This window comes from Zingiber officinale, chromosome 4B, assembly GCF_018446385.1.
Source record: "Zingiber officinale cultivar Zhangliang chromosome 4B, Zo_v1.1, whole genome shotgun sequence".
In the NCBI taxonomy this organism is placed as follows: domain Eukaryota; kingdom Viridiplantae; phylum Streptophyta; class Magnoliopsida; order Zingiberales; family Zingiberaceae; genus Zingiber; species Zingiber officinale.
The window spans coordinates 98,572,782-98,644,718 of NC_055993.1; the positions used below are offsets into that span (position 1 = coordinate 98,572,782).

Below are 71,937 nucleotides of genomic sequence, written 5' to 3' on the forward strand. Positions count from 1 at the left end.
CAGTTGAATGCATTAGAAGCATCTAAATCAGTAAATCAGTTTATTCTAGTTTATATGGGACTACGATCCAATGGGTGGGCTCCCACAGTCGCCTCTGGGTTCAGACAACCTAGCTCTAGGTTCAGATAACCTAGAAACAGTAATTTAGAACAGTTTAGCTATATTCAGTATTTTACTTTTCAATTGGCACTGTACCGGATTAGATATCTATTGGGTTGGACTCCCACAGTCGTCCCTAGGTTCAGATAACCTAGTAAACCCTACTAAATTCGGGATGCGCGCACAGTAAGTACAGTTGCCGGGCCCAACAGCACATGATTATTATTTTGATCTACTATGCTATTAGTTTTCAAAACTCATAAAATCAGTTATGTTAGTTGAGTTTGATTTCAGCTTCAGGTTAGCTTCAGTTAGCTTAGTTCTCTATTATTGTTCTATGTGATTAGCCTGCTATGCCATGCTTTAGCTTACATGTTCAGTTATTTCAGTTTATGCTTGCAACCATAGTATGCCATGCCAGTACATGTTTTCAAATAGCATTCTTTAAAAGCATGTTTGCATCGTTGCATGTTTTAGTGAGGTAGTTGGTTTCTTACTAAGCTTTAAGCTTACAGATTCTACTTTCCTTATACTGCAGATAAAGGTAAAGGGAAAATGGACTAGCAGAGGAAGCTGGAGTTCAATGCAAAGATGGTGTGTGTGGCAGGAACTGGAATAAAAGATCCTCAGGGGTTTTAGCAAGTTTAAATAGTTGAATTCTTAGTATTTCTTCTTTCATGCATTTTTAGACCTTAGAATGTTTAAACCAGGGGAGATTTATTTAGTTTGTTAGTAATTATGTTAGAATGCTGGTTAATAGATGTTAGAACTTGTTTTGATTGATTTTAGAATAGATATGTGAGATTTTGGCACGAACAAGTGCTGAAATCAGGGGTTCTGATTCGAAATCAGAACCCAGATCGGTCTACAAACCGATCAGAGTGTGGGTTGTGCCCCTGGATCGGTCAGCTGACCGATCCATGCGCGAACAGAGAGTTGGCGTCTGTTATGGATCGGTCAGCCGATCGATCCATGTGCGAACAGAGAGCACAGACGCTCACTGATCGGTCAGCCGACCGATCAGTGAGCAACTGGATCGGTCTACCGACCGATCAGTGTGCTCCTGGATCGGTCGGTAGACCGATCCAGCCGCATACAGAAGCGAGAAAGCATATGGATCGGTCTGCCGACTGATCCAGAGGGTTTTTCCGTGCCAGTATCAAGCTGGATCGATCACGAGATCGATCCGACAGCCCAATCGATCCATGGATCGATTGAAATTCCTTATTACAGCTAGCAGGTCATCCGAGAGGCATAGATTGTCTTCCCTAGCATGTGTACAACTCCTAGGTACACCTAGAATATTAAGTTCAGATTTTACAGTAATCGGTTTAGCAAAATTTTAATCAATCCAGATTTCCGCAATAGTAATTTAGCACAACATTACGTAACGATCGGCCTTACAGCCTAGTTAGTAGAAGGCGGGTCGTTACACGAAGAAACCATAAGTCTATAAAGCAAGTAAACACAATAGAGCGCAAGTACCACCCAATACGAGAAATCGTATAACGAGGAGAAGTTGTTGCCGCCTAGATTGCATCAGATGATAACCTAAGGTCCTTAAGGCAAGAGCTTTTTGAAAGGCATGGGAATCAGATGTATGGCAGCAGATATGACAGCTTAGTCTTTTAGTATAAGTGGGAGATTGTTAGAGTGTATACTAAAAGCCTAGCTTTTGGTATAAACATTTATCTAGAAATAAGAATCACATTGGTCAAATGTCTACATTTATGATAAATGTAGTTGTTCAATTAATTTATATTGTAGATAACATGGTGTGTGGTGTCACACACAGAAGATCATGTTATCGGTTCCTTATAAATTATAAACAGTTGCTCACGACCAAGATGGAAAGGAACAAACCATTGGAAGGTCGTAGTGTAATTATGTATTAGTTTATCCTAACTATATAATTACACTAGTACACTTAGAGTGTATTGAATAGGACCATTTGAGGTCGTTCCTTTTATACTGACTTTATAAAGGAACAAAGACCTCAGTTATTATGGAAGTGTGTGCTCTTAATCCTAATATAATAACAAGCACATATATTTGATATTTATTTCTTTAATTTATCAATGGGTGAGATTTAGTTCGATGAATCAATAAGCCCGATAAGTTGGGAAATAGTATCACTTATAGTGTGTGTTGTTGATTATAGAAGGAAACTGTGTCCTAGTAATCTAGGTTGAGAATGTCCCCAAGATGAGCTCATAAGGATTGTCATGTTAAACCCTGCATGTGGACTTAGTCCGACATGACGATGAAGTTGAGTGGTACTACTTTTGGAGTTAGATATTAATTAAGTGAGTTGTCAGTAACTTACTTAATTAGTGAACATTTGTTATCTTAAACACAGGGAGACTAACACACTCATAATAAGAAGGAGCCCAAAATGTAATTTGGGATTGGTGCGGTAGTTCAATAATAGTTCTTTAGTGGAATGAATTATTATTGATGAAATTAAGTTGTGTGTTCGGGGCGAACACGGGATGCTTAATTTCATCGGGAGACCAAAACCAATTCCTCATCTCGGTCCCTATCGTAGCCTCTAGTATATAGAGATTTATACCCACCGCATACCCACCTTCTTACCCATCCAATGTGGCCGGCCAAGCTAGCTTGGAACCCAAGCTAGGGCCGGCCAAAACCAAGTGGATGAGCCATGTAGGTGGCCGGCCAAAGCTTGGGTCCCAAGCTTAGGTGGCTGGCCACTAGAATATTAAAAAGGATTTTTATTAAAATTATTTCTTATGTGGATATCATGATTTTAAAAGAAAGTTTAAAAATTAAAAATTTCCTTTTATAGCTTTCTACAAAAGATTAAGAGAAGAGATTAATCTCTTTCCTTATTTGTAGTTTAAAAGGATGGTTTTAATTTTTGGTAAAAACTTTCCTTATTTGTAAATCATCTACATGTTTAAAAGAGAGTTTAAAATTTAAAATCTTTCCTTATTTGTTGATTAAAGGAGGATTTTAAATTTTAAGAAAACTTTCCTTTTTAACTATGTTCATGATTTAAAAGAAAGTTTAAAAATTAATAATTCTCTTTTATTAGTTTCTACAAAAGATTTGATATCTTTCCTTATTTGTAGATTAAAAGAGATTTTAATTTTTAGAGATAACTTTCTTTTTATCCACATGTTTAAAAGAAAGATTTTAATTTATTAAATTTCCTTTTTATAAACCAATCATGAAGGGATTAAATTATTGGAGAAATTTTATAAATTTCTGGAGATAAATTAGGAAGTTTTAATTAATTAAAACTCTCCTTGTTTGTAGCTTTTATGTGGCCGTCCAAATAAAATTGAGAAAGAAAATTATTTTAATTAAATAATTTTTTATTTTCAATGGAAAAAGAATTAAGGAAATTTTTATTAAATTTTCCTTATTTGCCAGGATCAAGGATTATAAAAGAGGGGGTAGAGGAGGCTTCAAAGCTAACGACTCTATTCTATTTGTCTCCCTCTTTTCCTTGGTGGTGTGGCCGGCCCTATTTCTCTCCTCTCCTCTTGTTGGCCAAAACTTATCTCTTGGTGGAGCTTTTGTTAGTGGCCGGATCAAGGAAGAAGAAGAAGGAGAGAAAGCAAGCCTCGTTTCTAGCATCCCTTGGAGCATGGTGGTGGTGGCCGAACCTCTTCATCCTAGAAGATGTTTTGATGGTCGAAACTTGCAAGGAAAAAGAAGGTGATTGGTGGTTTCTCATCTCGGAAGAACGTTGCCCACACAACGTCCGAGGTTAGAAGAAGAATACGGTAGAAGATCAAGAGGTCTTTCTAGAAGGTATAACTAGTAATTTTTCCTTTCCGCATCATGCTAGTTATTTATGGTAATAATACCAAATACAAGAGGCTTACGATTCTAGTATTTCGAATATGTTTTTCGAAGTTGTGTTCTTTTGTTTTATTTTTCCTTGTGATTTGATTGTTCTTTTCGGTTAACCTAAAGTTATTTTAGGAAATTAAATATTAGATTTCTATAAAAGGTTTTGTCTAGTCGGTGGTGGTTGCTCCCATATCCAAGAAGGTCATGTGCCTCGCCACGTCAGTACTGGGAACCAATTATGGAAATTAATATTTAATGGAATTAATAACTTAAGGTGATTTGGGTCGAACGTGTTAAGTTCTGCAGGAGATCCAAGTCAAAACCTAAAAGAACAAATAGATTAAGTTTTGGATCAAACGTGTTAAGTTCCGCAGGCGATCCAAAATTTAATTTAAAAGAACACATGGTAGCTAGGAAAAGGTTCAGACCTTTGTACAAAAGTTTTGTACAGTGGAACCTCTAGGCTTTCCGAGTAGCAACCAACATCAAGCTCATGGAAGATGCCTTCCATCCAATCTCTAGGATGCCTTCAGACACATGGAAGGAACCTCTGTGCCTCTCCGTGCGGGCCCTCCGCCAAGACACTCGAAGCGCCTCCAACTGCCCTAGACGCGCGTTGAACACTGTTCATCTAAGCTTGTTTTGTACATTTCACTTCCTGTAAGACATGTTAATCCAAAATACCAAACATACCCTGCAAGACAAAATTAGTGCAATAAAATATGGTTAATAAAACTACTTAATAGTCTTCGAAGTGTCTAATTTTAACTTTTGAATTTCCCAGAAATCCTACGTCAAACCGATGCCTACTATTCTCTCTTTAGGGAGCACGTCCTCACCTACTCCTTTCAGGAGAAATTACCATTTGCCCGACCGGTCCTCCAGACCGTTTGAACTTTTGCTCAACGTCCGAGACATCAAGACTTCATGCTGATGTCCAATCCTAACCTATCCAATCTTCTACCTGGTGTCCGCGACCCCCAGGGCTTTCACCTAGAGTCCTTGACTCTAGAGTTTCACCCAATGTTCTCGATCCGCCAAGACTTTACCCAGTCCCCCAGACTATGACTTCATTGCCTAACTGTAGCTAGGACTTTCCCTTTACCTGAGATCACATAGGACTTTTCAGCATACTCAGTTCAACTTATTAGAACAACAATAATCTTTAACTTAGAACCCTTTTTCATTATCAAAACTCGGGTTTGATCGTCTGGTACTCCTTGCAGTAACAATAGTGTGAACATCTTTCTTCTTTAGATTACCACATCTTACATATGGGCAAGGTATTACATTCGAATCTTTAGCGTTTCACATTGAAAAATACAAGAAAGACTCTATTCCAATCTCATATTCATGTAATAATTTATTCTTTGACATCCAATCTTTGTCCATTACTCGTACAACTAAGCAATCAACAATGACTTAAATCCTTCAAAATAATTATATAAATAGGACACATTAAATTAGCAGTGCTACCAACAACACAAAATTATTCTGGTGAATTATGTTGGAATACATTTGTTAAATTTTATTAAATTATTATGGTAAAAGTAGCTAAATTAATATTAATTGTGATGACTGCAATAGTTTTAAACATTTAGCATAGACGTAGAGATAAGAGGATTATACTTTGAATAGCGACAAGATGGAAGCATCTTAAAATAAAAGACTAGGATAACATTAATCAGGAAAAAAACTTCCAGTTGTAGAGCATGCTTGTATGGATTGTCAAGTTAATGAAAAACACAATGGCAAGCAAACTTTTGGTAAAGTACATTTGTTGTTCATGCCTGTATAAATATGTAATCATTTCTTAGCACACAAAAACAAACATTAATTAACTCTCAACAAGTAATTATAAAATATTATAGCCCAATTATTCTGGTTGATTATGTTGTCACAATGAAACTATTGTTTCATAACTCATTTATCTAAAGCCTATAAACCGTTCTAAGATGATGAAACAAAAAGAATGTATGTTTCCATTCTAAAACAAATTTGAAATAAGCTTTTAGCACACAAACATTGCTACATTCATAAGTGTCAACTAGATCAAATATAAAGAGATTTTAAAATTTTATAATGTTCACATGGAACTAGCTAGAAGCACTTTTGCCAACCATACCTGAGGTATATCAGTGTAACTATGGATTCATTTAGAGAGGGGTTCAGCAGAGATGGGTGGTTCGGCGGAGATGTTCAGCAGAAGAGGGTTAAGCTGAGAGAAGTTTGGAGGAGAGGTTCATGGAGACGGGTTTGCCGAAAAGGGGTTGGATGAAGATGCTTAGGGTGTTAGGATGTATACTAAAAGCCTAGCTTTTGGTATAAACATTTATCTAGAAATAATAATCACATTGGTCAAATGTCTACATTTATGATAAATGTAGTTGCTCAATTAATTTATATTGTAGATAACATGGTGTGTGGTGTCACACACAGAAGATCATGTTATCAGTTCCTTATAAATTATAAACAGTAGCTCACGACCAAGATGGAAAGGAACAAACCATTGGGAGGTCGTAGTGTAATTAGGTATTAGTTTATCTTAACTATATAATTACACTAGTACATTTAGAGTGTATTGAGTAGGACCATTTGAGGTCGTTCCTTTTATACTGACTTTATGAAGGAACAAATACCTCAGTTATTATGGAAGTGTGTGCTCTTAATCCTAATATAATAACAAGCACATATATTTGATATTTATTTCTTTAATTTATCAATGGGTGAAATTTAGTTCGATGAATCAATAAGCCGGATAAGTTGGGAAATGATATCACTTATAGTGTGTGTTGTTGATTATAGAAGAAAACTGTGTCCTAGTAATCTAGGTTGAGAATGTCCCCAAGAGGAGCTCATAAGGAATGTCATGTTAAACCCTGCAGGTGGACTTAGTCCGACATGACAATGAAGTTGAGTGGTACTACTCTTGGAGCTAGATATTAATTAAGTGAGTTGTCAGTAACATACTTAATTAGTGGACATTTGTTATCTTAAACACAGGGAGACTGACACACTCATAATAAGAAGGAGCCCAAAATGTAATTTGGGATTGGTACGGTAGTTCAATAATAGTTCTTTAGTGGAATGAATTATTATTGATGAAATTAAGTTGTGTGTTCAGGACGAACACGGGATGCTTAATTTCATCGGGAGACCAAAACCAATTCCTCCTCTCGGTCCCTATCGTAGCCTCTTGTATATAGAGATTTATACCCACCACATACCCACCTTCTTACCCATCCAATGGGGTCGGCCAAGCTAGCTTGGAACCCAAGCTAGGGTCGGCCAAGATCAAGTGGATGAGCCATGTAGGTGGCCGGCCAAAGCTTGGGTCCCAAGCTTAGGTGGCCGGCCACTAGAATATTAAAAAGGATTTTTATTAAAATTATTTCTTATGTGGATATCATGATTTTAAAAGAAAGTTTAAAAATTAAAAATTTCCTTTTATAGCTTTCTACAAAAGATTAAGAGAAGAGATTAATCTCTTTCCTTATTTGTAGATTAAAAGGATGGTTTTAATTTTTGGTAAAAACTTTCCTTATTTGTAAATCATCTACATGTTTAAAAGAGAGTTTAAAATTTGAAATCTTTCCTTATTTGTTGATTAAAAGGTGGATTCTAAATTTTAAGAAAACTTTCCTTTTTAACCATGTTCATGATTTAAAAGAGAGTTTAAAAATTAAATATTCCCTTTTATAAGTTTCTACAAGAGATTAAGAAAAGATTTGATATCTTTCCTTATTTGTAGATTAAAAGAGTTTTTAATTTTTATCCACATGTTAAAAGAAAATTTTTAATTTATTAAATTTCCTTTTTATAAACCAATCATGAAGGGATAAAAATTATTGGAGAAATTTTATAAATTTCCGGAAGCAAATAAGGAAGTTTTAATTTGTGTTTAAAATTTTATTTGCTTGGAAATTTTATGGTGTGGCCAGCCAAATAAATTGGAGAAGAAAAATTATTTTTAAATTAAATAAATTTTTCCTTTTCATGGCAAAAGAATTAAGGAAGTTTTTATTAAAATTTCCTTATTTGCCAAAACCAAGGATTATAAAAGAGGAGGTAGAGGAGCCTTCAAGAGAACAACCTCTTTTATTTTTCTCCCTCTCTTATTCCTTGTTGTGGCTGGCCATCATCCTCTCCCTCTCTTCCTCTTTGTGGTGGCCGAAACTCTCTAAGGCTTGGAGTTCTTGTGGCGGCCGGATATTACTTGGAGAAGAAGAAGAAGAAGGAGAGAAAACTTGCATCCCTTGGAGCTTGGTTGGTGTTTTTCTTCTTCCTTGGTGAATCTTTCTTGTTTTGGCCGAACCTAGCTAGGAGGAGAAGAAGGTGCTTGGTGGTTTCTCATCTCGGAAGATCGTTGCCCACACAACGTCCGAGGTCAGAAGAGGAATACGGTAGAAGATCAAGAGGTCTTTCTTGAAGGTATAACTAGTAATTTTTTCCTTTTTGCATCATGCTAATTATTTATGGAAATAATACCAAATATAAGAGGCTTACGATTTTAGTATTTTGAATATATTTTTCGATGATGTTTTGTTTTGTTTTATTTTTCCTTGTGGTTTAATTGTTCTTTTCGGTTAACCTAAAGTTATTTTAGGAAATTAAATATTAGCTTTCCATAAAAGGTTTTGTCTAGTCGGTGGTGGTTGCTCCCATATCCAAGAAGGTCATGTGCCTCGCCATGTCAGTACTGGGAACCAATTATGGAAATTAATATTTAATGGAATTAATAACTTAAGGTGATTTGGGTCGAACGTGTTAAGTTCCGTAGGAGATCCAAGTCAAAACCTAAAAGAACAAATAGATTAAGTTTTGGATCAAATGTGTTAAGTTTCGCAGGCGATCCAAAATTTAATTTAAAAGAACACATGGTAGCTAGGAAAAGGTTCAGACCTTTGTACAAAATTTTTGTACAGTGGAACCTCTAGGTTTTCCGAGTAGCAACCAACAATTGGTATCAGAGCTAGGGTTTTACCTCTGTGTATTTGGTATTAATTTAATTATGCACATGTCTTACATAATTTAGGCAGGTTAATAGTAGGATGTGCTAACTTTGTGGATGCAGGATCCAACTATTATGGCTTATAGTTATTATGTGTGTGATTGGACCCTTGGACATGTCAAGGGCATTTTATTGTGTGTGCATGATTGTATTATAAAATACAGCAGGAGCTGTATTTAGTTTTATTAGGATTTTATTTTGATCTAGATACATGTACATTCCTTCGAGGAATATAGGATCGAAAAATGTAAAATTCTATTTATGTCGCGGATCGAATCTTGCAAGGCGTGGAACCTTTTGAGGACCAGAGGCGCAGCGGAACAAGGAGCAAGATGGATGCGACAACTAGACCCAGTGGCGGTGGCCAAAGATGGCAGCAGCTAGGGTTGGCGACACACGATGGACAGCAATAAATAAAAGCCATAATAGTTTAAAAAAAAAATAGTTTTTCCATTTATTGCTTTTTATGCTGTGTTGTGTGTGCTTGTTAGTATGTGTGTTAGGTAGACTAGCATAGGCAAAATTCCTCACTTTAAATAACTAAGTGGGAGAGGGATTTATTTTAAATAAATTCCACAGTCTCCATTACTGGTTTATAAGTGATGCAACAAGCTTGCCCGTTGGCTCTGAGTGCCTTCCTGCATATTGGATGAGCTTGTTTGCAGATCACTAGATTAAACTTCCATTTTGGATGACTATAAGAAGTTAATTAAGAGCGTGTGATCTTCCCCATCGGAAGGGGCATAATCTTATTAATGGACTTAGTGTCAAGTAATGGTATACACTTAGGCACGTCTAATAGTATCCTCCCCATCGGAGTCACTGCTATTATTTGTGTGACCGAAGAAAACCAACTATTAATTTGTCAAATAAGTAGGTTGACAAGATAATAAAATTAAAAACCCCTCTTATAAATGTTTGATTTTGTATACGTCCACACTATCGTGGCATACAAAATTCACGGTGTTTGAGGTAATTTTATTTGTCATAAAGATTTATTGACAATATAATTAATGGGTAAAACCCTTCTCTTACAAATGTTTAAATTTTGTATACGTCCACACTATCGTGGCATGCAAAATTCACGGTGTTTGAGGTGTTGGTGAATTTAAATAATATTGTTTGAGGAATCAATGTTATTTTAAATTCAAAAGTTTTTGACCAAATATTTGATCAAAGACAGATCAATTATTAATTTTATTTGTCATAAAGTAAAGTTGACGAGATAATAAAATTAATGGATAAAATCTCCTCTTTGATTTTGTATACGTCCACACTATCGTGGCATATAAAATTCATGGGGATTTTAAGGAATTGATCTTGACCAAATATTTTTGTGATTCTTAGGATTTAAAATGTTTGTCAATTCCCTAGTTGTTTATACTATAGAAAAGACTTAGTAGTCCCAATTGTAATGATTGGAAATAGGACTTGGGCATTAAGGAAGACTGTCTTCTTAGAACTAAGAACAATTTAGGTGTATTTAATTCATTAGTTGGAACATGTCTAGTGGTGTTATCTACCAGAACCTGGAGTGTAGATACAGATACCATTAATCATGTCTGCAATTCATTGCAGGGTTCCAGGAAACCCGACAACTAAATGAAAATAAAAAACACCGTCCACATGGGCACTACTGCAAAAGTAACAGCTGTTGGAGTGGGAGAGGTTTATTCTCTAATAGGAATAAAAATTTGGATTATTAGAAATTGTCTTTACATACTAAGTTTAGAAAGAACCTGATTTCAGTTTCTAAACTATTATAAAATAGATATTGTGTCTATTTTGATAACAAAGTTGTTATCAAGAAAAATAGGGAAGTTATCTATTCTGGTATGATAGTTGACAATTTATAATCCAATAACTCCCACGATGCAACAAATGGAAATTAGTAACACATCTTCTAATTTTAAGAGAAAGCAACCTTCGGAAATGATCCAATTATATCTTTGGAATCTAAAGCTAGGTTATATTAACTTGAGTAGGATTCATTGGTAGCTGATGAACTTTTGTGTTCATTAGTAGTGGAAATCTTTCCAACCTACGAGTCTTACTTGGAAGGAAAAATAACCAAGAAGCTTTTAAGTCTAAGGGGTATGGAGTCAAAGATATATTGGAATTGGTTCATTCTGATTTGTGTGATCCTATGACTATCCAGACAAGAGGTAGTATCGAATATTTCGTCTATTTTATAGACAACTATTCAAGATACAAATACATTTACTTAATGTGCCGCAAGACTGAGTGCTTTGATTAGTTCAAAGAGTACAAGGCTGATGCGGAGAAATGTTAAAGTAAAAAAGTCACTATGGTAAGATTATAGTGGCAAGTATCTCTTGGGAAATTTTAGGAGTCACTTATCAGAAGTTGGGATTCAACTAACTGCACCTGATACACCCCAACAGAATGGTGTAGTAGAAAGAAGGTATATGACTCTTATGGAATAATTAGATAGATGATGAGTTATTCAGAAAATTACCAAATTTGTTTTAAGGATATACTCTGAAAACAAAAGTGAACATAGTACCTTCCAAGTCAGAACTCTCTACTCATATAGAATTGCTGAATAGGTGTAAACCTATTTTGAAGCATATTCGGATTCGGGTAGTCCAGCACATATGTTAAAGAGAGACAATGATAAGTTGGATAGGAGTTCACTTATTTGTAAGTTATCCTAGATAAACAAAAGTAGGTTTATAGTCTTAAAAATCAGAAGGTCATTGTTAGCATCAATGACTGATTTTTAGAAAAGGACTATATAATGAACCACAAGCTCATAAGAAAATTTGTTCTTAATGAAATAATAAAAGACATGTCTAATCTAGTACCAACTGTATAAGATGAGATACCACAAGGAAACTGCAACACGTATCACAAATGATACACAATTGCAGAAAGTGTCTTGTCGTAGTGAGAGGGTTCTTAGGCAACCTAAAAAGATTCATGTTTTGGGAGAGATTTTGGACTCGATCCCTGGAAGACATGAACCTGATCTCCGGATATATGACAAAGCACTCCAAGATAAAGATGCAGCATCTTGGCAAAGAGTAATGAATAAAAGAATTAGAATATATGTATTCTAATAAAATCTGGAAGCTTGTAGAACCACCAAATGGTGTAAAAGCCTTTGGGTGAAAAAAGGTCTATAATAGGAAAAGAGGGATAGACAGGAAGGTAGAAACTTTCAAAGCAAGGCTTGATGAAAAAGGAAACTTTTTCACTGGTAGCCATGCATAAGTCTATTCAGATTCTTTTATCTATTTAGCAAGTGGATGTCAAGACAGCATTCCTTAATGGAAGTCTTGAAGAAAACATCCATATAAAGCAACTAGAAGGGTTCATTGCAAAGGGCTAAGAGCATCTTGTGTGTAAGTTCAATCAGTCTATGGACTGAGGCAAAGCTTCAAGGTCTTGGAATATCCGGTTTATCAAAGTAATCCAGACCTATGGATTTATTTAGTAACTGGATAAGTCTTGTGTATACAAAAGGTGTGATCGAAGCGTGGTGGTATTTCTTGTACTATACGTAGATAACATTTTTGGTAGTTGGAAACAATATCAAAATGTTGTCAGAAGTAAGGGTATGGTTGTCCAAACAATTCGATATAAAGGACTTGGGAGAATGTATATATTCTTGAGATCAAAGTAATAAGGGATCGCAAGAAAAGAATATTTTATTTATCCCAAGCTTCATACATCGGAAAAATCCTTGCTCGTTTTAAGCATGCAAAACTCCAAGAAAGGTTTCTTACCTTTTTAGGATGGAGTAACTTTATCTAAAGATATGTCTCTGTAGACATCAAAGGAGATAAAGGAAATAAAGGCAGTTCTTTATGCTTCGGCTGTCGGAAGCCTAATGTATGCTATGCACGAGATCATAAATCTGTTTTGCCAAGGGCATAGTTAGCAGATATCAAAGTTGTAGGACCTGTAACGACCACCCTTTTTACTACTACTACTCTCTAAGGATGACCGTTACTTAACTACTAACTCTACTTAACCGGTATGATTAAAAATCACATGGAAACCCTACCGAAAAATTTCGGCAGAGTCTCCCCTGTACCGGTGACCTTAAACTGACATACATAACATAATATACATAGCCACAGGCGGCTGGAACACATATCAAACACACAAAAGGAATAACATCACCACGCAGTTTAATGAAATCAAATCATGCAAGTAATGAATAGCGGAAACAAAATAAAAACATATAATTAACTAACAGCGGAAGACTAAATGACTCATCTAATACATTCTTAATAAATGGCAATCTTAATAAATTCTTAAACTAAGTCCCAAGGCTTCCATAGTCCTGGCATCACACACCATCCGCGCCACCTTGTCGCCTTCCTTTCTATATCTTTTCCTTTCCTGTATCTGCAGTAAGAGGAAGTGTAGTCTATAAGTAAAATTTGCTTAGTAAGCGCTATCTAACTCACAAAATCACGAATGTGCATGTATACGAAAAGAACTAAAAACTATATGCTCTAAAAAGAAATAAAGCATAAACATAACTGCTCATGTCAAACTGATAGCAAAGAAAAGCTATGAAATCTACTCATGTAATTCTAATCGCTAATCATACTACTCATCTAATAGGTAAACATGAAAACTACTCATCCACTAGATAAACATGGTAGAATAAAGAACTAAACTTACTGAATTCTAAACACTTTCTGAATCTTATTTCACTTGTTTAAAGACTTATTCTTTAATACTTTATACTTATGTAAAACTTTCAAAAACTTATACTTATAATACTTCAAAATAATAATCAACTTTTTCTTGGGCCCAGCAACTGTGCTTTAACTTTTGTAACGACCCGACCCATTCGGCGGCCCATTTGGCGACCCTATGGTCGTCGACCGTCAACCGTCGGCCGAGCCGTTACTACTAGGTTATCTAAACCTAGGGACGACTATGGGAACCCAGCCCAAGGACAGAGAGTCCAACACAGTGTCACTGATAAAAGTAAAATACTTGTTATCTTTTAATACTTCTATATAATGCCTCGGCATTTTTTTTAGCACCTTGTGTGCCAAAATCCCTAAAGTCTTGACTTTGGGATCTTCTTAAGGTCTTGGCCTTTTCTTTCTTTTCTTTATCTTTCTTATACTTTTCTTCATCTTTTTTATACTTTTCTTATAAAAGAATATATCTTACAAAGCTGAAATGTTTAAACAAATTCTAACACTGAAATGCTTAAACAAAAATCTGTATACAAAGCATAACATAAATCTGTATGCAAAGCTTAACAAAAATCTGCATATTAAGCTTATCTAAAATTTACATACTAAGCTTATCTAAAATCTGCAAGCAATACTTACAAAAGTCTGCATATCATACAAGCTTAAACTAAATCTAAAACTTGTTGGAATTAAAACTTAAATCTTGCTACAACAAAGATAAAGAAAGAGAGCAAAGAATGCATGCTACTCAAAAATCTCTAGCTATTCCAAAGCTAAACCAACAAAACTGAATCTATTTAAGGTCACAAGCAACCTAAAAGCATAGAACTATCTCATACTAAAAAGAACTAAAAACAATTGAAACATTGCATACTATACTTATAAAAATCTGCACTTAAGCTCAATAAAAATGCTTAATAAAATTCTACATTATAACTTAATGAAATCCGCACATGATCAACTAAGGGTAAATGAAAACAAAACATGCTCAGCAAGGTAAGTTCAAACAACAAAGGAAAAACTAGAAACTCTATCTATCATGTTTCCCTTTTTGTTATAGTACATACATTTACCATCAGATTTTGCTTGATCTATAGACTTGTTACATGTGCTCCTAATATGGCCATTACTGCAGTTATAAACTAAGAAAGAAGGCCAATTTCTTTTTTTTTTGTGAACTACATGCATCTTAAAGGAATTATCCCTCATACAAAGAAGGAATATACAAGCTCCATCGACATCTTGCTTTTTAGACTTCAAGTATTTAACTTTATCATCAAGCATAATGCAGGCAACTCAAAGATGATCAGTGCCACAGCAAATTCAGTGATCTCATATTCAACCTAGCAGGTTCGGAATTAATGGTCATAGCAGAAAACCTCAAAGCTCCGTTCTATACCGCATTCTTCGGAAAAACCAGAATCTAACAAGAAACAAAAACAACTCCATAGCTACTCTAAACTTCAGAAACAAGGAGAGGAGTACGGAATATACTTCGGAGCTATCCTACTGCAGGTGAGTAGCAACTTACCTCTTGTTCTAGGACTAACAGCCAAAGAAGGTGGCTTCTAATACTTCTAGGGCTTGCTGAGATGCTTGAGTTCCTGACTTCTTGTGCCTATGCGTCCACCTCGCCGAGAGGATCGTGAAGAGGCGAAAAGCTCTCGGATTGGACCCTCGCCGACAGTCGGAGACGTCGGCTGCTTGCTGCGTTTTCGCCCGAGAGAAACTGCCGACGCCGTCGCGAGAGAAGAGGAAGGGTGAGGAAAGAATTTAGGTTTCGTAATTAATCCCTAAGTTCTTCCTTTTAATACTCTAAGGTTTCTGTTAACTAGTACTACTTAAATATATTTCGATATAGATTTAGTTAAGAAAAGTTCGGCTGGTCTGTTGGTGGGCTGCGTTCTGCTTAAAGCCCAACTCGTGGGTTCGAATCCCTGTTGCAACTATTTTATTTCCTATTATTTTACTGTTCATTACTACTACTTAAATATATATCGCTCCATATATGATTAACAAAACACCAATAGACCAGATGGTTGGGCTGAGTTTGTTGACTTGGGTTCGGGTACGTGATTTGGGTTCAAAACCCGGCTCCAACGTATATTATTTTCTTTTTAAAAAAAACTTCTTCCTCTTGGTAAAAATGGCAAACGAACACCAAAAATTTCATAAAAATACTCTAAAAATTTCTAAAAATCTCTAGAATTTTTCTAAAGCATTTCTAGATTTTAATAAGGTCTTTTAGGACTCCAAATCCTGAAATTTGGGGTGTTACAGGACCGTTGGGCCGACTAGAAGGGTTGGTAAATAACCTGTCAATTAAAAACAGACAACCCTTCCTCGAATGATTAAGCTAACACTTGTAAAATAAATTAAGCAGATAAATAAAAGCATAAAAGAAAAGACGAGGCACCAGATGTTTACTTGGTTACAACCGATGTGGTTGTTAATCCAAGGAAGATTAAGCTCAAAAACTCCTTCAGGCGGAGAAGCCTCTTACAGCGTTTAGGCACAGAAAATAGAAGCTTAACTACAACTAAAGCATACAAGTGTTTGGAAATAGAATGATCGTGATTGTTGAAAAGCTTCTGGACCAAGGCTATATTTATAGCCTTGGTCGGGGCGCCTGGAAGGGTTCCGGGCGCCTGGATAAATTTATCCCAGCGGTTGGATCGAGTCAAGCTCGATCCTATGAAAAGTCCTTCGAGCGCCGGACGATTCAGGCACCCCGGACTCGGGCGCCCGGAACTCCGGCACTGAAGCCAAAAGTCAACCCAGTTGACTTTTGGTCCGTGCTCTCTTCTCTGGTTCAGCTCGCCTCTGGTCCGGGTCCTTCTACTCCGGCTCCGCTTGCTTGGGTGATCTCTGACATCCGGAATAGGGCTCACCCGAACCCATCTTCCGGTCTTCTCGAGCGTGCTTCCCTCCGGCTTCTTGTCCCTCAGAATTGCCGCGTGTCCCTTCTCGTCCACCAGCGTACTCATCCGCAGACTTCATCCCTCGGTCGCACCCCGTGCCGACCTTCGAGCTAGCTGCGTCTCTTGCTCCCCGAGTAATCTTCCGCTCCGGCTTTCGTATCTCGGAACCACCGCGCGCACTTCCTTCTCGTCCGCCGGTGTACTCTTCCGCAGCACCTCGTCCCTCGGACGCACAGCGTGCCGTCCTTCTCGCTAGCTGCGTCTTCCGCTCGAGTACCTGTGCTCCTAAGCTCCTGCACACTTAGACACAAGGTTAGAAACAACGCAGGACCTAACTTAACTTGTTGATCACACCAAAACAACCTTGGGGTTCTAACAATCTCCCCCTTTTTGGTGTGATCAACCCAAGTTAAGCTAGGGTCAACAATAGATATGAAATTAAACAGTTTATTGCAATAACATGCAACATGATAGAAAAAATTAAGTTTCAACAGAAAATTTTAATTTTCAATTTTCTCTACCTCCCCCTAGACTTATACTTCTCTCTCTTCTCCCCCTTTGATCACAATAAAAATGGGACTTGAGAAAAAAAATAATCTAAGGGTTTGACACATAGAAAGATTATAGAAATCTATTTCAATGATTTTCCGAGAAAGCATATTTCCAAGTTAAGGAAAAAGATTTCTAAGTCAAAGAATAACTAAAAGAATTTCTAAGTTTTCACCAAAAAGACTTTCTAAGCTCAAAAATTTATGCAAGAAAATTTAGGAAGATTGATAACATTAAAAGAATTTTCTATGCATTTATTTATTTTAATACTTATATCAAAAAGTTTTAAATTTCCATTTGAATTTATTAGAACTTCTTAAATCACACTTTTTGAAATTTAAAGCCACAAATATTAAACGTGCAAAAAATTGTATCATGTTAATTTCTATAATTTTTTGAATTTCTACTTCACAAAAATATTTCAATGACATAAACTTGATAAAATTTTTCGACAGTCTAATTTGTAAAAATTCTTTCGGCAATGTACAAAATTCGTTTGAAAGAATATTTTGTGATAAAAATTCTAATTTGTAGGAATTTATTAATAAAAGATTTCTTAATCCGAAACACTTTTTCGATGACTCAATTTTTAAATCGCAAAACTCTTTCAAGAAAGTAATTTGTAATTCGAAAAAATATTCGAAGAAAGTTTTCGACAACACTTCTAATTTGCATAATTCTTTCGAATAAATGTTTTGCAATTTACAAAAGTTTTTCGATAAAATTTCTAACTTGCAAAATTCTTTAAATAATATTTTTGATTTGCAAGACAGGTTTGACAATTGATTTTCTAATTCGAAAAATTCTTTCGATGATTCAATTTCTTATTCGAAAGACTCCTTAGGCAATTTTTCGATTGAATCATTTAATTGATCAGAGGTTCGAGTCCATACCTTACTTACCTTGTCGGTCATTAGTTCTCCCCCTGTTGAATTGCTTTCTTCCGAAGTTTCTCCCCCTTCAACGATGCTCAGTGAAGAAGGGTTTTCTGTGTCCTCGAGATGTACTTCGGTTGTTGGGGCTGTTGCGGACTCTTCAGATGACGGATCGGTGTTGGAGTTAGCCTCGACTTGTTCTTCGTAGAGTTTTAAGAACTTTTCCCAAAGTTCTTTTGCGCTGTTGTATTCGCCAACTCTATCGAAATCTTCATTTGGTATTGCGGTTAGAATGTGAAACTCTGCCCGACCGTTTGCCATTGACTCGTCACGCTGCTTCTCATTCCAGAGGCGTAGATCGAGTTCTTCTCCATTCGCTGTCTTTGGTGTTTCATAACCTGTTTTCATTATTAGCGAAACACTAATATCAGAGTTAAGAAATACCGTCATTTGTTGCTTCCAGGAAGCGAGCTCCCCCTCGAATGCTGGTGGGTAGTCACTAGCTCCGGCCATTGTTTTGTTGCTTCAGACGGCGGTTAGTCCTTCTGAGGCGTACTCGGCTCTGATACCACTTGTAGGACCGTTGGGCCGACTAGAAGGGTTGGTAAATAACCTGTCAATTAAAAACAGACAACCCTTCCTCGAACGATTAAGCTAACACTTGTAAAATAAATTAAGCAGATAAATAAAAGCATAAAAGAAAAGACGAGGCACTAGATGTTTACTTGGTTACAACCGATGTGGTTGTTAATCCAAGGAAGATTAAGCTCAAAAACTCCTTCAGGCGGAGAAGCCTCTTACAGCATTTAGGCATAGAAAACAGAACCTTAACTACAACTAAAGCATACAAGTGTTTGGAAATAGAATGATCGTGATTGTTGAAAAGCTTCTGGACCAAGGCTATATTTATAACCTTGGTCGGGGCGCCTGGAAGGGTTCCGAGCGCCCTGGGGGGGATAAAATTTATCCCCCAACGGTTGGATCGAGTCAAAGCTCGATCCTGTGAAAAAGTCCCTTCCGGGCGCCCCGGACAGCTCCGGGCGCCCCGAAAAGTTCCGGGCGCCCCGGAGCCAAAAGTCAACCCAGTTGACTTTTGGTCCGTGCTCTCTTCTCTGGTTCAGCTCGCCTCTGGTCCGGGTCTTTCTGCTCCGGCTCCGCTTGCTTGGGTGATCTCTGACATCCGGAATAGGGCTCACCCGAACCCATCTTCCGGTCTTCTCGAGCGTGCTTCCCTCCGGCTTCTCGTCCCTCGGAATTGCCGCGTGTCCCTTCTCGTCCACCAGCGTACTCATCCGCAGACTTCGTCCCTCGGTCGCACCTCGTGCCGACCTTCGCGCTAGCTGCGTCGCTTGCTCCCCGAGCAATCTTCCACTCCGGATTTCGTACCTCGGAACCACCGCGCGCACTTCCTTCTCGTCCGCCGGTGTACTCTTCCGCAGCACCTCGTCCCTCGGACGCACAGCGTGCCGTCCTTCTCGCTAGCTGCGTCTTCCGCTCGAGTACCTGTGCTCCTAAGCTCCTGCACACTTAGACACAAGGTTAGAAACAATGCAGGACCTAACTTAACTTGTTGATCACACCAAAACAACCTTGGGGTTCCAACAAAAGTAACCCTGGACAAGGATAGTGGACTGCAGTAAAGCATATATTGAATAACCTTAGAGGCACTAGAGATTATATGCTAGCTTACAAGCCAGTTAATTTGGTCCTTGTGGGTTGCATGGATTTTGACTTCCAATCGGATAGGGACAATAATAAGTCAACCTCGGGGTTTTGTGTTTACTTTAGGAGGTAAAGTCATAACTATGGAAGAGTGATAAGCATAGGTGTTTTTCTGGACTCCACCATAGAAGCTTAGTATATGGCAAGCCTCTGAGGTAGCCATAAAAGCTGAATGATTCAATAACCTCAAGATAGACTTAGATATGATTTCTGGTTTGTCCAAAGATTATTACAATTTATTGTAATAATGTTGGTGCAGTAGCAAACTCGAAGAAACCATAAGTCTATAAGGCAAGTAAACACAATAGAGCGCAAGTACCACCCAATACGAGAAATCGTATAACGAGGAGAAGTTGTTGCCGCCTAGATTGCATCAGATGATAACCTAAGGTCCTTAAGGCAAGAGCTTTTTGAAAGGCATGGGAATCAGATGTATGGCAGTAGATATAGCAGCTTAGGCTTTTAGCATAAGTGGGAGATTGTTAGGATGTATACTAAAAGCCTAGCTTTTGGTATAAACATTTATCTAGAAATAAGAATCACATTAGTCAAATGTCTACATTTATGATAAATGTAGTTGCTCAATTAATTTATATTGTAGATAACATGGTGTGTGGTGTCACACACAGAAGATCATGTTATCGGTTCCTTATAAATTATAAACAGTAGCTCACGACCAAGATGGAAAGGAACAAACCATTGGAAGGTCGTAGTGTAATTAGGTATTAGTTTATCTTAACTATATAATTACACTAGTACACTTAGAGTGTATTGAGTAGGACCATTTGAGATCGTTCCTTTTATACTGACTTTATGAAGAAACAAATACCTCAGTTATTATGCAAGTGTGTGCTCTTAATCCTAATAAATAACAAGCACATATATTTGATATTTATTTCTTTAATTTATCAATGGGTGAGATTTAGTTCGATGAATCAATAAACCTGATAAGTTGGGAAATGATATCACTTATAGTGTGTGTTGTTGATTATAGAAGGAAACTGTGTCCTAGTAATCAAGGTTGAGAATGTCCCCAAGAGGAGCTCATAAGGATTGTCATGTTAAACCCTGCAGGTGGACTTAGTCCGACATGACAATGAAGTTGAGTGGTACTACTCTTGGAGCTAGATATTAATTAAGTGAGTTGTCAGTAACATACTTAATTAGTGGACATTTGTTATCTTAAACATAGGAAGACTGACACACTCAAAATAAGAAGGAGCCCAAAATGTAATTTGGGATTTGTGCGGTAGTTCAATAATAGTTCTTTAGTGGAATGAATTATTATTGATGAAATTAAGTTGTGTGTTCAGGGCGAACACGGGATGCTTAATTTCATCGGGAGACCAAAACCAATTCCTCCTCTCGGTCCCTATCGTAGCCTCTTGTATATAGAGATTTATACCCACCACATACCCACCTTCTTACCCATCCAATGGGGCCGGCCAAGCTAGCTTGGAACCCAAGCTAGGGCCGGCCAAGATCAAGTGGATGAGCCATGTAGGTGGCCGGCCAAAGCTTGGGTCCCAAGCTTAGGTGGCCGGCCACTAGAATATTAAAAAGGATTTTTATTAAAATTATTTCTTATGTGGATATCATGGCTTTAAAAGAGAGTTTAAAAAATTAAAAATTTCTTTTATAGCTTTCTACAAAAGATTAAAAGAAGAGATTAATCTCTTTCCTTATTTGTAGATTAAAAGGATGGTTTTAATTTTTGGTAAAAACTTTCCTTATTTGTAAATCATCTACATGTTTAAAAGAGAGTTTAAAATTTGAAATCTTTCCTTATTTGTTGATTAAAAGGTGGATTCTAAATTTTAAGAAAACTTTCCTTTTTAACCATGTTCATGATTTAAAAGAGAGTTTAAAAATTAAATATTCCCTTTTATAAGTTTCTACAAGAGATTAAGAAAAGATTTGATATCTTTCCTTATTTGTAGATTAAAAGAGTTTTAAATTTTTATCCACATGTTAAAAGAAAATTTTTAATTTATTAAATTTCCTTTTTATAAACCAATCATGAAGGGATAAAAATTATTGGAGAAATTTTATAAATTTACGGAAGCAAATAAGGAAGTTTTAATTTGTGTTTAAAATTTTATTTGCTTGAAAATTTTATGGTGTGGCCAGCCAAATAAATTGGAGAAGAAAAATTATTTTTAAATTAAATAAATTTTTCCTTTTCATGGCAAAAGAATTAAGGAAGTTTTTATTAAAATTTCCTTATTTGCCAAAACCAAGGATTATAAAAGAGGAGGTAGAGGAGCCTTCAAGAGAACAACCTCTTTTATTTTTCTCCCTCTCTTATTCCTTGTTGTGGCCGGCCATCATCCTCTCCCTCTCTTCCTCTTTGTGGTGGCCGAAACTCTCTTAGGCTTGGAGTTCTTGTGGCGGCCGGATACTACTTGGAGAAGAAGAAGAAGAAGGAGAGAAAGCTTGCATCCCTTGGAGCTTGGTTGGTGTTTTTCTTCTTCCTTGGTGAAGCTTTCTTGTTTTGGCCGAACCTAGCTAGGAGGAGAAGAAGGTGCTTGGTGGTTTCTCATCTTGGAAGATCGTTGCCCACACAACGTCCGAGGTCAGAAGAGGAATACTGTAGAAGATCAAGAGGTCTTTTTAGAAGGTATAACTAGTAATTTTTTCCTTTCTGCATCATGCTTGTTATTTATGGAAATAATACCAAATACAAGAGTCTTACGATTCTAGTATTTTGAATATATTTTTCGATGATGTGTTCTTTTGTTTTATTTTTCCTTGTGGTTTGATTGTTCTTTTCGGTTAACCTAAAGTTATTTTAGGAAATTAAATATTAGCTTTCCATAAAAGGTTTTGTCTAGTCGGTGGTGGTTGCTCTCATATCCAAGAAGGTCATGTGCCTCGCCACGTCAGTACTGGGAACCAATTATGGAAATTAATATTTAATGGAATTAATAACTTAAGGTGATTTGGGTCGAACGTGTTAAGTTCCGCAGGAGATCCAAGTCAAAACCTAAAAGAACAAATAGATTAAGTTTTGGATCAATTGTGTTAAGTTCCGCAGGCGATCCAAAATTTAATTTAAAAGAACACATGGTAGCTAGGAAAAGGTTCAGACCTTTGTACAAAATTTTTGTACAGTGGAACCTCTAGGTTTTCCGAGTAGCAACCAACATAGGGTTCGACAGCGGCAGCGATAGCGTGAACAAATCGTATGAGGAGAGGGAAAGAAAAATGGCTTAAGGTTTGGGAGGCTAAGGGGGGAAACACAACACCAAAAAATTTTCTAAGAGAGGGAAAGCAAAACACGGCTGCAACAAAAACTACGAAGGGGAAAAATGGTGAAAAAATAAAATCAAAGAAAGACAACAGTTTATTAAAACTAATGTCTTTGACTATATAAAATAATATAAAAACACAACAGTTTATAAAACTGTTGTTGTACTATCTAAAAAGGAGTTTAAAGACAACAATTTTAGAAAATGTTATAAAATGCGTTGTTAATTTTTTTAAAAAAATCACTCAGCGATAATTGTTTTCACAAAAGTGTTGTCTTTTGTATTTTACGGGAGCTTAAAGATGATGATTTTATCAAAAATCGTTATCTTTTATCAAATTCACAATAGTTTCTTCTACAATTGTTGTCTTTGTGGCGTTGTCTTTCAACATTTTTGCTGTAGTGAAAGGACTTGAAATGCACTCCATAATAGGGTTAGATTGGTCATGGGATGGATCCCGAGATCACTCCGATGCTCAAGTTAGGATTTACTTAAGGGAAAATACAAAACGGAGAAGGTGGAGAAGGAGAGTAGAACATGGTGGAGTTCAAGAAAGTGTGGAATCTCCTTGTTGTTACCTCTATAAGTGTCTATGTAGTCATCTAGAGAGAATCTCCACATTGGTCAGAATACCATCATTGTGGGAACCAGTGAGGGGATAAGATCCGATAGTCGTTAGTTGCCTTCTCATTCAGCCAACACCACAAGTTAGTAGGGGGTATCTAGGTGACCATATATATCTACCAATCTTGTAACTGCTCCCCTATTCTTTGGATGACATGTGTCTTGGAATATCCACAGCTATTGTCAGCAAGCTCGTGTAGAGCATAGACTTGTCTTGTGGGTGAAAGAGATGACGTAGATGTGGAGTGACCTTGAGAATATATAAAGTCAATCTGAGACCAAGATCGAGAAGATGTCAGGATTTGATATTGAGAGAGAGTGTGCTGGTGACTATGGTCAAGAGAGAAATGATGTTGGTGATTGAATCCGAAGTTGAGAGATGGTGCTAGGACCTGGAGCTGATTCAAAAGGGGTGTCAGGAAGAGGAGCTAAGCCTTAAGAGATGGTGCATGGACCTAGAGCGGAGGCAAGTAGACATTGAGGTCAGGAACTGAGATTGAGTCAGTGTAGATATCGAGGGCGAGACCTGAGACTGAGTTGGAAGGATACTGGTTATTGAGGCCAAGATAGGATAATAGAATCTTAGATTGAGACAGAACTACGAAGGGTGTCGGTGACTGAGATCGAGCCATATAGTATGTCGGAGTCGGGAACCGAACTGAGGATGAGTGCATTGGACTTCTACTTAATCAAACTTGAGTCTTTGGAGATAAACATATGCGGCTAAGTGAGTTAGTCGCAAGCTTCTCCTGGGATGAGTCTGACCAGCTCTTTGCATATCTCCACTTCATATTGACTTTGATTGATAAATTAATGTGACTTTTAACCTATATGGGACATGTGGGGACTGAAGGAAGATGTCACATCATCCTTCATAGTTCACAATCATTCCCAATGAGGTCCAACCGGACCACCACAACCAAAAAACTTACAATAAAACCTGGAGTTATCAGGTGGAAATGGGCTTGCTGGGTGTTAGTATGATTACAGTACAACATTTGATTCGAATTGAATAGAGTCATCTTTTAAATTATGAAAAAAAGGCCACTCTATGAAGTACAACAAGCTACATAATGATTTATATAAGTTTTATTTGAAGGGTGGTTGATCCCATCCGAAAGCTGAGTCGGACAGAGGCGGGTTGCGCTGTCCTTGAGGTTGACGGAAAGTCGCGGAGATGTCTGGTCGATCTGGTACCTGCGGGAAAGGTTCCCACGGAGGATGATGAGGGGTGATGACGGGGACGATCAAGCGAAGGCTCTGCACACACTCAGACAAGCACCCAGGTCATTAGAGACCAAAAACTAGGGAAAAAGTCCTTGGGTCAGGCCCTCCAACACTCAAGTCAGGTATTTTTTTTCCCCAGAAATATAGTAAAAATGAAGAAAAGTAAAGGATGAGTGTGTGAAGACGAGTGAGCGTACCTTCGTAAGGACGAAACCTCCCTTTTTATACAGCTATGGGTGTTTCTGGAGTTTGACAAGTGTCAGGGAATGTCGAGTGTCAGACTTTGTCTGGTGGTGAGTGACATGTGGCATCCTCCTATAGGTCGGAGGAAGGATCGAGGGGCAACGAGCCTTGGACCATTAGTATATTCCCTGACACGCCCTGATTATTCTCTGATGGGTGGTTACGATTCCCTTGCTTGCTTGTCGTGTAGTGTGCGCCCTCTTAAGTTCCTTAACCCTAAGCTTGGTCTTCCTACCTGCCGACCCCGATCTGGGGATACAGACCTGTAGTTCCTAACCAGTATTTGCTGCTTCGTAAATCCATATCTGTACATCCAGTCTTGTCCTGTCTTAGTTGGCCTTCGCTTACTCTGCAAGTCCTGCTCTGTATGTCTTGCCTTAGTCCGCCTATCTTGTACTGTATGTCCTGGTTCACATATCCTAACTTGTGTGCCTTAGTTCGTGTCCACTTATTTTGACCTGTACGTCTTAGCCTGATTCAGTATATCCCGACCTGTACGCCTTAGCCTGCCTCATACGTTCTGGTCCACGTATTTTGTCTTACATATCTCGACCTGTGATTCCCGACCTGTTTTCCCTAATCTGCCAATCCTGTCCTGTAATTACCGACTTGTACATCTTAGCCTGATTCCGTATATCCCGACATGTACACCTTAGCCTGCCTCATACGTTCTGGTTCACGTATTTTGTCTTGCATATCTCGATCTGTGATTCCCGACCTATTTTCCCTAATTTGCCTATCATGTCCTATAATTCCTGACCTGTGAGCTTTAGTCCGCTTCTACCTGTCCTGACCTGTTCACCTTAGTCCAATTCTATCCGCCCCGACCTGTGCATCCCAATTCGTATTTCCTGACATGTGAGTCCCGCTCCGTATTTCCTGATCTGTACGCCCTGACCTGTATTTCTTTGTACGCTTCGATTCATATATCCTGACCTATATGTACTGATCCGCGCCTCCTGTCTCGTGAGTTTGAAGCCGCCTCTCCCCCTGTCATCCTGGTCCATCTATCCCGACCTGTACACCTTGACCTGTACTTCTTTGTACGTTCCAATTCATATATCCTGACCTGTACGTACTGACCAGTACGTACTGACCTGTACTTTTTTGCTTTGTACGTTCCGATTCATATATCCCGACCTGTACGTCCTGATTCATATATCTCGACCTATACATCTTGATTCGTATATCTCGACATGTACGTCCTGCCTTGTGTCTTCTGTCTGTCGAGCCTGAAGCCGCCTATCTTAATCTGTACATCCCGGTCTGTATATCCGACCTGTATGTCCTGACCTGTGTCTCTTGTCCGGCGAGTCTGAAGCTGCCTATCTCCCCCTGTACATCCTGTAATCCGAACCTTTGACCGCCACATAGGCCATACTTTTGATCGCCACATAGGTGGACTTTTGACTATTACGTAGGCCTGACTGCTGACCGACACGTGGACTTGACTTCAGACCGCCACAGGGGTTTGACCTCTGACCGTCCTGTGAGCTTGACTTCCAACCACATCATCTATCCGATCCCATGATCGCGCACTGTATCAATGGCCATAAACGCAAGGATACCTGTAACTTGCACGTATGAGACGATTGTACATGAGCACACACAGAAAGAAAAAAGAACTACATATAACATAGAATTGAAGGAAAAGAAAAGCATGATATAGCAAAATTCAACTGAGAAAAGAAAAACTCATGAGAGGCAAAATGTTTCATAAACAGCTTACCATATCATCTTTTTCCCAAATCAGTCTGCCCCCACGGGCTAGTCGAGGTGCGATGGTGGTTTGTACGTACAATTTGGTGGTTTCCCAAATCAGTTTTGACATTCTTCGATGAGAATTCTTTTTTCTGCAGGTGATATTCCACTTGGGAAGAATGTACTTGGACCTCATCAACTTGTTCTTGTCTTTACTTACTTTGTTCTGAGATTATGGTGTTGTGGTAGAATATTTAAATTATCATCTAGATATCCGTGGTTCGAATCCCAGTTATAGTATATTTATAGAAATTTTTTCTTCAAATATAAGGCGTAATAAAAAGATGCTAGATTTTGGGCTGGTCATCGTGTGAGCTTTCCGATTTATCTTGGTGACCGATAGAAAACTTCCGTGAGCCGAACCGATCATTCCGGAGATAATTAATGAGACTAACTGAGATTACCTTTTATTTTTTCACAGCATCTGAAAGTTAAGGAGGAACCTGTAAAACCTCACAATGCGCTGTTAATACTCGAGGTTAATGTTCGAATCCGTCACTTGAATAGCTTGTAATGAAAGTAATGTCCTTCTCAATGGAGTTTTCAGAATGCAGCTTTAATAAGTGTTTACCAAATTTGTTAAAGTTGATATATAACAATAGAATAAACTTTCCATTTATTTAATTCGATAATACTTTATAGATCCCTCTGGCTAGAGGGTACAATTTATATGAATTCATTTTAAATTTGGATAGGTTCGAATAATAGCAATATGATCTGAGACTTAGTTTCTCCATATGCCTTGCCATATCCATCTCCTTCGTGATCATAAAAGAACTGCGCCATCCGAGGGATGTTAACTTGTATATTCATGAAGTACTCCTCTAATGGAGAATCCCAACTAAGAGATGCATTCAATTCTCTCCAATATTTCCTCATCAATTCTCTTATCTCCCTTCTCGCCACTTCCTCTGAGACACCTTTCTCGTGCATGTAGCATTGAACATATTTTGGCACGTCGCCCCTTTCTAACTCATCCTGTAGTAAGTAAAGTAAATGTTGTTTGATTCCAATGAGTTTGATTACTTCAACTAGATACAATTAACGTGTGTGCGTATATAAAATTACCGTGGAAGTGCCCATATCATCGTAAAGACGAAAAAGTATGCTAGAGGAGCGTGTGATCTCATGGTAATTGGGAAAAATTTTCAAGGCCTCTCCAGTTAAGTCTTTGGCCACACAGTAAGCGTGAGATAGAATGATTGGACCAGCTATTGATACCAGTCCATTCTCCATGTACTCCTCGAGCATGGGGGTTCGGCCATGGTGGAACCATTTTGCTTCCTCAAAGTATGATTTGCATTGATCTCCCCACTGAAAATTTAATGCCCACAGCAACTCATTCAATAACAAAGAAGAAGAAGAAATGAAGAAAATTGAATTAGTGTTTATAATTTACTGCTTTCTTTAAATCAGGCACAATGTCCAAGCCCTTCTCCTTCATCACGGCATCACCCGATAGCCTTCTTCGTGCACCAGGTTGAAGATTGCAAAGAAACATAATTTCATGTATTCTGGAAGCTTGTCCATGGCAGTTAAGTCCCATCTGCAACAAAACTCACTCGATCTTAGATAGTTGAGATAAACATGACTTGATGTCGATGATGGTGAATGCTTGTCACCTGTCGACGGCATCAGTGAAGAGTTGGAGTTCATCCAAGGTTCCATAGACGTCGTAAATATCATCAATCAATGTAAGCAAGCAGATGATCTTTGTTTGGATCATTCTGCATCTCCAGCTTTCTGGTTCATAAGTGAAACCAAGTGCCCACAGATAGTTTTCAGGTAATCTGTCTCTGAAAAATGACTGCTTCTCTGCAAGCATGAGCCCCGACCACCATCTGCATTTGAAATTGTTATTTATAAAAACTTCGAAAGTATATATGCTTGGTTGCAATTGATATACCTGGAGAGCTCTCTGAGTTCACTCTTGTACATGTCCTGAACCAGATTGTAGTCGAGCTTAGCAAACTCCAGCAAGAGAGGGTTGATGGTGTCGTCGCCACGGCATGCTTCAATGAACCACCTGTGCTGCACTCTCTCCAGCCGCCAATTCAGTGGAAGCTGCAGCGCATGGGCCACCTGCTCTCTGAGACCTCCAGTCTCAGGAACAGATCCCTCCTCCATGAATCCTTTCAGCTGCTTGGTTGCGAAATCCATGAGTCTCTCCTTCCTTTTCGAGGTAAGAAGCTTCGTACAGACTCAGAAGCCCTCTGATCTGATTCTCAGAGCGAGCTTCGAAGTTTCCCTTCTCGTCTCTAAATCTCTCGAACAAATCTAAGTAATTAATTTTGAATACAGCAACAAACATACATGATCAGAACTGTGAAGCGATAGATAGATTAATTAGTGATCATTGATTAATTACCTTGTGAAACAGAGAAGCCATTCGTTCTCAGGAGCCTGAAGAGCAGCGATGTGGCATGCAGATCGTCCTTCAGCTCCGAGCTCACATGGTCTAAAGAAGCATGAAGACGACTTAAAACGTTTGCAATCTCGTCTTTGAAGTGGTAAGCCACGCCGAGCTGTTGCAGGTGGTCGATCAGTTGAAGTTGCTCTGCTACTTGCCGCTTCTCGCGTATCAGCTTCCTGGTCTGCTCCTTCAGTACGTTTATTCTCTCACGATTCTCTTCTTGTTGCGCCTACGTACAGAAAACAAATTAAAACAAAGGTTACACATAAAAATTTCGACGATCGACCAACAACCACACTCACATACCGTGGAGGTGCTCGTGAAGGATTGCATATGCTCCTCCATCCATATGTTTGGATGATAATTCGCCGACCGCCGCAAGGGAGCTACTGTTGGAGTGTATACTGAAAACCTAAGTTTTTATAAACATTTGTTTTGAATAAAGAATCACATTTGGTCAAATTATCTACATTTGTTTGTAGTTGTTCAATTAATTTATATTCTAGATAACATAGTATGTGGTGTCACATTCAGAAGATGATGTAATCAGTACCTTATAAATTATAAACAGTAGCTCACGACCAAAATGGAAAGGAACAAACCATTAGAAGGTCGTAGTGTAATTAGGTATTAGTTTATCTTGACTATATAATTACACTAGTACACTCAGAGTGTATTGAGTAGGACCATTTGAGGTCGTTTCTTTTATACTGACTTTATAAAGGAACAAAGACCTCAGTTATTATGCAAGTGTGTGCTCTTAATCCTAATATAATAACAAACACATATATTTGATATTTATTTCTTTAATCTATCAATGGGTGAGATTTAGTTCGATGAATCAATAAGCCCGATAAGTTGGGAAATGATATCACTTATAATGTGTGTTGTTGATTATAGAAGGAAAACTGTGTCCTAGAGATACTAGGTTGATAATGTTCCCAAGAGGAGCTCATAAGGATTGTCATGTTAAACCCTGCAGGTGGACTTAGTCCGACATGACAATGAAGTTGAGTGGTACTACTCTTGGAGCTAGATATTAATTAAGTGAGTTGTCAGTAACATACTTAATTAGTGGACATTTGTTATCTTAAACATAGGAAGACTGACACACTCAAAATAAGAAGGAGCCCAAAATGTAATTTGGGATTGGTGCGGTAGTTCAATAATAGTTCTCTAGTGGAATGAATTATTATTGATAAAATTAAGTTGTGTGTTCGGGGTGAACACGGGATGCTTAATTTTATCGGGAGACCAAAATCAATTCCTCCTCTCGGTCCCTATCATAGCCTCTTATTTATAGAGTACTATACCCACCTATACCCACCTTCTATACCCACCTAAAGGGGGCCGGCCAAGCTAGCTTGGGAATCAAGCTAGGGCCGGCCTAAGCTTGGTTTATGGGTGGCCGGCCCTAGCTTGAACCCAAGCTAGAGGGGGCCGGCCATAATAAAATTAAAAAGAATTTTAATTTTAATTTGTATTATGTGGAAGATAAAATTTATTAAAGAGAATTAAAATTAAAATATCTCTCTTAAAGGATTTACAAAAGATTAAAGAAAGAGATTAGATCTCTTTCCTTATTTGTAGATTGGAAAGATATTTTATTTTCTCTTTGAAAATTATTCACATGTTGAAAAATTAAAATTATAGAAATTTCTTTTTATCAACCATGAAGGGATTTTGAAGAGAAATTTTATTTTTTAAAATTTCCGGAAACAAATTAGGAAATTTTAATTTGTTGATTGAAACTTGTCTAATTTGTCTCTCTATGATGTGGCCGGCCATTATAAGTTTAATTGGGAAATTTTATTTTATTTTTTCAATTAAATCATGTCAAGGAAATTAAGGAAATTTTATTGTAATTAAATTTCCTAATTTACCAAGGCTAAGGAATATAAAAGAGGGGGTTGGGGTGCCTTCATGAGTTACAACCTCTATTATTTTTCTCCCTCTCTTATTCCTTGGTGTGGCCGGCCAACATCTCTTCCCCTCTTCCTCTTTGTGGTGGCCGAACCTTTCTCTTGGCTTGGAGCTCTTGTGATGGCCGGATACTACTTGGAGAAGAAGAAGAAGAAGAAGGAGAGAAAGCTTGTATCCCTTGGAGCTTGGTTGGTATTTTTTTCTTCATCCTTGGTGAAGCTTTCTTGTTTTGGCCAAACCTAGCTAGGAGGAGAAGAAGGTGTTTGGTGGTTTCTCATCTCGGAAGATCGTTGCCCACACAACGTCCGAGGTTAGAAGAAGAATACGGTAGAAGATCAAGAGGTCTTTCTAAAAGGTATAACTAGTAATTTTTCTTTCCGCATCATACTAGTTATTTTTGGAAATAATACCAAATACAAGAGGCTTACGATTCTAGTATTTCGAATATGTTTTTCGATGTTGTGTTCTTTTGTTTTATTTTTCCTTTTGATTTGATTGTTCTTTTCGGTTAACCTAAAGTTATTTTAGGAAATTAAATATTAGCTTTCCATAAAAGGTTTTGTCTAGTCGGTGGTGGTTGCTCCCATATCCAAGAAGGTCATGTGTCTCGCCACGTCAGTACTGGAAACCAATTATGGAAATTAATATTTAATGGAATTAATAACTTAAGGTGATTTGGGTCAAACGTGTTAAATTCCGCAGGAGATCCAAGTCAAAACCTAAAAGAACAAATAGATTAAGTTTTGGATCAAACGTGTTAAATTCCGCTAAAAGAACACGTGGTAGCTAGGAAAAAGTTCAGACCTTTGTACAAAATTTTTGTACAGTGAAACTTTTAGATTTTCTGAGTAGCAACCAACAGCTACATGACTAGTGCCACTGCATGATCGGACCTGGAGAGTTCGCCGGAACATCTGTAGGCCTCGATGCTCAACAGCAGCAACGATCATTGGGCGACGAGGGAGGACGGATATCATGGGAGCAGAGACAGCAATGCTGGTATAGTAGATAGACATTGTTTGATTATTAGCTATTTCCAAATTTGTTTGCAATCAAAAATAATTTGGTGAAAGGAGAAGAACAAGTGCAGCATATATATAGCAGCGCACAATTGTGCCTAACGTCGAGTTAAAAACTCATTAAAAATATACATTGTTTAACATGTCGAAGTTAATTAATAATACCGGTTTAAGAGATCAAATGAACAATTGATGACGCAAAAGTACAAACATATAGTTTGTATTCAGTTGAAGAATTCGAAAACCATCGTAATAATAATGATTAATGAAAAATTTGAAGTGTTATCATAATAAATATCATAAATGATGAATTGAGGTTAAAAACATTGGGGTCAAATATCTCCCTCGCCATTTGGACTGTTCGGAATGTTATCTTGCAATGTTAGGATATTGTATATTAGGAATTGGTCCGATCGGTGATCGTGGCAATCCTCCTGATAAGTCAAGTTTCCTGAGAAGCTAAGATAAAAGTGCTTTTAATTAGATTGTGATTGGCTGCTTCTCGTATACTATATAGTGAAATGACTCAAAGTAATTTAAATACCAAGGTTTAATGATATCAAATCTGCATTGGATCTGAAATGGCTCTTTCCAATCATTTCGATTAGCAAAAATAGCAAATATGCATAGAAGAAAAGGAAATCAACATGTTTAGCAGCATAATCACTAGTTGTCTCTGGTATTTTCTTCTACATGTTACAAGAAGACATAAGTCAGGTTAATAATACACCAGAAGTAAACGACAAGAAGATTGGAATTGCTTTTATTTTCTACAAGAAGTAAACCAAGCATCCATAAATACTACATAACAACAAATAACTATGATAATTAACAACAACAAGCTTCTTCAACAAATATTGTTTTATCAAGAACTTAACATCTCCTGTAAGAAAAATAATAATATTTAACAAGAAATATCCCCTATTAATATTAGCTTGCAGCTCTGGATGGTTGACACATGCACATATCAAACTTTGTCCTCACAGAAGTTCATTCATAGTAAAATGATGGAACCAACAAGAGGCAAGGGCAGTCGCTAGTACACGATGACACTAGAAGGGTCGGTATTAATAGTAGTACTACTGTCAGGGACTTTTGTCAGTTTTTGTAAGTTTAGACCAGTCGGCATCGATTGAATGTCAACTTCAACAGGATTTTGTATAGGTAGCACAACAAGCATTATTTGCATAAGACATCTGCAGCATACATGGAACAAACGATCACAGTCTATACCCAACCACCAATACACATTAAAATCATTATAAAAAAAAGGAAACATTTCACACCTTCCGCCCATGAGTAAAATCAATGAAGATGAGAAAACTGTTAAACCACTGACTCGATACCTAAACATTCATTAAAATCAGGGTCATGACTGCAGTTTCACTTCAATCACTAAGCACATTGGTAACCAAAAGCTAGAAATTTCCTTACTGCAGTGATTGAATGAGCATGCAGAAAGAGAAGTAAAGAAGTACAGAGAAATTACCATTTTGCCAGCAATTGAAGTCCGACCTTGAATCTTTTTCCTTCATTTAGCAATAAATATACATGATCACTACTTTGGAGCCTTCTCCTTCATAAGTCATAATCGTACCCGATGAGGTCCAATTGGACCACCACAAACACAAATTACAAAAACACCCGAGTTAAGTATGATTACAGTACATCATTTGATTCGAATTGAACACTCTGTTACTTAAAAAAAAAAGGCCACTCTAAAAGTACAAGTTACATAATGATTTAGATAAGTTTTACTTGAAGGGTGACTAAAAATGCAAGGATACTTGTAACTTGCACGTATGAGACGATTACATGAGCACACAGAAAAAAAAAAACACTACAGAGAACTTGGAATTGAAGGAACAGAAAAGCATGATGAAGCAAACTTCACTGTGAAAACAAAAGCTGATGAGAGACAGTAAGTTTCATAAACAGACTACCGTTTCATCTTTTCCTAAATCGGTCTTACCCCTTCTATCAAGGACGACTGCTCACTGTTCGAACCGGAATGACAGGGATCGACTCCCACCACTCTTTCAACCTACGATTCCCCTGTTCATTCAGCATGTGCTTTGCGATCCTTGAAACAGCTATGAACGAGTACAAAGTTAGCCCCATAACAATATACTTGAACTGAATTACCACCAACAGAACTGCTACTGCAATCATCGCCCACATCACAGCATTGGCTTGCTGCAGATATGATATGACAATGGCTATGTTAAGTGTTGGGAGAGGGTCCTGGAAGAATTGGATGTTTTGAAACAGTACCTTTGGAGCCTTTCCGATTATTATCGAGAATATTCTCAAAATCATGATATTAGTTTTCTTAACGAGCTCATGCAAGTTATTCAGACTGTGTTCTGCTGCAACGATGCTTTCCATCATTGTTTGGTCAGAGGTGGTGTTCACAACAATCTCTCGGCATCTTTCTCCAATTCTATTCACTCTGGCCCAAAGTATCGCTGCAACTATTAATAGTGCAATCAGTGCAACTGCAAATCCAACCATTTCCCTGTTGAATGAAAAAGTGATTATTGCCCTAGCATGATAGCAATGGAGGAATACAGTGCGATTGTAATTTGAAATAAGTTCAATGTAGCTGTTCCCAAATAAAATAGTGTGATTTTGTTTTAAATTTTGACCCGAGGACTAAATAGTTTGAGCATAAAAGGTTATATAACCAAAGGTAACAAATGTATCATTTCAGGGTACAACTTACTTGTATATGACAATCAAAATCACGGAGCGTATGAATAGTGTGACCATCGGTCTTTCCAATGACAGAACCGCTTGTAACCGAGGAAGCACATTTTTGACTGAACTCATAAGCACCTGAAAAAAGAACAGGGAAAAAACATCCATAGCAATCCAGTTCAAGATAACACCAACATTTGGAGCAAGTCATGCATGAGTTTTGCTACAAGAAACAAATTTGGAAGAAAAAATTTCAAGTAAATGAGCTCAAACATCTTACAACTAGAACAAGAAGACTATCCGCAATTCCTCCTCCTTTCATCTGTTCGACAGTAGCTTTTGCTACGCTAACCTCCTTCGCTTCCTCCCTTACTTGATTGATGGTTGGCCCAAGAGACATTAGAGAATCTGTTTGATTGTTCATGTTTTCTTCAGGACTTCTTTCCATGGAAAAGGAATCGACATGGTAGATGTTTAAGCCCTTTAATATGGAATTTGCACTACATGGCCTTAGGCTAGTTTTCTGCTTTATAGTATTGGCTAATTCTGTCAAAACGTAGTCCCCCTTTGGTAGTTCCTCGTAGAGCAAAAAAATCAAAAAGTTTGCAGGAGACGGTGATGATATTCTCGTTAATTCCCGAGCTGCATGAAGCCTGAAGATCCCCAAAATGCTTCTAGCATGGATCTCCCATGCCTGTATAGGGTTTTGAATATCAAATTTCAATATGAAGCGGTGGAGCAAGATGACTTCTTTTATTAGAGTAAGCCAGTGGTCACGTCTAGTGGAACTAGTCATCTCAGGGAACTCTATCACCAAGGGTTCTGATCTGCAAAGTTATAGAAAGATTACATCGATTGTCCTAGAGATATGTCATAACATTCAAGCTGATGATGTTCATAATGAAGATTAGTAAATGAATTACAATTCAGACGTCTCGTATGCTATTGCTTTGTCAAACAAGGGAGCACCCCATGGCCCAGTTGAGGTTGGTTTAACTTGATCAGCATCTGCTCTTGAAAGATCGATTTTTACAGCAGTTTCATATGACATTACTCCGGATGCCTCAAAGTAGAGAGCCTGATTGGTAAGGGTAAATCTTCCTAGCACACAATATCAAATTAATAGAAATGACAAATTTTATAATCACGACTAAGAGATAACACCTTAAATAGTGTCAATAGATCAGAAGATTAATGAGAAACCATAAAAAATTACCTGGCCAACTAGTTGTTCTGATGTGCCTCACCACTCTGTGTGTCCATGAAGTGCCCTCAACATGAAGAATGAATTCATTCTTAGAAAACTCAACTCCTGTTGGTGTTTCCTGCTTCTCCAAGTACTCGATAGAACTAAAAATTAAAGAAAAACATAATCATCAATACATCTCATCAGTTTGTTCACACAAGGAAAGGAGGTATATGTGAGCAAACATGATAGAGCATTGGTGAGCAAAATTTCAGTCCTTGTCGTACCCATCAGCAAGTCATTCTAGCTTGAAAAACAATAGTATTTTATTGTTTCTTTTGACAGGAAGTAGCAGGAAATTATGAGGAGAGGAAAAGAATACTAGTCTTCACTAACTCAGAAGTATCATGTGCTGCTGAATAGCTTAGTTTATGAACTACAAGATATCAGATGCAAGTCATCGTTCTCGATATTCTCTGTGTCAAAACTCTGGAGGAATCTAAAGAGTATCAGCATGCTAGTGACAGAAATTACTTTCTGATGCTTGCTTAACACCGAATCTCTGAACAAGTCTCAGCAGATTAGTAGCAACACAAGGAGGAACATGAAGAACCATCAAAGTCATGATTGATTTTACATATGAATACTCAAATGAAATCTTGTTGAATTCACTATACATGTCAGTCTTTTTCCAGAAATACAAATCAGCAAAGGAGGTGAATCTACTCTTAACAGAAACGAATCTCAAGTCACTCAATCAAAGTTGCTCCACAGTATTTACTCACAAAGAAGTAAGCAAATGCTGAGATAAGATGAATGGCATACTTGTTCATTTCCTTGAGGAATCTATCCTTAGCAGTAGGTGCAGTAAGAGTTTCAAAAGTGAATTGTGCATTAACAACATCAGCAGCCAGAGGGATTAGGGAGGAAAACCACACAAATGCATCTTCTCCAATACTCAGCTCTTCATTAACCTGATGTAACAAAATAATTTTCAAGCAATTCCAGAATAAACATACAGTTTATTCAATAGAAGAGAAATATAACGGTAGAAGACTGCTTACGTCAGTTTTTATAGGTTGTTCCGGGTGCATGGAACCCCTTCGGACGTTGGACCACGTGGCTCGGTCAATCGACGCGCTCCACATCAATTTGTAGATAGTTTTTGGGTTCCAGACGCCTGGACCGACTCCAGGCGCCCGGACCGATTCCAGGTGCCCGGATCAACTTTTTCCTACCCCTTATTTTATGTAAAATAAAGTTAGTCCAGACATAAACCAATATATATAGTATGAGATTTGATAGTCTCTAACTATCCGGTTCTGACTTTGAGTTTCGTCGAAACTCTAGGTCGAACCGACGTCTACTGTTCCCTCTACGTGGAACGCGTCCTCACCTACTCCTCTCAGGAGAAGTTACCTGTAGCCAGATCGGTCTTCCAAACCGACTGGACTTTTGCTCAGCCCCCGAGGCTTCCGGTCTTCATGCTAGACGTTCGCTCCACGACCCGTCCAGACTTCCACCCGGTCTGCGACCACCAGGATTTCAACCTAGAGTCCCCGACTCTAGGATTTTGCCCAAAGTGCTCTACTCGCTAAGACTTTCCACTTAAGGTTACCTCCCCCTAGAACCTAGGGTTACTGCTCCCTAGGGTTTTCCACCTACCTAACCGCAGTTAAGATTTTTCATCACCTAAGGTTACCACTCCTTAGGACCTAGGGTTACCATCCTCTAGGATTTTCCACTTGCCTAAAATCCACTAGGACTTTTATCTAAAAACACTTAGGACTTTTCTTGCAAACTCAATCAACCTTGTTAGATCACAAGACAGCTTAACTTTGGATTCTTTGACATAATCAAAACTCAGGTTCGATCGTCTGGTGCTCCCCTGCACCAACAGATGAAAGCAGTTCATAAATGAGCATTGATGAAGTGGGAGGATCATCATAAGAAAGCTGCGATAAAGGGGGAGCATCAGAACATAAGGTAAGTAAGGTATGTACCTTACTTCTTGAAAAGTCATTTCAATTTATTAAGGTACTCTCCAAAGATTTAGTAAAACTAGAAAGAAAAAATGCCAAAATAAAACTAACCTTAGTTAATTCATGCCCCATAATAATGTATGATAATTTAATAATAGAAAATGATAAATTGAAAGCACAAATAGAAAAATTAGAAAATGACTATGTATGTTTGAATTCAAATAGATGTCGAAAATCAAAATTTAAAAATTATGGTAGAATCAATTAATACATTAAAAATCATCAGGGATAGATCAGGAAAATCCCTAGAAATTGTGTATCTCTAAAATTTTTAATAAATCCAGTAGATAGGAACCTGTATTGGGTTCCAAATTTTTTTTAGAATAAATTTTAATTTTTTAATAGAAACTATCTCAATTAGAAAAATATTTTTTTCTGTTCATATTTTGAATTAAAAATTTTTTCTATACTATCTGATGATTAATCTATAAACAGAATATTTTTTTCAAAATTTTTTTGACTGTTGAGTAATTTATTTATTAACGACAAGCATACTTTGAAATTAAAATTATTTTCTAGATTTAAAATTTAAAAACTTTTATTCTTATGTGATGAAACATGACATTCTCTATCCTTATAATATTTTTAAATTTTTTTTAAATATTATCTAAATTATTACGAATTACTTTGTGAAAATTATATTTTTAAATTAAAAATTCAAAGTAAATAGAAATTTGAAAACTTTTATTTTTCTGCCATTAAACTGTGTTTTCCACATCTTAGAAAATTATTAAAATTTTCATAGTAGAAAAATATTTCTTAAAGAATTATTATCAAAAATTAGTTGCATTACAGAAATTAATCATTTCTCTTAAATTAGATAATATCTTTCTGTAAATTTTTTTCCTCTGATACCACTAACTAGCACAGCGGCGCTAGCAAGAGTGGGATGAATTGCCTATATAACAAAAAATTAACTTTTCTTGATCTTCCAATTTAGATTAGTATCAGAATTATAACAAAAGAAATTGAACAACTAAAAATAAAAGAGGTTTCTCCGCCTTTAACGAATGAGACTTTTTTAGTCCTTTCATTTGCCTTTTAACAACTACCTAGGTGTTTAAAAGTTAAGATGTCTTGTGATCTAACAAGTGTGACTAAGTTTACAGGAAAGTCCTATGTGTTCTTAGGTAAAAGTCTTAGTGAATTTTAGGCAGGTGGAAAATCTTAGGGGGAGGTAACCCTAGGTCCTAAGGGGTGGTAACCCTAGGTTAAGGAAAGTCCTAGCTGCGATTAGGCAACAAAGTCATGGTCCGGGAGACTCGGTGAAGTCTTGGTACGTTGGGTGAAATCCTAGAGTCGAAGACTCTAGGTGAAAATCTCAGGGGTCACAGACACCGGATGGAAGACTGTGTAGGATCGAGATGCGCTAGAGGGGGGTGAATAGCGCTCGTGGCTTTTTCATGCTTTTCGGGGAGCATAGAGTAATGAAGTGAAAGATAGAAATAAAGCAGAAGCAAAACAACACAAGCGCTAACACTTTTCTTTTACTTGGTTCAGAGCCTGTTGTGACTCCTACTCTAAGGCCCACACATGAGAGTACTTTCGATGAGCAATCCACTAATCAATCCAAAAATTACAAGTATAATAATTAAAGTACAATTGAAAGTATACCGACAACTAAGAACAAGGAATTTCGGGCTTCCAGTTGTCGGAGTCACGTTATGACTTCGTCGGATCGTCTTTTGAGCAGCGCGCATTAGAAAGATTGAAAAAATCAAGTGTTATTCAGCACCTAGTCGAGATTGCATTAAATAGCTTGATGAAGGCGCCTTCAGCCTCGATGGAAGGCGCCTCCAGCAGGGATTCTTATCCCTTTCGCGTCAGAGACGATAGCTTCCATGGCCTACACTATTTATCCATCCGAAGGCGCCTTTAAGCTCTATGGAAGGCGCCTTCCATCCATCAACCAAGGCGTCTTCAAGCTCCTAGAAGGTGCCTTCGTGCCTTGCTGTATGGAGACTTCGACTAGGCGCCTCCAACAGCCCTAAAGGCACCTCAGGCACTGTTCATCCGAGCTTTTTAAGTCTTTTTTGCTCCCTACAAGATACTTTAGTCCAAAATAACACACATCCCATGTAAAATAGAGTTAGCACAATAAAATATGAAACAATAAATTATTTTGACAGTCTCCGGACTGTCCGGTTCAAACTTCGCGTTTTGCTGAAACTCTAGGTCGAACCGACGCCTACTGTTCCCTCTTCGAGGAACGCGTCCTCACCTACTCCTTTCAGGAGAAATTACCTTTTACCAGTCTGGTCCTTTAGACCGACTAGACTTTTACTCAGCGCTCGAGACTTCAGGTCTTCATGTTGGACGTCTACTTCATGACCCGTCCAGTCTTTCACCTGGTCCGCGACCATCAGGATTTTCATCTAGAGTCTCTAACTCAAGGATTTCACCTAAAGCACTCGACCCGCCAAGACTTTCCACATAGGGTTACCACCCCTTAGGACTTAGGATTATCTCTCCCAAGGGTTTTCCATAACTTAGGATTACCACCCCCTAGGACCTAGGGTTATCTCCCCCTAGGGTTTTCCACCTGCCTAGAATCCATTAGGATTTTTCTACAAGCTCAATCACACTTGTTAGTCAACAGAACATCTTAACTTTTGAATCCTTTGTCATTATCAAAACACAAGTTTGATCATCTGGTATTTCCTGCACCAACAATCTTTCCCTTTTTTATTATAGCAACCATGTTCAAAAGTTAAGTAGATATATAGTAGTTTATAGAAAAAACATTTAAATAAAACTAAGTATCACTCCTCTTAACTTTTGACCATTCTCTCCCTTTTATCATATATCAAAAATAATTTAGGGAGGAAGGGTACGTTTAGTTTTTTTTAAATACTTTAAAATATACTTTTGCCCTAAAAAGAACAAATTCCAAGTAGGGGTTTAACAAAGCTAAAAGATGTGGAAAACCTTTTGAAAAATACTTAAGTTTAGAAGGATAAAAACATAGTTTTTGAAACTTAGTTTTTCAAAAATTTATAGCTTTTACCTTAGCCTTTTTTTCTTTTAATCTAGACTTTAGCCTTTTTATTTTTATCAAAACTTTATCAAACACTTAACTTTATCAAAAGCTAGTTAAGTAAAAAAGAAAACTTAGTTAAGTATATAAAAACTTATTTTTCAGATAAAAATATTTGAACTTGCTTTTCAAAAAAAATATTTATCAAAAAAATATTTAAGGTCCTTTTCTAGATTTTCAATTAGAGAACCTTAATGGTTTTGTGAGATGGTTAATTTTAATTTTTAATTTAAATTTAAATCTAATGATTGATTTACATTTGAGTTAGACTAAGATTTAACAGTTAATCAATTAAATATTTATTTCAATAATCGACTTCCCGGCTGTGGCGAGGGCACTATGCCTTTTTGGTATTGGATCATCAACTCCTTTTAGACAAAGCCTTTTAAAGAAATTGAATATTTAATTTCCTTTCTGAAAATCGTAGGTTTAACTAGTCAAGTGTGAATCAAGCATAGGTCCTTATCTATCCTAATCTAAGCATGGATAATACAAAATGGTAAAGCAAGCATCAAACAACTTTATTTAATAATAGATATGGTCTTTCTATTAGCTCCCTCTGGATCATAGCTTCGATAAGATCTATCAAGGTAATGGATTTGATTCTTGGGGACTCAATATTGACTAAGCCCAACAATTGATTAGTTAAATTAGATTTGGGGACCCATGCTTGGAGTAAGTTTCTATTTGAGTGTTTTACCAGAGATAAATAAGATCTGAATTTATGTTTAGCCTTATATTCAAGTCCAGATCGGTTGTATACAACCCTTTGTTTTCCAAGAATTAGGTCAAGGTTCTTGGAACCCAAAGTGAACTATTCCAATGAGTTATTGAGTTCTTTGACTTGAGTTTTTAATTTGTAATTCTCTTCCTGAACTTGCTCAGTCAAAGAACTCGAGTTAGTTGTTTCCTTAAGGGTTGTCGCCTCCTTTTGGAGTGACTTGACCCAGACATTGGATTTGGCCAGCTTTCTTAATAAATATGAAACTAAATTTTGTAAGTCATCTATCTGAGTACCAGAGATTAGGGAATTTACAATGTTATTAGGCCCTTCAGAAATGGATAAGGATCCATGACTTCTTTCGGACTCTATTTCTGATTTGGCTCTAGTTCCAGACTCGGACTTGGTTTCAGCAACGTCATCTTGTACTGGTAGGGCAAGAAAGTTTATTTGCTCGTCTTCTTCATCAGAATCTTCTGAGGATTCAGACCACATTACTTTCAAGGCCTTCCTTCCTCTTTGCGTCTAGTTTGGACACTCCGATTTGTAGTGTCCCTTCTTATTGCAGTCGTAACAGGCAACTCTAGATTTGGCTTTTGTGTTTGATTGAGTCACTTTCTTCTTCTTAAGTGCTTTCCAAACTAGTTTGACTAGTTCGATGGTGATTTCATAATCATCTTCTTTTGAGTCTGATTCATTTTCGGACTTGGGTTCTGTCCAGCGCTTGACTTTTGGTTCCTTCCTTCTATTTATACCTGTGACAAAGGCAATATTTTCTCGACCGAAGGTATATTAGTCTATTCATGTAATTCAAATTCTGAGAATAATTCATCTAATCTAATAATTGAAAGATCCTTGGATACTTTGTAAGCATCTACCATGGATGCCCACAAAGTGTTCCTTGGAAATATATTGAGTGCATACCTGATGACATCGTAATTTTTCACCTTTTGTCCTATTGTGTGAAGACCGTTGAGGAGGTCTTGGATGCGAGCGTGAAGTTGGCTTGCCAATTCACCTTCCTATATTTTTATATTATATAATTTATTTAATATTAAATCATGCTTACTTACCTTGGTATCGGAAGTCCCTTCATGTAGTTCAATTAGCTTCTCCCACAACTCCTTTGCGCTTGAAAATGGGTTGACTCAGTTCGGCTCTTCTTTTGTGAGGCCGCATTATAAGGCTCGAGTCGCCTTGGCATCAACCTCAATTTTCCTCATTAGACTTGTGTCCCAGTTTACACATGATACTAGTTTGCCAGCGCCGTCGAGTGGAAGCGCGAGGCTGATTTGGACGATTATCCACATTTCTACCTCGGTCTTCAGATAGTACTCCATTCGACCCTTCCAGTAGCCGACGTCTTTACCGGAGAAGAGGGGAGGGCGTGTAGTGCTATACCTTCTTGGTGGGCCATTTAGGAAAAGTCTCTTGAAAAGACAAAAACAATAAAACTTGTTCCAAGATTTAGTCTTGGATTAGTAGTGCTGGAGAAGATAAAATAAGGATGTTTCACGAATTTTGAGAAAAAAATAATAAAATAATAATAATAAATAATAAAATAATAAAAAAAATATTGTGACAAATTTTGTTAAATGCGATATTTTACCAATTCTAACTAATGGTGAAACTTTGAGAATGGATTTTTCAAAAAATTTGGAGGGAAAAAAATGAAAAAGCTACGAAAAAAAGCTCGAACGGTAGTTGTACGGATTCACAGCAGCCCCACTCTGATACCAATTGTAGGATCGAGATGCGCTAGAGGGGGTGAATAGCACTCGTGGCTTTTTCACATTTTTCAGAAAGCACAGAGTAACGAAGCCGAAGATAGAAATAGAGCGGAAGCAAAACAACACAAGTGCTAACACTTTTCTTTTACTTAGTTCGGAGCATGTGGTGATCCTACTCCAAGGCTCATACGTGAGAGTGCTTTGGATGGACAATCCACTAATCAATTCAAAAATTACAAATACATTAATTAAAGTACAATTGAAAATATACCGACAACTAAGAACAAGGAATTTCGGGCTTCCGGTTGTTGGAGTCACGTTACGGTTTTGTCGGCTCGTCTTTTGAGCAGCGCACAGTAGAAAGATTGCAAATATCAAGTGTTATTCAACACCTTCTTGAGATGACATTAAATATCCTGTTGAAGGCACCTTCAACCTCCATGGAAGGCGCCTCCAGCAGGGATTCTTATCCCTTCCGCGTCGAAGATGATAACTTTCGTGGCCTACGCTGTTTATCCATCCGAAGGCGCCTTCAAGCTCCATGGATGTCGCCTTCCATCCAGCATCCAAGGCGCCTTCAAGCTCCTTGAAGGTGTCTTCGTGCCTTGCTGCACGGAGACTTCGACTAAGGCACCCGAGGCGCCTCCAACAGCCCCGGAGGCACCTCGAACACTGTTCATCTGAGCCTTTTAAGTCATTTTCTCTCCCTGCAAGATATGTTAGCCCAAAATACCACACATATCCTACAAAATAGAGTTATCATAATAAAATATAAAATAATAAATTATTTTGACAGACTCTAGACTGTCCGATTCTGACTTCGAGTTTCGCTGAAACTCTGGGTCGAATCGACGTCTACTGTTCCCTCTTCGGGGAACGCGTCCTCACCTACTCCTCTAAAGAGAAATTACCTTTTGCCAGTCTGGTCCTCCAAATTGACTGAACTTTTGCTTAGTACCCGAGACTTCATATCTTCATGTTGGACGTCTGCTCCATGACCCGTCCAGTCTTTCATCTAGTCCGCGACCACCAGAATTTTCACCTAGAGTTTCCGACTCTAGGATTTCTCCTAAAGCGCTCGACCCGTCAAGACTTTCCACCTAGGGTTACCACCCTTAGGATCTAGGATTATCTTCTCCTAAGGTTTTTTATAACCTAGGGTTACCACTCCCTAGGACCTAGGGTTACCTCTCCCTAGGATTTTTCATCTGTCTAGAATCCACTAGGACTTTCCTGCAAGCTCAATCACATTTGTTAAATAACAAGACATCTTAACTTTTGAATTCTTTGTCATTATCAAAACATAGGTTTGATCGCCTGGTGCTCCCTGCACCAATAGACTGGATGGGTCGGGGATCAAACGTTTAGCATGAAATCCTGACATCTCGGACATTGAGCAAAAGTTCAATCAGTCTGGATGACCGATCTAGCAAAAGGTAATTTCTCTTGAGAAGAGTATATGAGGATGCATTCCCTGTTGAAGGAACAATAGGCGTCAGTTCAACCTAGAATTTCTGAGATATTTGAAAGTCAAAATCGGACAGTCCAGATGCTATCAAATAATTTATAATTTATATTTTATTGTGCTAACTTTGTCTTGTAGGGTATACTTTGTATTTGGACTTATATGTCTTGCAGAAAATTAGATGCACAAAGAAAATTTTGAATGAACAGTGTCTGAGGTGCCTCCAGGGCTGTTGGAGGTGCCTCGGCTGCTTTGACTGAAGCTTCGTATAAAGAGGAGCCAAGGCGCCTTCTAGGCGCATGAAGGCACCTTAGAGCAGGGATGGAAGGCACCTTCCATGCTCTTGAAGGCGCCTTCGAAGGGATAACTTTCGTAGATTGCAGAAGTTATCATCTCCGAAGCTGTGGGGATAAGGATCAGAGCTGGAGGTGCCTTCAATGGGGTTGAAGGCGCCTTCAACAACCATAAAAGAAGGCTTTGGGCAAGAGCTTGAGAACAACTCATTCTTACGATGCTTCTCTTGCGCGCTGCTTCAAGGACGACCCTGTGACTCCGAGATGTGACTTTGATAATCGAAAGTAAGACTCTCTGAATTCTAAGAGTCGTCTGTATAATTATTGTAAAGCATTTGAGTTATACTTTTATTGTACTCATCCTTGTAATTAGAATTTCTAAATTGATAGTGAATTTCCCAATGAAAGTGATAACGATCGCGGGCCTTGAAATAGGAGTCGTCATAGGCTATTTCCACTGCGTGATTCTGATCGACTATTTTCCAAAAAGTGTAAAAAAGCCACAAGTGCTATTCACCCAACCCCCCCCCCCCCCCTCTAGTACGTCTCGATCATACATTTACTTGGTTTAAAATCTATGATGACTTCTAATTAAAAGTCCACACTCATTGAGTGTTTACTTTGGGTAATTCACTATCAATTCAGAAATTCAAGTACAAAGATGAAGTACAAAAAAAATACAATTAAAGTACTCTAATCAAAATTATACCAACAACTTTGGAATTCAGAGAGTCGTGCTTTCAGTCGTCAGAGCAATGTTATGGCTTCATCGGAGCAGCGTTACGACTTCATCAGATCGTCTATGGAGCAGTGCACAGGATAAAGATTACAAAAAATGAACTCATTCAAGCATCTACTCGAGCACTCCTTTTATGGGATGTTGAAGGCGTAGTCAACCCCATGGAAGGCGCTTCCAACAGTGCATCTTGTCCCCACAGTTTTAGTCTCGATAATGTCTGCTTTCTGCGAAGTTTATCTCTTTGAAGGCACCTTCAAGCTCATGGAAGGTGCCTTCCATCCAGTCTCTAGGATGCCTTCAGATGCATGGAAGGAACCTCTGTACCTCTCCTTGCGGGCCCTCCGCCAAGACACTCGAAGCGCCTCCAACTGCCCTAGAGACGCGTTGAACACTGTTCATCCGAGCTTATTTTGTACATTTCACTTCCTGTAAGACATGTTAATCCAAAATACCAAACATACCCTGCAAGACAAAATTAGTGCAATAAAATATGGTTAATAAAACTACTTAATAGTCTTCGAAGTGTCTAATTTTGGCTTTTGAATTTCCTAGAACCCCTATGTCAAACCGATGCCTACTATTCTCTCTTTAAGGAACACGTCCTCACCTACTCCTTTCAGGAGAAATTACCATTTGCCCGACCGGTCCTCGAGACCGTTTGAACTTTTGCTCAACGTCCGAGACTTCAAGACTTCATGCTGACGTCCGATCCTAACCTGTCCAATCTTCTACCTGGTGTCCGCGACCCCCAAGGTTTTCACCTAGAGTCCTCGACTCTAGAGTTTCACCCAATGTTCTCGATCCACCAAGACTTTACCCAGTCCCCCAGACTATGACTTTATTGCCTAACTATAGCTAGGACTTTCCCTTTACCTGAGATCACATAGGACTTTTCAGCACACTCAGTTCAACTTATTAGAACAACAATAATCCTTAACTTAGAACCCTTTGTCATTATCAAAACTCAGGTTTGATCGTCTGATATTCCTTGCAGTAACAATAGTGTGAACATCTTTTTTCTTTAGATTACCACATCTTGCACATGGGCAAGGTATTGCATTTGAATCTTTAGCGTTTCACATTGCAAAATACAAAAAAGACTCTATTCCAATCTCATATTCATGTAATAATCTATTCTTTGACATCCAATCTTTGTCCATTACTCGTACAACTAAGCAATCAACAATGACTTAAATCCTTCAAAACAATTATATAAATAGGACACATTAAATTAGCAGTGCTACCAACAACACAAAATTATTCTGGTGAATTATGTTGGAATACATTTGTTAAATTTTATCAAATTATTATGGTAAAAGTAGCTAAATTAATATTAATTGTGATGACTGCAATAGTTTTAAACATTTAGCATAGACGTAGAGATAAGAGGATTATACTTTGAATAGCGACAAGATGGAAGCATCTTAAAATAAAAGACTAGGATAACATTAATCAGGAAAAAAAACTTCCAGTTGCAGAGCATGCTTGTATGGATTGTCAAGTTAATGAAAAACACAATGACAAGCAAACTTTTGGTAAAGTACATTTGTTGTTCATGCCTGTATAAATATATAATCATTTCTTAGCACACAAAAACAAACATTAATTAACTCTCAACAAGTAATTATAAAATATTATAGCCCAATTATTCTGGTTGATTATGTTGTCACAATTAAACTATTGTTTCATAATTCATTTATCTAAAGCCTATAAACCGTTCTAAGATGATGAAACAAAAAGAATGTATGTCTCCATTCTAAAACAAATTTGAAATGAGCTTTTAACACACAAACATTGCTACATTCATAAGTGTCAACTAGATCAAATATAAAGAGATTTTAAAATTTTATAATGTTCACATGAAACTAGCTAGAAGCACTTTTGCCAACCATACCTGAGGTATATCAGTGCAACTGTGGATTCATTTAGAGAGGGGTTCAGCAGAGATGGGTGGTTCGGCGGAGATGTTCAGCGGAAGAGGGTTAAGCTGAGAGAAGTTCGGAGGAGAGGTTCATGGAGAGGGGTTTGTCGAAAAGGGGTTGGATGAAGATGCTTAGGGTTCGACAGCGACAGCGATAGCGTGAACAAATCGTATGAGGAGAGGGAAAGAAAAATGTCTTAGGGTTTGGGAGGCTAAGGGGGGAAACACAACACCAAAAAATTTTCTAAGAGAGGGAAAGCAAAACACGGATGCAACAAAAACTACGAAGGGGAAAAATGGTGAAAAAATAAAATCAAAGAAAGACAACAGTTTATTAAAACTAATGTCTTTGACTATATAAAATAATATAAAAATACAACAGTTTATAAAACTGTTGTTGTACCATCTAAAAAGGAGCTTAAAGACAACAATTTTAGAAAATCGTTATAAAATGTGTTGTTAATTTTAAAAAAAAACACTCAGCAATAATTGTTTTCACAAAACTGTTGTCTTTTGTATTTTACGGGAGCTTAAAGATGATTATTTTATCAAAAATCGTTATCTTTTATGAAATTCACAATAGTTTCTTCTAAAATCATTGTCTTTGTGATGTTGTCTTTTAACATTTTTGTTGTAGTGAAAGGACTTGAAATGCACTCCATAAGAGGGTTAGACTGGTCAGGGGATGGATCCCGAGGTCACTCCGATGCTCAAGTTAGGATTTACTTAAGGGAAAATACAAAACGAAGAAGGTGGAGAAGGAGAGTAGAACATGGTGGAGTTCAAGAAAGTGTGGAATCTCCTTGTTGTTACCTCTGTAAGTGTCTATGTAGTCATCTAGAGAGAATCTCCACATTGGTCAGAATATCATCATTGTGGGAACCAGTGAGGGGATAAGATCCGATAGTCGTTAGTTGCCTTCTCATTCAGCCAACACCACAAGTTAGTAGGGGGTATCTAGGTGACCATATATATCTACCAATCTTGTAACTGCTCCCCTATTCTTTGGATGACATGCATCTTGGAATATCCACAGCCATCGTCAGCAAGCTTGTGTAGAGCATAGACCTATCTTGTGGGTGAAAGAGATGACATAGATGTGGAGTGACCTTGAGAATATATAAAGTCAATCTGAGACCAAGACCGAGAAAATGTCAGGATTTGATATTGAGAGAGGGTGTGCTGGTGACTATGGTCAAGAGAGAAATGATGTTGGTGATTGAATCCGAAGTTGAGAGATGGTGCTAGGACCTGGAGCTGATTCAAAAGGGGTGTCAGAAGAGGAGCTAAGCCTTAAGAGATGGTGCATGGACCTAGAGCTGAGGCAAGTAGACATTGAGGTCTGGAACTAAGATTGAGTCAGTGTAGATATCGAGGACGAGACCTGAGACTGAGTTGGAAGGATACTGGTTATTGAGGCCAAGATAGGATAATAGAATCTTAGATTGAGACAGAACCACGAAGGGTGTCGACGACTGAGATCGAGCCATATAGTATGTCGGAGTCGGGAACCGAACTGAGGATGAGTGCATTGGACTTCTACTTAATCAAACTTGAGTCTTTGGAGATAAACATATGCGGCTAAGTGGGTTAGTCGCAAGCTTCTCCTGGGATGAGTCTGACTCTTTGCATATCTCCACTTCATATTGACTTTGATTGATAAATTAATGTGACTTTTAACCTATATGGGACATGTGGGGACTAAAGGAAGATGTCGCATCATCCTTCATAGTTCACAATCATTCCCAATGAGGTCCAACAGGACCACCACAACCAAAAAACTTACAATAAAACCTGGAGTTATCAGGTGGAAATGGGCTTGCTGGGTGTTAGTATGATTACAGTACAACATTTGATTCGAATTGAACAGTCTTCTTTTAAATTATGAAAAAAAAGGCCACTCTATGAAGTACAACAAGCTACATAATGATTTATATAAGTTTTATTTGAAGGGTGGCTGATCCCGTTCGAAAGTTGAGTCGGACAGAGGCGGGTTGCGCTGTCCTCGGGGTTGACGGAAAGTCGCGGAGATGCTTGGTTGATCTGGTACCTGCGCGAAAGGTTCCCACGGGGGGATGACGAGGGGTGATGACGGGGATGATCAAGCGAAGGCTCTGCACACACTTAGACAAGCACCCAGGTAGTTAGAGACCATAAACTAGGGAAAAAGTCCCCGGGTTAGGCCCTTCGACGCTCAAGTCAGGTACTTTTTCTCTAGAAATACAGTAAAAATGACGAAAAGTAAAGGATGAGTGTGTGAAGACGAGTGAGCGTACCTGCGTAAGGACGAAGCCTCCCTTTTTATACAGCTGTGGGTGTTTCTGGAGTCTGACGAGTGTCAGGGAATGTCGGGTGTCAGACTTTATCTGGTGGTGAGTAACACGTGGCATCCTCCTATAGGTCGGAGGAGGGATCGAGGGGCAACGAGCCTTGGACCATTAGCATATTCCCTGACACACCCTGATTATTCTCAGATGGGTGGTTACGATTCCCTTCCTTGCTTGTCGTGTAGTGTGCGCCCTCTTAAGTTCCTTAACCCTAAGCTTGGTCTTCCTACCTGCCGACCCCGATCTGGGGATACAGACCTGTAGTTCCTAACTTGTATTTGCTGCTTCGTAAATCCAGATCTGTACATCTAATCTTGTCCTGTCTTAGTTGGCCTTCGCTTACTCTGCAAGTCCTGCTCTGTATGTCTTGCCTTAGTCCGCCTATCCTGTACTGTACGTCCTGGTTCACATATCCTAACCTGTGTGCCTTAGTTCGTGCCCACTTATTTTGACCTATACGTCTTTGCCTGATTCAGTATATCCCGACTTGTATGCCTCATACGTTCTGGTCCACGTATTTTGTCTTACATATCTCGACCTGTGATTCCAGACCTGTTTTCCCTAATCTGCCAATCCTGTCCTGTAATTCCTGACTTGTACATCTTAGCCTGATTCCGTATATCCTGACATGTACGCCTTAGCCTGCCTCATACGTTCTGGTTCACATATTTTGTCTTGCATATCTCGATCTGTGATTCCCGACCTATTTTCCCTAATCTGTCTATCCTGTCCTATAATTCCTGACCTGTGAGCTTTAGTCCTCTTCTACCTGTCCTGACCTGTTCACCTTAGTCCAATTCTATCTGCCCCGCCCTGTGCATCCCGATCCGTATTTCCTAACATGTTCGTCCCGCTCCGTATTTCTTGATCTGTACGTCCTGACCTGTATTTCTTTGTACGCTCCGATTCGTATATCCTGACCTATATGTACTGATCCGCGCCTCCTGTCTCGTGAGCTTGAAGCCGCCTCTCCCCTTGTACATCCCGGTCCATCTATCCCGACCTGTACGTCTTGACCTGTACTTCTTTGTACGCTCCAATTCGTATATCCTGACCTGTACGTACTGACCTGTACTTCTTACTTTGTATGTTCCGATTCATATATCCCGACCTGTACGTACTGACCTGTACTTCTTACTTTGTATGTTCCGATTCATATATCCCGACCTGTACGTCATGATTCATATATCTCGACCTGTACGTCCTGACCTGTGTCTTTTGTCCGTCGAGCCTGAAGCCGCCTATCTTAATCTGTACATCCCGGTCTGTATATCCGACCTGTATGTCCTGACCTGTGTCTCCTGTTCGGCGAGTCTGAAGCCGCCTATCTCCCCCTGTACATCCTGTAATCCGAACCTTTGACCACCACATAGCCCATACTTTTGATCGCCGCATAGGTGGACTTTTGACTATTACGTAGGCCTGACTGTTGACCGACACGTGGACTTGACTTCGGACCGCCACAGGGGTTTGACCTCTGACCGCCTGTGAGCTTGACTTCCAACCACATCATCTATCTGATCCCACGATCACGCACTATATCAGTGGCCATAAACGGAAGGATACCTATAACTTGCACGTATGAGACGATTGTACATGAGCACACACAGAAAGAAAAAAAAAACTACATATAACATAGAATTGAAGGAAAAGAAAAGCATGATATAGCAAAATTCAACTGTGAAAAGAAAAACTCATGAGAGGCAAAATGTTTCATAAACAGCTTACCATATCATCTTTTCCCAAATCAGTCTGCCCCCACGGGCTAGTCGAGGTGCGACGGTGGTTTGTACGTACAATTTGGTGGTTTCCCAAATCAGTTTTGACATTCTTCGATGAGAATTCTTTTTTCTGCAGGTGATATTCCACTTGGGAAGAATGTACTTGGACCTCATCAACTTGTTCTTGTCTTTACTTACTTTGTTTTGAGATTATGGTGTTGTGGTAGAATATTTAAATTATCATCTAGATATTCGTGGTTCAAATCTCAGTTATAGTGTATTTATAGAAATTTTTTCTTCAAATAAAAGGCGTAATCAAAATATGCTAGACTTCTGGGCTGGCCATCGCGTGAGCTTTCTGATTTATCTTGGTGACCAATAGAAAACTTCCGTGAGCCGAACTGATCATTCCGAAGATAATTAATGAGACTAACTAAGATTATCTTTTATTTTTTCATAGCATCTGAAAGTTAAGGAGGAACCTGTAAAACCTCACAATGCGCTGTTAATACTCGAGGTTAATGTTCGAATCCGTCACTTGAATAGCTTGTAATGAAAGTAATGTCCTTCTCAATGGAGTTTTCAGAATGCAGCTTTAATAAGTGTTTACCAAATTTGTTAAAGTTGATATATAACAATAGAATAAACTTTCCATTTATTTAATTCGATAATACTTTATAGATCCCTCTGGCTAGAGGGTACAATTTATATGAATTCATTTTAAATTTGGATAGGTTCGAATAATAGCAATATGATCTGAGACTTAGTTTCTCCATATGCCTTGCCATATCCATCTCCTTCGTGATCATAAAAGAACTGCGCCGTCCGAGGGATGTTAACTTGTATATTCATGAAGTACTCCTCTAATGGAGAATCCCAACTAAGAGATGCATTCAATTCTCTCCAATATTTCCTCATCAATTCTCTTATCTCCCTTCTCGCCACTTCCTCAGAGACACCTTTCTCGTGCATGTAGCATTGAACATATTTTGGCACGTCGCCCCTTTCTAACTCATCCTGTAGTAAGTAAAGTAAATGTTGTTTGATTCCAATGAGTTTGATTACTTCAACTAGATACAATTAACGTGTGTGCGTATATAAAATTACCGTGGAAGTGCCCATATCATCGTAAAGACGAAAAAGTATGCTAGAGGAGCGTGTGATCTCATGGTAATTGGGAAAAATTTTCAAGGCCTCTCCAGTTAAGTCTTTGGCCACACAGTAAGCGTGAGATAGAATGATTGGACCAGCTATTGATACCAGTCCATTCTCCATGTACTCCTCGAGCTTGGGGGTTCGGCCATGGTGGAACCATTTTGCTTCCTCAAAGTATGATTTGCATTGATCTCCCCACTGAAAATTTAATACCCACAGCAACTCATTCAATAACAAAGAAGAAGAAGAAAATGAAGAAAATTGAATTAGTGTTTATAATTTACTGCTTTCTTTAAATCAGGCACAATGTCCAAGCCCTTCTCCTTCATCACCCGATAGCCTTCTTCGTGCACCAGGTTGAAGATTGCAAAGAAACATAATTTCATGTATTCTGGAAGCTTGTCCATGGCAGTTAAGTCCCATCTGCAACAAAACTCACTCGATCTTAGATAGTTGAGATAAACATGACTTGATGTCGATGATGGTGAATGCTTGTCACCTGTCGACGGCATCAGTGAAGAGTTGGAGTTCATCCAAGGTTCCATAGACGTCGTAAATATCATCAATCAATGTAAGAAAGCAGATGACCTTTGTTTGGATCATTCTGCATCTCCAGCTTTCTGGTTCATAAGTGAAACCAAGTGCCCACAGATAGTTTTCAGGTAATCTGTCTCTGAAAAATGACAGCTTCTCTGCAAGCCCGAGCCCCGACCACCATCTGCATTTGAAATTGTTATTTATAAAAACTTCGAAAGTATATATGCTCGGTTGCAATTGATATACCTGGAGAGCTCTCTGAGTTCACTCTTGTACATGTCCTGAACCAGATTGTAGTCGAGCTTAGCAAACTCCAGCAGGAGAGGGTTGATGGTGTCGTCGCCACGGCATGCTTCAATGAACCACCTGTGCTGCACTCTCTCCAACCGCCAATTCAGTGGAAGCTGCAGCGCATGGGCCACCTGTTCTCTGAGACCGCCAGCCTCAGCAACAGATCCCTCCTCCATGAATCCTTTCAGCTGCTCTGTTGCAAAATCCATGGCTTCCTTCAGCGAAGTCTCTCCTTCCTTCTCGAGGTAGGTAGCTTCGTACAGACTCAGAAGCCCTCTGATCTGGTTCTCACAGCGAGCTTCAAAGTTTCCATTCTCGTCTCTAAATGTCTCGAACAAATCTAAGTAATTTTGCAAACAGCAACAGTCAGAATTGTGAAGCAATTGATTACTTAGTGATCATTGATTAATTACCTTGTGAAACAGAGAAGCCATTTGCTCGGAGGAGCCTGAAGAGCAGCGATGTGGCATGGAGATCGTCCTTCAGCTGTGAGCTCACATGGTCTAAAAAAGCATGAAGATGACTTAAAGCGTCAGCAATCTCGTCTTTGAAGTGATACGCCACGCCGAGCTGTTGCAGTTGGTCGATCAGTTGAAGCTGCTCTGCTACTTGCTGCTTCTCGCGTATCAGATTCCTGGTCTGCTCCTTCAGTACGTTTATTCTCTCACGATTCTCTTCTTGTTGCACCTACAGAAAACAAAACAATGGTTATACACACAAAAAATTCGACGATCGACGAACAATCACGCTCACATACCATGGAAGTGCTCGTGAGGGATTGCACATGCTCGTCCGTCCATATATTTGGATGATAATTCGCCGACCGCCGCAAGGGAGCTACATGACTAGTGCCACTGCATGATCGAACCTGCATAATTTGCCGGAACGTCCGTCGACTACTCGGCTCGACGGCAGCAACAATCATCGGGCGGCGAGGGGAGACGGATATCATGGGAGCGTAAAAAGACATTGCTTGACGAGTAGCCATTTCCGCTCTTGTTTGTTATCAATTAAACTTAAATCTTAACTCAAATTTGGTGGAAGGAGAAGAGCAAGTGCAGCGTATATATATAGCCCAATTAAGCCTCACGCTATCTGCTACACAATCTTATTTAAAAAAATTTAACTTTTAACACGTGAAGTTTAGTTTTTAATTAAAAATGGCAGCGTCCAGAGATACAAAGGATGAACACAGAACACACTATACAGTGATTCCATCGTAAGTAATGTGACTTTTTTCCCTATATTTTTTTGGAACAATTGATGAAATGAGTGAATTAAGTTGATATAAACAAATGACTCGAATTCTTTTTTTCTAGTTTGATTGGTAATTGGTATAGTTATAATTATTCAAATACTATTTACAAATTTAATTATAATTACAGTAGAAAATATATTTTAATTTTGTCGAACCAATAAAATTTATTTGGTATAAATTCTCACAGTTTATTTTTTTTATTTATTTTCAATTTCAAGTCAGCTGTCAAATCCCTCTTGAAATTATTTTCAAAACTATCACGTTTTTTTCCCTATTTTTTATTTTTGAACAGTTAATGATATGAATGAAAGTTGATATAATTAACAATATTTAATAACAAAAAGGGACATACAAATGAATCTGTCATTTTTCTAATTTGATTTCAAGCCAGCTGTCAAATTCCCTGATAGCTATTTTCAAAATTGACAATAAAATTTAAAGAAATTAATTCTGTTTTTTCACATGTATAATGTCAATATGATAGAATATTTTGTGACTAAATCTTTGGATTAGAAGAGGTCCTGTTCATTTATTAATTGAATAGATTAAACTTCATCTGTGTAACAAATAGGATCCAATCCACTCAATTAATAAATAAACAAAGGATCAGAACTTATTTAGGATCAGGGGATCTCCATCTGAACATTCTGCCTTCAAAGAGACCGGTGTAAAGTTTCTACTTCCAAAAAAGGTTGAATTAAATTAAATCTATTATACGTGGCATTTCTCTACATGGTAAGAAACTATTTTCATGACTTAATCTATAACTTACAAGGTCACATGATAACCTTTTGCACTAAAATATTAAAACACCTATTCACATGTTTGTAGGAGCCCGCCATTAATAAATTCATATGAACTTTTGAAATGTAAATGTTGAAGAACAGTTAAAAAATTTAATTGAGATGAAACTTACTCAAGAAATCTATGGCTGGGTGGAATAAGACAAAGGAAACTTCCATCTTTTTTTTATAACTTATTTACTTTCAACAGGCTTTCAAAATCTTAAAATCATTCTAGATCACTAATACAAATCTTTGTGAATTATATTGTCAGCAATTTAGAATAATGAGTCTAACTTCTTGGTTCTCTCTCTAAAGTTAAGCTATGTACTTGAGGATAATTCATCAATTTTAGTTTTTTTTTATAATTTGTAAATAGTTTCATTAAGGGCAAGTGTAGAGGTAAAAATATAATTAAGAATTTCAAATTTACAAAAGTAAACTTTGATGGATATTTCTTGATATAAAATCAGGGTAAGATAAGAGAGAAGTTTTACAATAGAGAAAATGCTTCATATCTCGAAATACAACACGGCAATATTAATTTATTATATAAATATAGTGATGCAAAAATATATATATTTTAATTTATTATTATATTTTTAATATCTTATTTTCAAAAGGCAATTAATTTGATTCGAATGGACTTGTTCATGGTTTTGACTTCTGATGTCATTGTCGCTAAAGGCCAAGCTAAGGCCCTGCCTTTGAATAGAATTGGCCAATGTACTTCTCAATTGCTGTCAGTGCCGATTTAAGGTTCAAGCTATCCAAATCTATGCCTAGGCTATTAAGATATGATGGTAAAAAGTAAATACGTTCATCCTCAGTGATCTCGTCCGGAATCTGAGTCAGACGAAGGTCTGCTGTGCTGTCGTCGGTGTTGACGGGGGTCGTCGAGATGCGTTGTTGACGCTGTACTCCCGGCAAGGACTACCGCGAGAGGATGACGGAAGACGGTGACTAGGACGACGAGTTGTGGATCTCCTGCGCACACTCAGATGAGCCCACAGGTCGTTAGAGATCCAAAAACCAGGGAAAAAGTCACCAGATCAGGCCCTCCGACGCTCAAGTCAGGTACTTTTTCCCTAAAAACTCAGTGAAAGGAAGAAAAGTAAAGGACGAATGTGAAAAGACGAGTGAGCGTACCTGTGTAGGGAGAAGACCTCCCCTTTTTATATGGCAGGGAATACTTCTGGAGTCTGACGAGTGTCAGGGAATGTCGGGTATCAGGATTTGTCTGGCGGTGAATGACATGTGACATCTTCCTATAGGTTGAAGGAGGGATCGAGGGGCAATGAGCCCTAGACCGTTAGCATATTCCCTGACACGCGATGATTATTCTCTGGCGAATGGTTACGATTCTCTAACTTGATTGTCGTATAGTGTGTGCCCTCCTAAGTCCATTAGCCCTGGACTGGGTCCTCGTACCTATAAACCTTGATCTGTGGGTGCAAACCTGCATTCCCTAGCCTGTGTCTATCGCTCCGTAAATCTAGACCTGTATGTCCTGATCCTATCGTGCATATCTTGTCCTAACCGGTAAGCGTTAGTCTGTGTCCGCCTATCCAGACCTGTACGTCCTGCTCATGTCCTGCATATCATGTTCTGTCTATCCTACCCTGTAAGTCCTGACCTATACACCTTAGTCCGCCTATCCTGAACTATAATCCTTAGTCTGATTCCGCCTACCCTAACCTGTATGCCTTAGTTCGTGTCCGCTTATCCTGACCTGTAAGCCTTAGTCCGATTCCGCCTAACCTAACTTGTATGCCTTAGTCCGCCTCCGCCTATCCTGACCTGTACGTCTTGGTCTGCATCCGCCTATCCTGACCTGTACGTCTTAGTCTGCCTCCGCTTATCCTGACCTGTACGCCTTAGTCTGCCTCCGTCTATCCTGACCTGTACGCCTTGGTTTGCCTCCGCCTATCCTGACCTGTACACCTTAGTCCACCTCCACCTATCCTGACATGTACGCCTTAGTCCGCCTCCACCTAACTGTTGGGGATCGGACGGCCGGCTTGAAGGGGGGTTGGATAGACGGCGCCCCCAAATACTTTGCTTTCTACACTCGTTAGCTTGCGCAGCGGAAATACAAAACAAACAAGCTAAACTAAAGACAAGAATAAGAAAGAGCAAACAAACCAACACACGTCGATTTACGTGGTTCGGAGATAAAGCTCCTACTCCACGGCGTGTCCGTAAGGTGGACGATCCCTCAATCCGTCGGTGGATTAATCCCCGGAAACTCCGGCTAGCACAATCCTCCTTGTCGGTGGAGAAACCTCACCACAACTCGATCAAGAGCACTTGGATTGCTAGGGCACTAGTTGACTACTAATTAGAGGTTACCCACCACTAATTTCGTCAACTCAAACCAAGCTCCCAAGCTTTGGTTTTATAGGCCACGGGTTAGAAAACCCCGCCTACCAGTCGACTAAAACATCGACTGCCCTCTGTGGAAATTCGACCGTTACATCCCAACGGCTCGATTTCACACATTCGTCACGCCACCGATCGCGATCGCATCACCGACCGCCAAAACATGCAATGATCACATAAAGATCGCTACAAGAGCGCTACAAGAACGCTTACGATCGCTACAAGAAACCCTAAAATCTAGGATTTTACTCCGAGTACAATCTCTCGTACTCGCACCCTCACCCTTATGACTCACTTGATTCTTCCTTTGCAGCTTTGACCTTTTGCCTTCAAGCCTACTTCCTTTGGCTCTCGTCCCTCGGATGCATTCAAGCCCGCGGCTCGTACCCAATGCCATCCTTCGCGTATGCCTCGAAGTCGCTTCCCTCGGCCCTTGTCCTCGCTGCCTTGTCCACGGTCCCTCGGATGCTCCATCCTTCACCGGACCCGAAGCCATCAACCTGAGTCATATGTGTATCCTGCAAACCTGCACAACTCAAATACACATATCAAATACAAGGGTGAACCTAACTTAAACCCTTTGCCCAAACACCAAAACACATGGTCCCGCGGACCATTGGGATTGCTCCAACACTAACCTGACCTGTGCGCCTTGGTCTGCCTCCGTCTATCCTGACCTGTACGGCTTAGTCCGCCTCCACCTATCCTGACCTGTACGCCTGTTGGGTTTTTCGGGCCGCAAAAATCACTTTTTGCATTGCGGAAACCCCGAAACTCCGCCACCGGATTCGTGCGAAGAAATAAATTTACGTAAAACTTCGAGTACGAGTTTCTAGCCTAGATCTACAAAGGAGAAGAGCTTTACCCTTGATGCAATGCCCTTCGCTAATCCCGCTCGTCCAAGGTTCGTCGGATCTCGAGAGTATCAAAGTAGATACTCCTCTATGTGTATCCACACAAGCAAGAGATGGAGAAACCAAACAAAAGGTGTGCTAGCACCTTTGAAAGGTTCGGCCAAGGTGGAGGAGAGGGAGAGAAGAGAGAGCTTGAGGAAGAAGATGAGAGTTACACAAAAAAATGAAACTCACCCAATGAATGAGTGGCCGTCCACATAAATGAGGTTAATAACCTCCATGGAATACCAAGAGTCACAACTCTTGGTAACTCCCATGAGGTGGCATCCTACTTAAGCAACCATGATGATGTGGAGCATCATCATTGGTCCACTCTTTGCCAACTCACCTATGAGGTGGCAAATGGTCAAGTCAAACTTGACTCTTCATCTTCCTCTCAAGACAAGTCAAACTCGACCACTTCTCTCCCATAATTGATCAAATCTAACCATTGGTTTAAGTCAATTTTAATTTAATGAATCTATATTCATTGAATTAAATTGACTCAATGAGTCTAAGTCCAAATTAGACTCATCTAACACATAAACAAAATTGAGTCCAACCCAATTAGCCTAATTTGGATTACTCTTAATCCAATTTGGTTCATCACATGGACCTGATCCTTTAGGTTCATCAAATGAACCTAATTTCTATCTAATTGCCCTTTGTGTGTGACCCTATAGGTTCTTATAACATTGGCAATGCTCCTAAACTCATTTAGAAACATAAGTAATGAGCGGTATCTAGCAACACATCATTACTACCCAAGTTATAAGAATGTTGAGATCCAACATCACCTCGTGACTACTAATTGTGACTCTTCACAATATATGACAAGTGTCCTTCTATCCTTGACATCTAGATTGATCAATGTGAGGCATAGACCGTGTCATCCTCTAATCAATCTAAATCTTGAATCCCAAGTAGACTCACTCAATCAAATGAGTTCAACATCTCATATTGACTCATTTGGGCATGGTCATGCACTTAGTGGTCTCACTCTATCAAGAATATCGATGTCTCTCCCGTCATATAGGAGGGATAGATCCCATTTACATCACTCACATCCCTCCACATAATTTGTTACATACCCAGTAATCGCCTTTATAGTCCACCCAGTTACGGATGACGTTTGACGAAGCCAAAGTATGTAACTCCTTATGTAGGGAACCATGATGACTTCAGGTCCAAGGACTAATAGTCATACTAATAGCCACATGAGAAAGTATATGACACTCATATAACGATCCATGATACTTTCTCATGACGGGTCATTCAGTATACATTCTCCAATGCATACCCATGTGTCAACTTGATATCTCTATATCCATGACTTGTGAGATCAAATCATCGAGTTGACCTACATGCTAGTCTCGTCGCATTAACATTGTCCCTGAATGCTAATACTTGGCTAGGAATGATTAAGAGTAGTGTTTCCTATATCATCTCACTATCGATTCAACTAACCGATTGATATAGGTAAGAACCTTCTACTCAAGGACGCTATTATACTTAGTTATTTGGCACCAATACAAATAAGCATAATAGCCATAAACAAATGCCTTTATATATATAAGAATATGATACAACGAGTCCATACAACAATCATCAAATGATTGGCTCTAGGGCTCTAACTAACAATCTCCCACTAGCACTAGTGCCAATCAGTATAGGCTCTAAGGCCCAAAGACCTAGTGTGACCATCATGCTTTCTCTGTGCCAAAGCCTTGGTCAAGGGATCTGCGATGTTAGCCTCAGTGGGTACTCTGCAAATCTTCACATCTCCTCTATCGATGATCTCTCGAATGAGATGGAAGCGCCATAGTATGTGTTTGGTCCACTGGTGTGAGCGAGGTTCCTTAGCCTGTGTTATTGCTCCATTGTTGTCACAATAGAGCTCTATGGGATCAGCTATGCTAGGAACCACCCCAAGCTCAGTAATGAACTTGCGGATCCAAACTGCCTCCTTTGCTGCTTCTGATGCAACAATATACTTGGTCTCTGTTGTAGAATCAGCTACTGTGTCCTGCTTCGAACTCTTCCAGTTCACAGCACCACCATTTATGCAAAACACGAACCCTGACTGCGATCGATAATCATCCTGATCAGTTTGGAAGCTAGCATCACTGTAACCCTTTACAGCTAGCTCGTCATCGCCTCCATATATCAAGAAATATTCTTTAGTCCTTCTCAAGTACTTAAGAATATTCTTGACCGCTATCCAGTGACTTTCACCTGGATCTGACTGGTATCTACTCGTCATGCTCAAAGCATACGAGACATCAGGACGAGTACAAAGCATGGCGTACATGATAGGTCCTATGGCTGAAGCATAAGGAATCTGATCCATGCGGTCTCTCTCCTCTCTAGAAGAGGGACCTTGAGTCTTCGAAAGACTCACACCATGTGACATCGGCAGAAATCCCTTCTTGGAGTTCTGCATTGCAAACCGTAGTAGTACCTTGTCAATATATGTACTCTGACTTAGACCAAGCAATCTCTTAGATCTATCTCTATAGATCTGTATGCCTAGAATGTGGGATGCTTCACCTAAGTCCTTAATTGAGAAACAAGTCCCTAGCCAAGTCTTGACAGACTGCAGTAAAGGGATGTCTTTCCCAATGAGTAGTATGTCATCCACATACAATATAAGGAAGACAACTGTGTTCCCTATAACCTTCTTATAGACACAAGATTCATCTTCATTCTTGATGAAACCAAACTGTTTGATTGCATCATCGAATCGAAGATTCCAGCTCCGAGAAGCTTGCTTTAGTCCATAAATGGATCTATACAGCTTGCATACTCTTCTAGTATGCTGTGGATCTACAAAACCCTCAGGTTGTGTCATGTACACATTCTCGAGCAGGTTTCCATTCAGAAATGTGATTTTGACATCCATCTGCTAGATCTCATAATCGTGGTACGCTGCAATAGCAAGCATGATCCGAATGGATTTAAACATAGCTATTGGAGAAAAGGTTTCATCATAGTCAATATCATGAATTTGCTTAAAACCTTTAGCTACGAAGCAACCCTTATAAATAAGTCCATCCATGTCAGTCTTTCTCTTAAAGACCCACTTACACCCAATGGGTTTGACCCCTTCAGGTGGATCAACCAAAGTCCATACTTGGTTAGTGTAAATGGATTCCATCTTGGATCTCATGGCCTCTAGCCATTTCTCGGAATCTGGTCTCATCACAGCTTCCTGATAGGAGGTAGGCTCATCCTCAATGAACACAACGTCATCATGGTCAGACAAGAGAAATGAGTATCTCTCAGGCTGACGATGTACCCTATCAGATCTGCGAAGAGGTAGGTCTACTTGAACTGGTTGTGGTTCCTCAACTCCTTGTGGAACAACATCATCCACAACATTTTGTGGTTCCAGTTCAACTTCCATCGAGGCTTTAGTGCTATGGTCCACATCTTGAACTTCTTCAAGATCGAACGTACTCCCATTAGTCTTTCTAGAAACAATATTCCTTTCTAGAAATACCCCAGTCTTAGCCACAACTATCTTATGTTGACTGGGAATGTAGAAGTAATATCCCTTCGTTTCCTTGGGATATCCAATGAAATAGCACTTTTCGGATTTGGGTCCCAGTTTGTCCAAGACTTGATGTCTAACGTAAGCCTCACAACCCCAAATCCTCATAAAAGATACCTGGGCATCTCTCCTTGTCCATATCCTATATGGTGTCTTTATTACAGCCTTGGATGGAACTCGGTTGAGTTGAAGGCTGCTGTGTCTAGAGTATAGCCCCAAAGATACATGGGAAGATCTGTGTGACTCATCATAGATCGTACCATATCTAATAAGGTACGATTCTCCTTTCGGATACACCATTCCACTGTGGTGTTCCAGGAGGAGTGAGTTGGGATAGGATCCTACACTCAGCTATATAGTCACGAAACTCATGACTAAGGTATTCTCCACCTCGATCTGATCGAAGTATCTTAATACTTTTGCCAAGCTGGTTTTGTACTTCATTCTTGAATTCCTTGAACTTTTCAAAGGATTCTGACTTATGTGTCATCATATACACATAACCATATCTACTGAAATCATCAGTAAATGTAATGAAGTACCTATAATCACCCCTGACAGCGACATTGAAAGGTCCACATACATCACTATGTATAAGTTCTAACAAGTCAGTCACTCTCTCGCTGTGTCCACTAAAGGGAGTCTTGGTCATCTTGCCCAGTAGGCATGACTCGCATGTCTCATATGATTCAAAATCAAATGAGTCCAGCAAACCATCCTTATGGAGCTGGGATAAGCGTTTGCCATTTATATGACCTAAGCGACAGTGCCAGATATAGGTTTGGTTCATGTCATTTGACTTGAACCTCTTGGTACTTATGTTATAGATAGGGTTTTCAAAGTCTAGAATATAGAGGCCGTTTATCATAGGTGCACTAAAATAGAACATATCATTTAAGTAAACTGAACAACATTTGTTCTTTATTATAAATGAAAAACCTTTCTTGTCTAAACAAGAAACTGATATAATGTTCTTAGTCAAAGCAGGCACATAACAACAATCATCCAATTCTAGTACAAGCCTAAAGGACAGAGATAAAGAATAAGTTCCTACAGCAACAGCAGCAACCCGTGCTACATTGCCTACGCGTAAGTCCACCTCGCCTTTCGTCAATGTCCTGCTATTTCTCAGCGTCTGCACATTAGTACAAATGTGAGAAGCACATCTGATATCTAATACCCATGATGAAGAAATAGATAGATTGACTTCTATAACATATATACTTGAAGTGGAAGTCTCACTTCTCTTCTTCTTAAGATCTTCCAGGTAGATTTTGCAATTCCTCTTCCAGTGCCCGGTCTGACCGCAGTGGAAGCAGGTAGCATCCTTGGCGACCCCTCCTTTGGGTTTCAGTGCCTTGCCTTTGCCCTTGGCTTGGGACTTTCCCTTGCCTTTGGGCTTTCCCTTGTGTTTCTGAACCATCAGAATAGAGTTGGGCTTAACCTTCTTAAGGTTTAGCTCAGCAGTTCTTAACATGCTAAGCAGCTCGGGCAATGGCTTGTCAATTTCGTTCATGTTGTAGTTCATGACAAACTGACTGTAGCTCTCTGGCAAGGACTGCAAGATCAAGTCAGTGGCCAGCTCTTGGCTAAGGGGAAATCCCAACCTCTGTAGGTTTTCTATGTACCCAATCATCTTGAATACATATGGGCCTATGGGAGTCCCATCTTGCATCTTGCACTGAAACAGTGCCTTAGAGATCTCGAATCTCTCGTGCCTCGCTTGTCCTTGATATAGGCACCCATCAACTCATGTTGTTTCTGAAGCTCAGAGTTCATGGTCGCGAGCATTAGACAGGACACATCTAATGCGTCATCCTGATGCTTCTTATAAGCATCACGGTCAGCTCGCGTGACAGTGGTAGGAGGTGCCTCAGGAATGAACTGCTCCAGGATGTACAGTTTTCGTTCCTATGTGAGAATGATTCTCAGGTTCCTGTACCAGTCTAGGAAGTTAGCTCCATTGAACTTATCCTTATCGAATACAGAACGCAGGGAGAAGGAGTTCGTGTTTGACGACATGGTAATCTACAACAGAAAAATGCAGAAAAATAAATATCATATTCCAATTAATCATCTAATTAGGCCTTTAATTAAATGATGCTCCCACTGAATTCTATAATTCATATGGGACAAGATCCACATCATACTATGCCCTGAGTTAACTCATAACCAAGGTCTCTTTTCATTAACTCACGTTTCCCCTTCCCAATCTCTCTACTTAGATTAACCGCGAATATTGGTAGTCTAGCGAACCCTAAGTGAACCATTGCTGGTGCTTATAACCAGTCCCTGTGGGATCGATATTTTTATTACTGACGATGAATCTGTGCACTTGCGGAATCGTAACAAGTTTTTGGCGCCGTTGCCGGGGACTGCGTCTATAACATTAGCAAAATCATATTGGATTAGATTAGGATTTGTTTCTTTTCTTTATTCTCTGCACCTAAAAAAAATTTATATTTTAACTCTTTTTCCTTACTGCATTCATTCTATTTTTGCTGTTATATTTTCTATCTTGTTATCTTTATTTTTGCATGCGAAGGGCTAACCTTTCAGGACAGCTTCTTCCGTTCAACCCAGAGATTGATAGGGCCTTTCTGAGGAGAAGAAATTTACAGAAAGCATTCCAAGTAGTACAAGAATCCTCAGAAATGACCGATAAACTGCTAAAAGATTATGTGGCACCATATGCACGAGGGGTTCGGTCCAGCATCACCCGACCACCCATTGAAGCCAACAACTTTGAAATCAAGTCCGCAGTAATCCACATGGTCCAACAGAATCAATTCAGAGGAGGACCGCATGATGACCCGAACCACCACCTTGAGCTGTTCTACGAGATCCGTGGCACTATGAAGGTGAACGGGGTCCCTCCAGAATCAGTCAGACTACTCCTCTTCGGGTTCTCTCTGAAAGACAGGGCTAAGCAGTGGCTGAACTCTCTTCCAGCAGACAGCATATCATCTTGGGAGCAGTGTGAACAAAAGTTTCTAGACAAGTTCTACCCACCGAGCAAGACTGCCCACATGAGGAACCTGATTGCTAGCTTCAAACAGATAGACTCAGAATCACTATTTGAAGCCTGGGACAGATTCAAGAGCATGCTGAGACAGTGCCCCCATCATGGCCTTGAGAAGTGGTTGGTTCTACACAACTTCTACAATGGAATTAATTATCACACAAAGGTATCCTTAGATTCTGCAGCAGGAGGAGCATTGATGAACAAGAGCCTTGATGAAGCTGAAGAGATAATAGAGAATGTGGCACAGAACCACCATTAGTGGGCGTCTGAGAGATCTAGCAGTGTTTTCTCGGGAAATCAGATAAAGGCGTCAGGGAAATTTGAGGTAGATGCATTCACACTTATGTCTGCAAAGCTGGACACTCTGATTAAGAAATTTGAAGCCATGGGTAACAACACAGCTAATGCAATAGTCTGTGCTTGCGACATCTACGGAAGTACGGACCACGCTCAAGACACTTGCCCCCAAGGGCCAATGCAAGCATAGATAAACTAGCTTAAGCAATACAATGTGATAGCAAGCTACAATCAGAGGCAGAACAATCCGTACTCCAACACATACAATCCTAGATGGAGGAACCATCCCAATTTCTCATACCGAAATAATCAGGATCAAAGACCAACACATCAGAATTATCAGCCTGGGCAACGGAGTTACCAATCTGGACAGCAACAACCTTCACAACTGTCCAGGATTGAAAAGATGTTTGAGGAGGCTCTCTCAGAACAAAAGGAGATGAAAAGTGAGATCAAACAACTGACTCAAAGGCTGGAAAATTTTGAGAAGCATCAAAAGATGCAAGACAGCCAGATAGCCCAAATAGCTCAGTCCATTTCATAAACACAGGGGACCTTTCCAAGAAAACCTTATATAAATCCGATGGAACACTGCAACCACATCGAGTTGAGGAGCGGACAAACGTTGGGAGACCCCCAAATCACTACTCAGAAAGAACTTGGACCAGAGGAGGGGCCTAATCAAATTCAGGACAGGGATGGAGAGGAGATCACTAAGAAGGTTGAAGGAACTTTTCAAACTCCTCCATAAAGTAAGACAATCCCTTTTCCTCAAAAGCTTATAGCATCCCAAAAGGAAGAAGAGTTCCACCGATTTCTGAAAAAGATTAAAGAGATTTACGTTGAAGTACCACTGATAGATGCGCTGCACCAGATGCCGAAGTTCGTAAAATTTTTAAAGGGAATCTTATCCAACAGAAGGCAAAAGGGCGACTTCGAGACCGTAGCATTGACAGCGGGCTACAGTGCTCTTCTTATGGTGAATTCTCCACCAAAGCTTCAGGATCCAAGAAGTTTCTCCATACCGTGCAAGATTGGTTCTGAACTCATACCGAGAGCTTTCTGCGACCTGGGGGCTAGCGTGAGCCTACTTCCATACTCTCTATGCAAGATGCTGGGCCTCCAGAACATTAGATTGACTACCATGGCACTGCAATTAGTTGACCACTCACGCAGATATCCAATGGGAATAGTGGAAGATGTGCCAGTTGAAGTGGGTGGGTGTATAGTTCCCACAGATTTCATCATTCTGGACATGGAGGAGGACCCCTGTTAGGATCGATGGTCGCGGCTAGAGAGGGGGGGTGTGAATAGCCGACCCCAAATCTTCGTTTCTTTCTACAAGTTGACGTTAGCGCAGCGGAAAATAAAACAAAGAAACAAAGACAAGAAGATCAAACCTCAACACGCAGCGATGTAACGAGGTTCGAAGATAAACTCCTACTCCTCGGTGTGTCCGTAAGGTGGACGAAGCCTATCAATCCGTCGGTGGATGAGTCCTCGGAGAACCGGCTAATATATATACTCCTTCTGGGTGGAGAAACCTCGCCACAATCTTTCTTGCACCAGCAAGAATGGGAGTACAAGAATACACAAGAAGAAGCAACAATATGAATGTAAAAAACAAACAATCTTGCCTTCTCGTCGGCTGTTGATGAAGCAGCAACTTCACGGGCCAAATACAGCAGCAACTGTTGGAGACCCCAGCCGTGGAAGCTCACGCGAAGCTTCAGCTACGAAGAGCTCAGCAAAGCTCAGCAACAGCAAGCTCTTACAGAAGCAAGAGGTAGCAGCTGAGGAGAGGAAGAAGAAGAAGAGAGAGACTCCACTGTAGAAGCCCTCAGCCCTTTTATAGCCTGCTTCCACCTGCGAGAAGAACAGAGGCCAAAGACAGCAGAAGAATCTAGCCGTTGTCTCTCAACGGCTAGGGCCAGATCGATCAGGCATCACCCTGATCGGTCTGGGGCTGATCTGATCGGCCGTGGGGACCGATCAGGCTCTATGCTGATCGGTCCCCAGACCGATCAGACTGCTGTCACAGAGAGTTTCCCAACTCTCTGTGCGTACCCTGATCGGTCCCGGGGACCGATCAGGCTTCCTGCTGATCGGTCCCCAGACCTGATGGGTTTTTCAGGCCGCGCCAGACCAATCCAGGTCTTGGTTTTTGCCCAAACCAAGTCCAAACCAATATCCGGTCAACCTTGACCTCTTGGTACATCATGCTTAGCATCCGGTCACTCCCTTGACCTGCTAAGACTCCCCACCAAGTGTCCGGTCAATCCCTTTGACCCACTTGGACTTTTCTCTTCGTGTCAAGTATCCGGTCACTCCCTTGACCTACTTGACCTTCTCAACACCAGATGTCCGATCACCCTTGATCTATCTGGATTTTCCCTTGCCCGACTTCACTCACCAGGACTTTCACCTAACTTCACTCACTAGGGTTTTCACCTGGCTTCACTCACCAGGATTTCCAATCTGCCCGACTTCACTCACCAGGACTTTCCCACTGCCTGGCTTCACTCACCAGGACTTTCCCACTGCCTGGCTTCACTCACCAGGACTTTCCCACTGCCTGGCTTCACTCACCAGGACTTTCACCTAGCTTCACTCACTAGGGTTTTCACAACTGCCTGGCTTCACTCACCAGGACTTTCCCATTGCCTGGCTTCACTCACCAGGACTTATCCGTCTGCCTGGCTTCACTCACCAGGACTTATCCGTCTGCCTGGCTTCACTCACCAGGACTTTCCACATCCGGTCCAGAGAACGAGCTACCGAGCCCTCTCCGACTTCCACTTGCCAAGTTCCCATACTTGGACTACTCCGTGCCAAGTCTCCATACTTGGACTTTTCCCGTGCCAAGCTCCCTGCTTGGACTTTTCACCAGATGTCTGGTCAACTCACCTCGGGTCAACCAGGTCAACCTTGACCACGGGTTGCACCCACAATCTCCCAAGCTTGTATCCTTGTCAATCATCAAGATACAACTTTTCTGTTCACGTCAAATATTGTCAAACATAACTCGTCAAACATCAAAACACAACTCGAGTCAAGTCAACTCGAGTCTGGTCAACCAGGTCAACCTTGACCTAAGGTTGCACCAACAATCTCCCCCTTTTTGATGTTTGACAAAACCCATAATCAAACCCATAATCAAGTTAGGTTAACCCGATAACCTAACTTAGGTTTTCCAATGTTCTTCCCTGAACATTCTCTAGACATTCTCCATTCTCCTCAGACTCCAATGAGACATTCTCCCCCTTTTTGACACACATCAAAAAGAGTGAATCAAGGTCAAGAGTTTCTTCCTAATGAAAGTCCCATACCTTTCATTGAAACTCTTAATATCCCCCTTGATACTAAGGTCCAACAATTAACTTAGTGATAATCCCATATCCTCAAGTCTTTAGGAGTAAAAACTCCCCCTAAAAGTCAACTCCCCTTGACTAATAGGTAAAATTCCCCCTAAAGGTCAACTCCCCCTTGACCATTGAACCAACAATGTCTTGGAGAGTTTCAAACCTTCAAAATACCAACTCCCGAGCTGAAATTTCAGACAACCAGTCGAATTTCAGCAATTTGGCACGCCCTGATCGGTCACCAGACCGATCAGGCTCCCTCTGGATCGGTCCAGTGACCGATCACACAGACCTGAACCGATCAAGGAACCTCCTGATCAGTCCACGACCTCTGATTTCTGATTTCTGAATTTTTCTTCTTCCGAAATTCAGAAACCTCTAGAAAATCACAGAAACTTTTAAAAATTGTAAAATTTTTGAGGATACATTCCTCATAACATATACTATCATGGAAAAATAGTTTTCTATGGAAATAGCTTCCATTTTCAATCTTGATACAAAGTTCACAAGTCTTTGAAATAGCTCAAAGTTAACTCATCTTTGTATCACCTTGTTCAATGATGAATGCTATCACTAGAAAAGCTTCATCAAGGTTTTTCAAATCAATTTTGAAATGATTTTAAACCCTTCAATTTAGGATCATAATCTTAGGGCTAAATGTACATGACTTGTTGATTGCTTAAATCCGCAAGTGCACGGTTTATCGTCAAGTAATAAAATATCGATCCCACAGGGACTGGGTCAAGTACTAGAAATGTACGAGTTTCAATTATCCAAACGAATGATCTAATGAGAAATTTTACTCTAAATCAACAATTCAAGCGAACGAAAATCAACGAAAATATTAAGAGATAAAAACAATCCTAGGATTACGGTTTCACCACTCTAACTATTATCATGACGGTTCTCCGATAATGACTACTTATACCTAGGTTGGCTTCTTTTGTTTGAATGCAACTTTCTTTATCAAGGTATCCGAATTAGATGATCTTTCATGCTTTGAAATCCTGTCACTAGATTCCTGCAAACCTATCTATACATCCACCAGATTCGTAAGTTGATTCCTAAAATACCAACGGCCACTTTTGGTGATCACGCTGATGTATCTACTTTGATCCGTCCCCAATCTTATGGCATACGTACACAGATGACTCTTACTTGCATAGGATCCTGTCACATAAATCCCGCAAAGCCTATCTAGTCAATTACCACTTTCACAGAAACCAATCAAAGCAGCATTCAACAATTTAAACAACCAACGAAAATATGCATAATCGAAAACCAGAGTTAACAACAAATCATGAACATAGTTAGGGGCTACTCCCTTAACCTAAGATTCAAACAACTACTCCATTACACCAGAGAATTCGACAATAAGATAAGGAAAAGACATTACTAATCGTCCTTGCTGATGTCGTCTATCTCCAAGTCTCAATTGCCGCCGTTTTCCCCTCCCAAAACCACCCACTCATGGTTTTAGGTTTTCTACCCTTTTATAGAGCCTCCTCTCCTTGATAGTCGGTATCACCATTGGATTGACCCTTTCCATCTTTTAAAATCATCGCCGCAATAATAGCAATCTCATTACACAGCCCGATCATGTCCTCCTCTGCTTCCTGCGTCGCTCTTCAACATCTCTGCCACGCCCGTGTTCAACAACACGCCTTGAGCGTGTTGGTCGCTGAAAACCTCGACACGCCCGTGTTTATCAACAACACGGCCGTGTTGTTCTGATACCCTGGGTAATTCGGCTGGTTTTGTGCATCCTGTCATCAGAATTCAACGCAAAGCAGTATCCTTCGTCCAAATATGTTAAACCAAATAAAAACTAACAAATATGCTTCTAACAAGATAAAATGAGATGAAATGCATATATGTTTTATGCTCAAAATTGTACATGAGTTGCACACATCACTTGTACAAAGGCTTTCCCTATGATCCCCAATTAGAATTAGGCTCATCTAGGTACAAGAACTATGCACTTTGATCCTAACTCACAATCCTAATATCTCACACACATCTAAGGTGTATCAAACACATCCAAGTCAATTTTGATGTGAGATATGGGTTTAGGTCATCTTAGGCTAAGTTCTCATGCATTTTCTAAAACAACAACTTGATCTCCATATCAAATTGTGTGGTTTATCCTTAAGTCAATTTAATTGATCCTAAATGCAAGAGAAGAGATGATGACATGACATATAATGATATCATAAATGAAACATGTGCCAATGTCATGATGTCATGGCATAAAGTGTGAAACTTAAATAAAGCATGACATTTAAACTAACCTAAGCATTATCATGACACTTTAAATGATCATAAAATAAATATGATGTCATGACATGGCATATGGCAAACAATAT

The 71,937-nt window shown here is 39.3% G+C and overlaps 4 protein-coding genes, 1 long non-coding RNA gene and 2 pseudogenes across 5 annotated transcripts; 1 reads left to right on the forward strand and 6 right to left on the reverse strand.

The window, feature by feature from the left end:
• Positions 1–27,392: 27,392 nt before the first annotated feature.
• Positions 27,393–28,243, reverse strand: LOC121977765 ((-)-alpha-terpineol synthase-like). Its single transcript, XM_042530192.1, has 3 exons — positions 28,199–28,243; positions 27,868–28,113; positions 27,393–27,777 (listed from the first exon to the last, which is right to left on the reverse strand). Exons 1-3 carry the CDS (start codon positions 28,241–28,243, stop codon positions 27,481–27,483), a joined length of 588 nt encoding a protein of 195 aa, XP_042386126.1. The 3' UTR covers positions 27,393–27,480.
• LOC121978443 lies at positions 28,243–29,557 on the reverse strand (annotated as a pseudogene).
• Positions 29,558–29,559: 2 nt separating this feature from the next.
• On the reverse strand, positions 29,560–32,060 carry LOC121977766. Its single transcript, XR_006111038.1, has 3 exons — positions 32,002–32,060; positions 30,549–30,552; positions 29,560–29,598 (listed from the first exon to the last, which is right to left on the reverse strand). It is a non-coding gene; the product is annotated as an uncharacterized LOC121977766 (long non-coding RNA).
• Positions 32,061–33,190: 1,130 nt separating this feature from the next.
• Positions 33,191–35,943, reverse strand: LOC121978444. The gene is made up of 8 exons (XM_042530787.1): positions 35,778–35,943; positions 35,135–35,681; positions 34,880–34,992; positions 34,429–34,672; positions 34,153–34,350; positions 33,589–33,683; positions 33,441–33,500; positions 33,191–33,350 (listed from the first exon to the last, which is right to left on the reverse strand). The coding sequence occupies exons 1-8, from the start codon at positions 35,903–35,905 to the stop codon at positions 33,191–33,193; spliced, it is 1,545 nt and encodes a 514-aa protein (XP_042386721.1). The 5' UTR covers positions 35,906–35,943.
• A 16,725-nt stretch (positions 35,944–52,668) lies between these two features.
• LOC121975667 (terpene synthase 10-like) lies at positions 52,669–55,072 on the reverse strand. The gene is made up of 7 exons (XM_042527451.1): positions 54,777–55,072; positions 54,433–54,706; positions 53,975–54,359; positions 53,691–53,909; positions 53,476–53,614; positions 53,144–53,389; positions 52,669–53,053 (listed from the first exon to the last, which is right to left on the reverse strand). The coding sequence occupies exons 1-7, from the start codon at positions 55,005–55,007 to the stop codon at positions 52,757–52,759; spliced, it is 1,791 nt and encodes a 596-aa protein (XP_042383385.1). The 5' UTR covers positions 55,008–55,072; the 3' UTR covers positions 52,669–52,756.
• Positions 55,073–65,948: 10,876 nt separating this feature from the next.
• LOC121978885 lies at positions 65,949–66,020 on the reverse strand (annotated as a pseudogene).
• A 772-nt stretch (positions 66,021–66,792) lies between these two features.
• LOC121978445 lies at positions 66,793–67,485 on the forward strand. Its single transcript, XM_042530788.1, has 2 exons — positions 66,793–66,930; positions 66,988–67,485. Exons 1-2 carry the CDS (start codon positions 66,793–66,795, stop codon positions 67,483–67,485), a joined length of 636 nt encoding a protein of 211 aa, XP_042386722.1.
• Positions 67,486–71,937: the final 4,452 nt, after the last annotated feature.

Coding starts and splice junctions, on each gene's coding strand:
- LOC121978445 (XM_042530788.1), top strand. CDS start 66,793: ATGGAACACTGCAACCACATCGAGTTGAGGAGCGGACAAACGTTGGGA. Junction 66,931..66,987: donor GAGAGGAGATCACTAAGAAG/GTTGAAGGAACT, acceptor TTTCCTCAAAAG/CTTATAGCATCCCAAAAGGA.
- LOC121977765 (XM_042530192.1), bottom strand. CDS start 28,243: ATGAAGGAGAAGGGCTTGGACATTGTGCCTGATTTAAAGAAAGCA. Junction 28,114..28,198: donor TGCCTGATTTAAAGAAAGCA/GTAAATTATAAA, acceptor TTAAATTTTCAG/TGGGGAGATCAATGCAAATC. Junction 27,778..27,867: donor ATGATATGGGCACTTCCACG/GTAATTTTATAT, acceptor TACTTACTACAG/GATGAGTTAGAAAGGGGCGA.
- LOC121975667 (XM_042527451.1), bottom strand. CDS start 55,007: ATGGCTACTCGTCAAGCAATGTCTTTTTACGCTCCCATGATATCCGTC. Junction 54,707..54,776: donor CCCTCACGAGCACTTCCATG/GTATGTGAGCGT, acceptor TGTTTTCTGTAG/GTGCAACAAGAAGAGAATCG. Junction 53,054..53,143: donor ATGATATGGGCACTTCCACG/GTAATTTTATAT, acceptor TACTTACTACAG/GATGAGTTAGAAAGGGGCGA.
- LOC121978444 (XM_042530787.1), bottom strand. CDS start 35,905: ATGTCATATGAAACTGCTGTAAAAATCGATCTTTCAAGAGCAGATGCT. Junction 34,993..35,134: donor ATAGTCTTCTTGTTCTAGTT/GTAAGATGTTTG, acceptor TTCTTTTTTCAG/GTGCTTATGAGTTCAGTCAA. Junction 34,351..34,428: donor TAATCGGAAAGGCTCCAAAG/GTACTGTTTCAA, acceptor TCATATCTGCAG/CAAGCCAATGCTGTGATGTG.